This window comes from Helianthus annuus, chromosome 6, assembly GCF_002127325.2.
Source record: "Helianthus annuus cultivar XRQ/B chromosome 6, HanXRQr2.0-SUNRISE, whole genome shotgun sequence".
Taxonomy (NCBI): domain Eukaryota; kingdom Viridiplantae; phylum Streptophyta; class Magnoliopsida; order Asterales; family Asteraceae; genus Helianthus; species Helianthus annuus.
In genome coordinates this window covers 46,735,748-46,807,836 of record NC_035438.2, presented here as the reverse complement: position 1 = coordinate 46,807,836, position 72,089 = coordinate 46,735,748, and the positions used below count along the sequence as shown (strand labels likewise).

General features: G+C 40.9%; 1 protein-coding gene and 1 non-coding gene across 2 annotated transcripts; one reads left to right on the top strand and one right to left on the bottom strand.

Moving 5' to 3' along the window:
- The first annotated feature begins 23,167 nt into the window (after positions 1 to 23,167).
- LOC118480041 lies at positions 23,168 to 23,274 on the top strand. Its single transcript, XR_004861681.1, has one exon. It is a non-coding gene; the product is annotated as a small nucleolar RNA R71 (small nucleolar RNA).
- A 23,778-nt stretch (positions 23,275 to 47,052) lies between these two features.
- Positions 47,053 to 51,674, bottom strand: LOC110865381 (retrovirus-related Pol polyprotein from transposon RE1). The gene has a single exon (XM_035974565.1). The coding sequence runs from the start codon at positions 51,264 to 51,266 to the stop codon at positions 47,244 to 47,246; it is 4,023 nt and encodes a 1,340-aa protein (XP_035830458.1). The 5' UTR covers positions 51,267 to 51,674; the 3' UTR covers positions 47,053 to 47,243.
- Positions 51,675 to 72,089: the final 20,415 nt, after the last annotated feature.

Sequence of the window (72,089 nt, the reverse complement as noted above, 5' to 3'; positions counted from 1 at the left end):
ACTCGATCACCTCGCTTCTCGCTTCTCGAATTAACAAACCACTAAAGGGTAAGTTAACAAACATCAGATTCAGTCGCTACCCACAACCCCCACACATAACCATGGGTGTAGTAAAGTAATGGGATTTGTCAGATCCTATGGTACCATAACCTAATACTGGTTGGCTTGATCAATGCTAATGAATGTCATTTGTTATGTAACTACAACCATCAAGTTTTGTTCACATTATTGAAATCGTTATTAGTTTAGTAAAAATCGTTTTATTCGTTTTTGAAATCATCGTTTAAACCTTGAAAACATTTCGTACATATGAATCACCCCAAAACATTTAAAAACAGTAAAATAGGGGAACTATGTACTCACATGGAGTGCAAAGTATCCTCAATCAATAGAACTTCAACAAACTCAAGCAAACCAGAGAAATCAAACAGCACCTAGTAATCGAATCACTAGTCAAACAATAGACGCCTAAATCGGAAGACCGGACGGAATGAGGACTTGCAAACCAAATGAGTGTTGGAACTCATGTGATATGGTTTAGCAAGGCCTATATTCTAAATCGGAACCTAACCTAAGTGCTTTCGACCCATTGTGACCCATTAAGGTAGCTCACGCTACTTTAACGCGTAGTGCGCGCAAAAGCGCATTTGAGACGTCTAACTAGTCCTTATGACAAGTATTATATGCCCATACATGTTTAATTATATTAAATAATTAGTTACGTGTAAAAAAATTAGGTTACATATGCTTAATTACCAATTATGTATGAAAAGGGTATTTTGGTAATTTACCAAAGGCACATAAACTACTTATCATGCGACTAATCAAACCTAAGTGACCATAAGGTATAACCTCGGAAGGTTATTCCCTATGCTTACTATGGTCACTAAACATGTTTGGTCGGATCCTAACGATCGACCAAACGGCTCGTGTTCGAAAGTCTAAGCGGGTGTTTATTCCGCTTGACTTACGACTCTACACAAGCACCAAACTAAAAAGTGACGATCTAAACATGCTAGAACATGTTTAGTTAAGTTAGAAAACAGGTTTTGATATCAAAACAACCAGTTTTGACATCCTAGAGTAGTTTGGTTACAAAATACGCGAGAAAACGCATTTTGGCCGAAACTACGACTCGTCACTGAGCCTAGATAACGTGGTAATCAGTAGGTATAGTCACTTAGGGACTATAACCATCGTGATTACGCTCACGTTATGAAGTTCAAACGAACTTCGCGTTGACCATAAACTGGTCAAAGCAGAAAGTCAAACGCAGTTTGACTTTAACGCTAAAACGAATGAAAAGAACGAAAGAACGCTTACAGAAGGTCCCCGCAAGATTTAATTCCGATTTTTCTCTCAGGTAGGAAGCATATACTTCCACTTAGAGAGCATAAATCAGATTTCAAATTGTGGGTTTTGAAGCGAAATGGATGGGGTATATATAGGATTTCTAGAACCGTTAAGATCGTTCCTCGAAAACTGAGCTTTGAGCTGGACCTTACATGTGTGCCCATGGTTTTCTAAAACCATGGGAGCCCCTAATGTGGACTATGTTCATTGAATACCAGCCCATGGTTTTGCAAAACCATGGGTGAAAACCATCAACACTTCAAAATGGACTAGGTTCCTTGAATCTGCCAGAAATTTCAAAAATGGTCCCTACACTTGTAAAACTAGATTTTTTGACACTTTTAAGCCCTGTTAACCCCATTTCAAGGATCTAAAATAAAGTTAAAGTATAGGGAACTTAAAATGTGCTCAAAAACATCTCGGATGTCGGTTCGTTTGGTCGTACGGTTGCGTTATTCGCTTAATTACGACGGAAGTCGTAACGAACGCAAAAACGATCCAAATTAAGCGACGAATGGAGTTTTATCATGCCAAACACTAAAATAAAATATTTTAATGCTTACATAAATTTTTGGATGTCCAGATATATACAGAACGTAAGTTATGCGCGAAAATGCAAACTTATGCGCTTCTTGACGCTTTTAGTCCCTGAATGAGCATAAAGTTTATTTTAGCATACCGAACCCCTCAAAGCCTATTTCTAAGCTATGTAAAGGTTATGTAGGGTATTTTTAACTTATGATCCAGTTCCGGAGTGTTCGTTACTATACAAATCGGTATAGTTTCGCAGTTTGACACAAATAGTCGCTGCGATCGAACAAAGTTGATTTCCACACACCAAACCATCCAAAACTTATTTCTAAGTTATGTGGAGGTTATTTAAGGTATGTTAAGCCTATTTCACTATTCCGGAGTATTTGTTGCATTAAACTGGTTATATTTACGCATTAGTGCGCGTATAACCTTCCAGAAAGCGATTTAGAGCTTGAAATTGGAATTGAATCGAATTGTAAAATCACCAACCACAAATACACAAAATAACACCAAAACACATATAATAATACCAAAGCACATTGTTTTATTAATAATCAACATTGTTTTACATCGTACATCGATTACAGAGCACACTTGTCATACTGCAGGTGCATTTGTGACCCCAAAAGGCATCACTAGAAACTCGTAGTGACCGTATCTTGTTCTGAAGGCAGTCTTTAGAACGTCTTCACTCCTAACCTTCAGTTGATAGTATCCCGACCTCAATTTGATCTTAGAAAAGTAACTAGCCCCTTGAAGTTGATCAAACAAGTCCTCGATCCTGGGCAATGGATAATGATTCTTGATCATTATCTTGTTCAACTCACGGTTGTCAATACACATTCTCATTGAACCGTCCTTTTTCTTGATGAATAAAATAGGAGCTCCGTAAGGTGAAGAACAGGGCTATATGAAGCCTTTCTCTAAAAGCTCATCAAGTTGGGTCTTTAATTCCTTCATCTTCATTGGTGTTAGCCAATACGGAGCCCTTGTCACAGGTGCAACTCCAGGTAAGATATCAATCCTAAACTCCACTTGTCTATCTGGAGGTAGACCGGGTAATTCGTCAGGGAAAACATCAGGATATTCGGAGATGACTGAGATGTCTTCAGTCTTGGGCTTCGGCTCATCTGTCGTCACCTGTGCCATGTAAATGATACATCCGCTTTTCAAGCACTTAGATGCCTTGAGTAGAGACATCTTCCCAGGCAGTCCATAGTGTAAATCTCCATGGATGGGGAGCATTTCACCATATGGGGTTTTAATTTTGATGAGTTTCTTATCATAGGCAATTCGGGCTTGGTTATGAGATAACCAATCCATGCCTAAGACTACATCGAACCCCGCCAAATTCATTGGCAAAAGAGATATAGGGATAGAATGATTCTTAATGGATATAAAACATCCATAAGAATAGAAGAAGCGGTTTCTAAGGTACCATTGGCTAGTTCTACCTCATATGCTATATCTAGAGTTCTTATAGGTAGGTCTAGTAGTTTACTAAACTTATGGTCTACAAAAAATTTATCTGCTCCAGAATCGAAAAGAACTCTAGAAAAGATATCATTGATGAGGAACGTACCCATTGTGAGATTTGTGTCATTAACTGCCTCCCTCGCAGTCAGCTGAAAGGTTTGGGCGTTTCCTTTCTTAGCCTTCGCGGGCTTTGTGGTACCTTCTTTGGCAGCTTTGTGGCAGTTAGTCTTAATGTGGCCCTTATCGCCACAACCATATCAGGCAACATTCTTTAAATCCTTACAATCCAAAGACCTATGCCCCGACTTCTTTCATATACTAAAGGGCTTCGCCTGCTAGTCTAAACGATTGTGTCCCCAATGCCGTTTGTTACGGGTCTTGCACACATGCCTATCATCAGACCATTGTTGGTTCATGTTGAACTTAAATTTCCTTTTCTTTGTCTTCTGGGAGTTATCATCCTCCCGTTTCCTTTTTCCGTCGGTCTCAGTCTTGACCGACTTCTACCTCACTACATCTAGAGTGAGGGAAACTGATAGGTCCACAGCAGACCTATAAGTGGCAGGCTTTGAAGCCTTCACCATACCTTTGATGTAACGCCTCACTTTTTGTAACTTTCCTTATTTAGCAAGTTTGTGTGTACTTTCCATTTAAGGAAACTTGTATTCTTTTGTAATCGTATTTCATTTCAAATGTTGTAATCCGAGACTTGAATCATAATGAAAGTTTGATCTTTTATATACTTGTGTTATTCACTATTCGCAAATACTTGTTAAACATTCGTGATACATACATAGTTGATACAATTTATATGCAAATTCATACTTATTATACATGCAAATTCCTTTATACATTCATTTATTTATGCACAACACTTATACATTATACGTTTAAAACACTTAAAACCGGCAAATCACGCAAAAATTGGATTTCGAGCATAAGGGCTTGGCCCCTCTCAAACGAGAGGACCACCCAGTTGTCCCAAAATGACCATTCGTCCCAAATTCCTACTCGTCCCAAACTGGTCCCTCGGCCTATAAATATCAGTTCATTTCCTTCATTTCAAACCTTCAACTCCCAAAATTCTCCCTCAAGTCTAACTTCGAGAAACTCGTCTCAGCTACTTCTAAGTGAGTTTATACTCACTAACATCTGAATTTCATCTACTTTCTTCCACTTTCCTCTGAGTGAGTTTATACTCGCGCGAGAGGGGACTCCCTATCGTCCAAAACTGATTGTTTCACTAAGTTCTGACGATTCTAAGTGTTGAATGATCATCCAGATCCCTTTTCAATATAGACAATTCTTGAATATTAGTGTGTGTTCTGTAGGAGCCTTGGCTTCCAATCTAGATCCACCACCTCACCTAAACTCGTGAAACGAACACCCAAACAATCTCTTAGACCTAGAACAAATGAACCCCGTCCAGCCTCTGACACTTAGTTACTTCTTTCCATGTCGTCTTGGCACACCTGGGTTGTCTTTGTTCGGTTGTTTGGTTAACTTTTACATTCTTGCTTTTCAATTCTGTGTTCATGACCAACCTATCAGTTAACTAAGTTAACGGATTTGTGCTTTGGTGAATAATAATGATGTTATACCTCCATGCATGACTTCTATGAATCTTATGAATATTATGGACTATTAATATACTAAGATTATTGCTAAATAACTTAACAAAAATCACGAACATAGCTGGTTAATAGTTAAAACGTTCAAGCGAGAATTGGTTCACCAAACAGTCCCTCTCACGCGAAAGGGTTGTCCCACTCGCGCAAAAGGCCCTGTCTTCCGAACTATCAATTCGTTCGAACAGTTCATATTTCAGTTTTTCCCGTTATTCTGTTTTTCCGCGTTCCTTGTCACTGATTCTGTCAGGCAAACTAGGACCCATAAAATCACACGAACTCAGTATAGGGACAAGTGTATGGACATAATATACTTTCTGTCTACTTCTACTTTCATATTATTCTAAGTACCTAAATTCTGTAACAATCCTCCAACTCCAACTCACGCCTTCGTTTGCCCTGTAGGGTAACATTGGTGTTCCTGTACTAAAACCACGATCCCTTTGCTCGCCAGGTATAATAACCTTGGCGTTCTTGTACTATCTCAACCAACATTACGCTCACGGAATTATTAAAGAAGATTTAGAAAAGCTGTAAGTATACTCGAACACCCTTTTTCCATTTTTACACTTTGGGTGCAACGTGTTTACTATTAAACCTACACAGTTACACTTAGACTTATTTCAAATGCACAAACAATCCAATACATGTATGCATACGTTATACTTGATTCGTTGATCTGGGTTTGTTTGTTTTGTGATAAACTTGTCATTAACTTCGTACGAGGCTACCCTTAACATGTATAGCGCTATAGGAGTAACGCACCGCCCGTGAATGTGAGGTCATGTTAAGTCTTTAAACTTTGCGTTAAGCTTTGGGTTGACTTGAATATTCACATGCCAGTTTAATGATAATCTTGATAACTTAGTTTGCCATCTGGATTTGTTAAAAATTTATAGTTATTCTATGTATCAAACTTGTATACTCACCAATACCTTTATATTGAACCATGTATTTTTAACATATTGTAGGATGATGATGATATTAAAATGCGCGTAGTGAAGAAGCTTTAGATACACACTTAGAAGTCTTTAGATTATGTTGTTGTATCAATTTTTGAACAATGTTGTATTTTGTTTATCGTCTCGTTGTTGTATTTGAAGCGATGTTGTTATTTGAATTTTCCATGTATTGTAATTTGACAAGTTGTTATGAAATGAAATCAGTTTACTTAATTGATTGACGCTTTTAGTGTTATGTTGCAGTGAGCAACCTCGTTTTCGTCTCACTCCGATGTTTCCGCCATCGGTTGGGTGTAACAGATTGGTATCAGTGCCATAACTATAGGGACTTAGGTAGAATTGCCATGTTCGACCTAGTCTAAAGTAGGTACCATACTTGACCATTCTTGCTTCATGTTTAATGTGTTAATCCTTCCTACTTGCTTCTTCTTATTTCTTTTGTCTTAGTACTAACAATATGTCTTTCCTAAGACATTTACACAATACACGTTTGAAGACTTGAAGACACTCGTATCATACAAACGAGACGACTTCACCAAAATAGGTGTGAAACCCATAATTTGAAGAACGGCTCTCAATCTGCTTATTCAATTTTTACACGAAATTACGCCATCAAGTTAGGAGTGAAATCCACATCTTGATAGTAAATTTCCAATTCAAACTCTAGTGGACCCTCGTCAAAGTGTCGGAATTAACTTTCTTGACCTGACGAGTACCAACCACACGTAGGGTACGAAATTGTCAAATTAGGGGTGGAACCCGCATCTTGTCGACTAGTTCCATTCCTCGATTTTCAATCCCGCAAATAGGGACATGTAGTAACTGGAAAGGTAAAATATCGTTAATCGCTTCTCGACGAGAGTACTTTACCTATAGGCGAAAGCATGTTTCCCTAATTTGAAAGGACTTTCGATTCACTTTGGAATAGTCGAAGTTTCTAAACCTGAAACACTCTGATATTTTATTAAGCCTCTCTTCTATGTTATCTCAATTTCTATGTGTTTTAATACTTGTTACCTCGTTCATTCCAAAACCAATGCATGATTCACACGTCTCTCGCAATCAAAAACATTGATAATTCTCGTGAACAAACTAAATTTATACTCTTTTACGCATTTATACATGTTTATACTTGTGAATACTTGTTAAATTAAAGCAAATTATGTGAATCATACGTGATACGTGATACCCAAATGCTCATACATGCAAAACATTATTTTGAATTATGATCAAGTCTCATCATTTCCTTCTCTTTCGATTCGCTAGATGTCTTCCCACAGTTTATCCAAGAAGTCCAAGAATTTACGATCTGGTTCAAAGAAGGGTTCCAACAACAAGGACATGATATCGAAGAAAGATCTTGTAGGGTTGATAACTGACCAGATGGAAACACCTAGACAACGTTCTTATTCAAGCAGTTCATGGTCTGCAGACCCCTCACCGTCACTGGCGAAGAAGTTGCAATAGCTTTGCTCCAATGGTTCGGGTCATTGAGCTAACTTTCCTACAAAGCGGTTGCCCTGACAACCTTCGAACCCTAAGCGCAACGGGTGTGTTCTGTTGGAGAGCCCTCGAGTGGTGGACATCCGAGCGAAACGCTTATGGGAATGAAGTCGCCCATGCCTTACCATGGGCTGACTTGAAGAAGTTAATGAAGGACTAGTTTTGTCCTCCCCATGAACTTCAAAAACTAGAGAAGGAATTCTGGAATTTGAAGCAAATAGGGAATGACAACATTGGTCTAACAGCACAATTCACACAGCTCAGCGCTCTATGTCCTGGCTAAGTCGACTCCGTTGACAACACTATTGCCAAATACATCCGATGCCTCCCACCTACCATCATGAACCTAGCCGAGTCTTCTTCCCCAAAAACCCTCGAAGACACATTCCGTTTGGCCGCCAAGTTCAACAACAATTGTGTCCTTGTTGATGCATATTTTGTCTATCGCCTTCGTTAATCCGAGTCGTAGTGAAAAGCCGGAAGGAATCAAGCGCATAATGTCTTATTTAGTTAGAAATGGCAAGGTGGCAAACTTGTAATTAATGATAACTATCATTAAAGTGCCTTGACCATATAAATAGGGAATTATGTCATGATTTTAGTAAAAGTTCTTGAAAAGAGTTTAGGAGAAGACTTGGAGGAGAAGACTTTCTAGAGAGAGAAAGTAGAGAGAGAAAGTAGTGTATTTGTGATTCTTGTACCGTACACGTCAATTCTATCAATAGAATCACGTTAGTAGTACGTTATCGTGTGTTCGGTCACGTTCGTTCACGGATTCCGCACGTGAAACGTACGATACACAATCGAACGGTCGAAAAACCGGTCCTACAAGTGGTATCAGAGCTAGGAGCTCGATTGCTTGATCAAACACATCGTATTCGTACCAGATTTGAGCCGATTCAGATCCGATTTCTCCTATTTCTTCATCTTCTACTTGTTTCTTACGTTTTTTTCTGAAAAACGTCAAATTGAACAGGTAAATACGGTCCAAATCGTCTGATTTTTGGATATGTTGTGCGTTTAGACCCGATCTACAATCCTACCAAATTTCAGCTCGAAACTCCAAGCCGTTTTGGAGAAATCTCGATTTTTCGGTCCGAATTCGCAGCTGTGGATCGCCTTTTTGAACATTTCAGGACCGCTTATTTGGTTTTCATCGTGGTTCGCTCATAATCAATGATCTTGAATCGCTCGAAATTTCATTAGGTGGATCGCTCGTAATGAAATGTGTTGAACCGCTTTTATGACACAAGGGTGAACCGCTCAAAAAAAACTATTCTGGATCGCTGATAAGAAACATGTATGAACCGCTTATTTGACGTTTCTGGAACCGCTCATTGTGTCATCTTAAGGTCCGCTCTTTTGTCATCTTCTCCATCGAAACAGTAAATTGCAGGCCTATTGAATTGAGGGTTGTCGGTTATCTCACATACACCACCGTTATCTCACATACACCATCCACTTATATACCCAATCAATACAATCTACTTAATACACCGCCCACTATCATTTATGTAGATTGTTGGATTCTGAAGCCCATGTGACCGCCCCACTACCTTATTAAGACCCAATTAGACTTCAAGCACCGCCCAACCCACATCACTAATTGATACAAAAGTCCAAGGCCCAATTATTGATTAGTGTAGTGGACTAGAGGTGCCGCCATTTGAAGGTAAACACGTGTCGGGTTTGTTTTTTGCGAAAAATGGCAATGGTGTTTGATGAACAGGAGAACTATTATTTCGAAAGATTTAATGATTGGCATCACGGATTTCTAGATGAGGGTTATAGAAAAGTGAGCAAAGATGGATGGGCAAAAAGGTTTAAATATTTTGTGTGTCTGAAAGACGAAACGTTGAATGATCTTAAAGACCGATATAGTGTTTTACTGAATTATTTGAAAGATCATGAGATATATCCGTCAAATGTTGAGAAATTGGAGAAATTTGCAGATGCATTACCGATTGAATGGGGTGAATGTTTGAAAAACTTAAGAGGGGACTCAAATTTTTCAAAACTACCTCTAAATCAATTCATCAGCAAACTTAAAGCTCATGAACTTGAAACCAGAAAGAAAAAGAAAGAAATGATCAAGGTTTTGGAGAATAATGTGCTAGATCTGGGTTTAGATGTGTTTGAGGAGATGATCAAAAGGATTGGTAAATGTATCAGGGCAAAACATGTGCTGAAATACGATTTCAAACGAGGTTGTTATATTGATAATAATGGAAATCCTCTTGATTTCGTTAAAATGTTCTGTGCAGGTACATTCATAGCAAAGGAAGAAGAAAGTCCAAAAGCTGAAGAATCGGTGAAGAATGAAACAGTGTGCTCTAGGTGTGATAGCTTCAAGACTGACTATGACAAACTATTGAAGAATGTGGAAAGTTTGACATCAGAAGTCAAGAAGCTGAAAGATGAAAAGCAAATTGATGAAAAACAGATTCTTATGGTTCAGGGTATTTGTGAGAAACTGAAAACAGAAAATGACAAACTGTTAAATGATTTTAACAGTTTAACTTTGAAAAATCAAGAATTTGAAGAGCAAATGAAAATTCTTGAAGATGGGAGAAATGTGTTTAGTAAAAACAACATTGAAAAACAGAAAATGATAAATTCCCATCTTCAGAAAATTATCGAACTTGAAAAAGAAGGTGAATGTGCTCAAATGAAAATCAAAAAGCTGGAAAAAGAACTTGAAAGTAAACAGAAATCATCAGAAGATGAAGATTTCTGGATCAAGTTGGAGAATAAGAATTTGAAAGCGAATGAATCAAAATTTCAAGAACAGATAAAAGTTCTGGAAGATAAAACATCTGTTCTTGAAAATTTGAAGATTGAGAATGAAAATTCCATCAAGTCTCATCTGGAGAGAATATCTCAGCTTGAGGAAGAAGCTAAGAATTCCAGGATCAAGATAGATGAACTTGAGAAGAAATTGATCAGTTTTGCGATGAAATCTGACAAGTTGAATATTCCTTGTCCAAAACCGATCAATTCAGTTCCAATAAGTGACGTTGTCACAAACTTTGACACTGTCAAAGTTGAAGATTGTGATGAGACACCTGATGATGAAAATGTTAAAAAAGAAAAACAAAAATTGTTTTTAAATTTGAAAGAAAAATTTCAGAAATCTGTTCTGCAATCAACTGAAAAAGGTGAATGCTCTATGCAAAAGTCTTTGAAGAAGAAAGCAGAACATAAACAAAAAGATAATAAAAGTTCATCGGGTCGATCATCAAATCAAAAACCACAAAAATTGAAAAATGAAAACTCAAAAAATGTTGGTAATAAGTGGTGCAGGTCAGACCACAGTGCTAAAGCGTCAAAACCAGCAAATTTGAGGAAGGAGTACCACCAGGCCAAACAATGTTACGACTTGAATGTTTGGTACAACGGTGGTAACTGGTATGATAACAGAATGTGCTACAGCTGCGGATATTAGGGGCATATTGCTGTTAACTGCCAATACTGGAGTTATGAGACCAGGAGGTGCTATAATTGCAATATCAAAGGTCACATTGCCAGAGATTGCCCAAGAAGATCGAATGACAGATTGAGGGCTAATTCTCAGAAAATGGCAAAGAAGATACCAGTCGTTGTCAAGCCCAAAGAATTGAAAGTTTCGGGCCCAAACGTCAGAGAACAGAAGGTCAAAGAACCTAAAGATCAAGAAACAAAAGTGAAGCTTTCTCAGGGGCAGAAAGATCGACTGAGGAAAAAGAGAAAGAAAGCGAGAGAATATCTCGAAAAGGTTTTGTCCTCGGGTTCACCCGACAGATCGAAGAAGAGTGCTGATGAATCAACTTCCTCAACTGCAAAGTCAAGCAAGTCGAATTCATCAGATGCAAATCTGAGGACAAAAGAGGAGAAAAAGAAGAAAGTGAAGTTTTCACTTCCTGGCGATGAATTTGTTTCTTCGAAAACAAAGGAGCCACATGTCGGCGATGAATCTGACTCATTAAAGTCAGACAAGCCACATTCAGGCAATGATTCTGGAATGGTAGAGCCAGAGGAGCCATGTGTTGAGGTAAAGGTCGAGAATTCTAGTTTAACAATAGATGAGAAAAACTTTCCATCATTGTTGAACAAGAATTCAAAATCACCCAAGGCTGGTCAGGCTTGGGTGAAACTTTTCAAATAGAAAAACCTGACTTGCCAGAGCTCCCAGGTTTGTAAGAGTGGAGCATGAATCGGCATCTTTTTAAATCTGTGTTTGAAGATTTTGCAGGAATTGCCGGAGATCCCAAGATGGTATCGTGGATCATGAATCGGCATCTTTCTTGAATTTTATTCGGTAACGTCAATCATGCAAACGGTAAAGAGGTTTGGTTGTGTTTGTGAATGTTTTACAAGTGGCACAGAGGATTCTGGACTGCATATGGTAAATCAAGGACATTAACTTGTACTTGGATTTTCCTACTTTTGTGTAGAAAACAAGATGATGAAGTAACCCCGTACCTAAACTGTTTGGTAAACAAACTAAGTTTTCCGGAAAAGCCATTTTGATTAAAACAAACTTAAGTGTTTTGAAATCACAATGGGAAAATAGTTTGTTGTGAGGGGGAGTTCTGATTGTTTATGCCAGGTGGATAGAGAATTGAAGTGATTCTCATCAAGTTGTCAAGTTTGTACAGTTTGTTTCAAATTTTCCCAGAAAATCAAAATTGAAACATATTTTGATTTTAGGGGGAGAAAAATTTTAAAAAAAATTAGAAAATTTGAAAATGTCAAAAACATTAAAAATTTAAAAATGAGTTTTGTTGTGAAAAAGAGGAAATGATTGTAAATCAGTGGACTATCACAGCATGCTAAAGAAATGTAATGTCAAATGTAATAAACGGTCTCACTGATGATGTGACGATAGGTTTTTGTACATTTAGTAGATTTATTCGGGATATAAACCTAAAATTTCAAACTTGTGAAATTCGTGGGGAACACTACTTGGATATATAGGTAACCCCTGAAATCTCGTTTGAAAGGTCTCGTATTCTGATATACTAGGTGTTTATACTCTATGATGTCTGGGGTATTATTCCGGGACTTCTGCTGAACGGTAGTTCTGACCTAGTCCTTGGCTAATACTTTCCACAAAATGCTTGAAATATAGCATAAAGCCCTCAGTTGATTAGACAATAAAATTGATAATCATCTGTTGTAGCTGAAAAGATCCTCTAAAGGGGACACACTGCTAAGTCGAAGCTGATATCTCTCTGCTGAACGGAAGTTCTGACCTGAGATCCCTCAGTTCTCGCATCTTTCCCCTAATTTATGTACAGACATCATTGTAGTGTTCATACCTGTAAGACTGAATATTGGGATTCTGGATACGGGAGTATATTCAAGAGGTGGGACACATGAATTGAACTAAGTTCATAAAATACCTAAATAGTATCCTGAATAGATTGAAAATTGTATGAAAATTTAAGAGGACAATTATATCGTCAATCTACGTGAATCGTTTAGAACTTAAAACGATTAAAAGCTTAACGGTGCTTGTGTTATGTCTTAAAAACTGATATGACCCTCTTGCACAAACTCACAAAAATATGTTTGTTTTGCATTTAAATTTCTGTCTTTGCATTTATGTTTCATATTTTCAAAAATCCAAAAAGATTTTCGACAACTGATGGTGAAGAGCTGATTTTCAAAATCTCAAAGGCTAAACTTGATGAACATACAGGTTGGTTAAGACATTTGAAATGTTTAAAATGATTCATTAATTTTTTTTTTAATTTGAATTAGAAATTGAAATGTTTCAAATTTGTGATTAGTGTTTAATTTGTAAAAATTCTCGAATGATTTGTTGATTCATTACGTTGAATCACAACTTTATTTGTTTGTGATAGAGTGTTTGAGATATATGCAGATGATGCAGATGATGAGCTGAACAGAGAGAAGTCAGGAGATAATTTCTATGGTGGTAACAAATCCCAGACAACTATCCTAGCAGGGTGATAGGGGAAGTCTGATGAAAGTTATAGCCAAAGAAAGAAAGATCCAGGCAGAATTTCTGAAGAAGACCAAGCTATATCCGAGAATGTTATGTTGAAGACTCTCACTGAAGATTCCGTCAACATTCAATCTGTTGATACGCAAAGCCAGGTGTCGATCCCAAAAGAACGGAAGCTTGACGAAAGGGGGAGCCTGAAGATTCTGAAGAAAGAGAGCAACGGAAGCTGAAGACAGATCCACCGGGATTCTGTTCAAGCAAGAGGAACTCAAGAGAGAGAGAGAAAGTCAAGTCGCTACGAGTTTCACTACGAGATTGACTACGACAATATCCAAGGGGGAGATTGTTGATGCATATTTTGTCTATCGCCTTCGTCAATCCGAGTCGTAGTGAAAAGCCGGAAGGAATCAAGCGCATAATGTCTTATTTAGTTAGAAATGGCAAGGTGGCAATCTTGTAATTAATGATAACTATCATTAAAGTGCCTTGACCATATAAATAGGGAATTATGTCATGATTTTAGTAAAAGTTCTTGAAAAGAGTTTAGGAGAAGACTTGGAGGAGAAGACTTTCTAGAGAGAGAAAGTAGTGTATTTGTGATTCTTGTATCGTACACGTCAATTCTATCAATAGAATCACGTTAGTAGTATGTTATCGTGTGTTCGGTCACGTTCGTTCACGGATTCCGCACGTGAAACGTACGATACGCAATCGAACGGTCGAAAAACCGGTCCTACAGTCCTTCATGGAACTTCTAACAAGGTTCCATCAAAGAGTGCTCACCAAGCTACTACTGATACCACCACCACTGAGTCACCCAAGCCATCGTCTTCCAAACCCAAAGGCAAGAAGTGGAAGGCTTTGAGCCAGAATTGTGCGGTCGTCACTCCGCAAAACCCTAAACCACTACAATCAGTCACTGCTACTCCCAACCCCACTCAACCCAAGTGTAACACTCGTTTCTACAATCACCCAACCAACGCACGATGCCGCTTGTGCACAAACTGCGATCGGTTTGGGCACTTTGCCACCCAATGTCATAAACCACCTGCCAATCAAAACCAAGTCATGGTAGACCAAAATCCTGCACCGAACCAAGACCAACCTCAGGCTGCTATTGTTCGAGCATGCTTCAAGTGTGGTGATCTTAATCATCTCGCTAATGTTTGCCCCCAACGCACCAACAACAACAGCAGCAGCCTCAGCAAGCTCGTTGCAGAGCATTCGTCATCACAGCTTCTTAAGCGCAGAACGCCAATGTCGTCATAAACGGTACGTTTCTCGTCAACAATGTCTATGCTTCGTGTTTATTTGATAAGGGCGCGGATAAAAGTTTTGTATCCGTGGAATTCAAACCTTTGCTTAAGTGTAGACATTCTGAGTTGCCTAAATCGTTCACTGTCGAAGTCGCTAATGGTAAATCTGTCACTGTCGATTCTGTTCTTTCTAAGTGTTCTTTGAATCTTAAGGACCATACATTTTCAATTGACCTCATACCTATGCAAATGGGTAGTTTCAATATCATAGAAGACATGGATTGGCTAAGGCGAGTTCGTGCTGCAGTTGTTTGTTCCGATAAGTTTATTCGCCTTCCTCTTCCCAATGGTGATTCTTTATACGTGTATGTAGAGAAACCTTCTAAGGGTCTCAAGCGTATGTCATGTACTCAAGCGAACAAATACTTGCGGAAGGGTTCTGTCGCCTTTCTCGCCCACGTTGTGGAAAAGAAGGATAAAGGCCCAAGCATAAATGATGTTCCCATCGTTTGTGACATCCCTGATGTTTTCCCTGACGATCTCCCTGGTCCTCCCCCTGCTCGTTCTATTGATTTTCGTATTGATTTAGTGCATGGCACTACGCCTGTCGCTAAGTCTCCTTATCATCTAGCACCCTCGGAAATGCAAGAGCAATCGAGCTAACTTTAAGAACTTCTTGATAAAGGCTTTATACACCCTAGTACTTTTCCTTGGGGCGCTCCTGTTCTGATCATCAAGAAGAAAGATGGATCTTTTGGGATGTGCATTGACTATCGTGAGCTTAACAAGCTTACAGTCAAAAACCGATATCCCCTTCCTCGCATCGACGATCTCTTTGAACAATTACAAGGGGCGACATGCTTTTCCAAGATTGATCTCCATTCTGGTTATCATCAACTTCGAGTCCTCGAAGAAGATATACCCAAAACTGCGTTTCGTACACGTTATGGTCATTATGAGTTCGTGGTTATGCCCTTTGGTTTGACCAACGCACCTGCGGTTTTCATGGACTTGATGAACCACGTGTGGAAGGCTTATCTAGACCGTTTTGTGATCGTCTTCATCGACGATATCCTCATCTATTCCAAGACTCAAGAAGAGCAAGAGTGACACTTGCGTCTTACCCTTCAGCTTTTGCGTGCTGAACGTCTTTACGCTAAATTTTCCAAGTGCGAATTTTGACTGAAAGAAGTTCAATTCCTTGGTCACACTGTCAACCAACTTGGTATTCACGTTGACCCTGCCAAGATTGAAGATGCGAAGAATTGAATTGCTCCTAAGTCTCCGTCTGAAATTCGTTCGGTTCTTGGTCTAGCTGGTTACTATCGTTGTTTCATTTCAAACTTCTCAAAAACCACTGTTCCTCTTACTTCCTTGACTAAAAAAGATAAACCTTTTCTTTGGGGTCCTGAGCAAGAGGAGTCTTTCCAAACACTCAAGGACATGCTTTGCAATGCTCCTATCCTTGCTCTTCCCGAAGGTAACGATGATTTCGTCATGTATTGCCATGCTTCAAACCTAGGCCTTGGTTGCGTTCTTATGCAACGGAACAAGGTCATCGCTTACGCTTCAAGACAACTCAAAATACATGCAAAAAACTACACTACACACGATCTTGTACTTGGTGCAGTTGTTTTTGCATTAAAGATATGACGACACTACCTTTATGGTACCAAGCGTGTGGTCTTAACCGACCAAAAGAGCCTTCAACACATCTTCAATCAAAAGGAACTGAACATGCATCAGCGTCGCTGGGTAGAGTTGTTAAACGACTACGACTGAGAAATTCGCTACCATCCAGGTAAAGCGAATGTCGTGGCCGACGCACTTAGTCGTAAAACTCATGTTAAGAGTGTTCGTTGCTCCCAACTCGTCGATGATCTTCAAAACCGCATTCGCAAAGCTCAATACTCATCTGTTAATGAGGGTGACCTCTATAACGAGATGCAATGTGGTGCAGAAGAAAGTCTTGTAACCAAATCCGATGGTATCTTATAATATCTCGATCGTGTTTGGGTTCTTACTCGTGATAACCTTAGAGAAATTCTGATGAAGGAGGCACACAAATCAAGGTATTCTATTCACCCTGGTACTGATAAGATGTAACACGATATGTGTACACCTTATTGGTGGCCTGGAATGAAGAAAGATATCGCCACTTTTGTTTCGAATTGTCTCACTTGTTCCAAGGTTAAAACTGAACATCAACGTCCCTCTGGCTTTCTCGAACAACCAGAAATTCCTGTCTGGAAATGGGATAGTATTGCGATGGACTTATTACTAAGCTTCCTCATACTTCCTTTGGTCATGACAGTATTTGGGTGATCATTGATCGACTGACCAAATTCGCTCACTTTCTCCCCATTCGTGAAGATTACAAATTCGAGAAATTGGCACGTATCTACACGGATGAAGTCATTTGTCATCATGGTATCCCCATTGACATCATTTCAGACCGTGATGGTCGTTTTACTTCTCGCATTTGGAAAACCTTTCAATCCGCTCTTGGTACTCACCTTAATCTTAGTACTGTTTTTCATCCTCAATCTGACAGTCATACTGAGCGTACTATCCAAACTCTAGAGGATATGCTTCGTTCTTGCGTAATCGATTTTGGTGGCAACTGGGATATACACTTGCCTTTGATTGAATTCTCGTACAATAACAGTTACCACGCGTGTATTCAAATGGAACCTTTCAAGGAATTGTATGGTCGTAGTCCCGAGCTTATACAAGAGACGACAGATAAGATTTTACACATTCGAGACAACCTGCTTAAAGCTAGAAGCCGACAAAAGAGTTACGCTGACAAGCGTCACAAACCTTTGTAATTCAACGTTGGTGACTTTGTACTTCTCAAGGTATCCCCTTGGAAGGGCATAGTTTGATTTGGTAAGAAAGGAAAACTCGCTACGTAGGTCCTTTCAAGATTCTCGAAATGATTGGCAAGGTAGCGTATCGACTGGACCTTCCTCAAGAGCTCAACAATGTTCATCCTACCTTTCACGTCTCCAATCTAAAGAAATTATGTCTAGCTGAAGAAGGACTTCAAGTTCCACTCGAAGATCTTCAAATCAATGAGACTCTTCACTTCATGGAGAAATCTGTTGAGATCATGGATCGAGGTGTCAAGCAAATGAGGCGCAATCGAATTCCTATTGTTAAGGTACGATGGGAAGGAAAGCGTGGCGCTGAGTTTATTTGGGAACTCGAAAGTGATATGAAGACTAAGTATCCGCATCTATTCATTGCATCTTCCAAAAAATTGGGACGAAATTTCCTAAAGGATGGGAGACTGTAACGCCTCACTTTTTGTCAATTTCCTTATTTAGCAAGTTTGTGTGTACTTTGATGTGCGTGAAGTGTGTTATATTTTTGATGAGTATTTAAGCCCCTTTTTACACTTTTAGCCAAGTTTTAAATTTATAAAACACGATATTTACTAACACTAAACACACATATGGGCAAGTGCACCCATCGTGGACGTAGTATAGTGTTGGTAAGATACCGAGGTCGTCCAAGGACACAAGAGCTTTTAATACCGGTTTATCCTCAACGTCTAATCAAATCAAAAAGTTAGAAAAATGTTTTAAACTAAGAAAAATAAAAACTAACTAAATGCTGAAAATAAAAATAAAATAAAAACAGATAGACAAGATGAATCACTTGGATCCGACACGTGTATTAGTATAACCTTTGATTATTTTCGCACTTTTGCACTTGTTTAAGAGATTATCTTAGTTATTGTAGTAGGCCCCTCTTTTGAAGGCGACGTTACCCTCAACCCAGTAGTTTGAGTCAGCAAGGATACAATCCTAAAGGGTCGGATTATTGAAAGATAATGAATTAAGTTATTAATGCAAATTGTGGTAGGCCCCGCTTTTGGCGGTGACGTTACCCTCGGCTAAGTAGTCTGAGTCAGCAGGGATACAGTCCTAAATAGCCGGGTTATAGTATTAATAGTAGTTAACTTATGAGGGGGTCAAAGATTTTGGATCCCCGCCATCCAATACCTATGGGCATTGAAGGAGATCCTACTAAATTTGACCCAGGTCCCAAGCAGGACCTCTAAACGCTGAACAAGGGTAAGACCCTTACCAAACCGTTCCCTTAACCCCCGACCAGGTAGCCAACATACCTCCATATAGACCGTGGAGATATGAATGGTGAAAATCTTTTATTTTATATAGACAGTAAAATAATGCCAAGACACCACGGACAAACGATAAGGAAAGATCACCTTCAACATAAGTAACTAGTTATTAAAGTCATTAATACAAAACCAAATAAAAAGTGCAAAAGATTAAAAATAAAAAGTATTATACTAAACACTTGTCTTCACCAAGTGATGTAAGAGACTTAGGCAAACATGGCCTTGATTGTCAAGAACACTTACGATCAATCTTGGATCCCGAGACGACTCACACACTCTATGATGGACAATGGATGATGGTGGTGGATGATGGTGTTATGGTGGTGGTGGGTGGTGGATGAGGTGTGAGAGAGGTGGTGTGCCAAGGGATGAGAGAGAATGAAGCCAAGCTCCTCTATTTATAGGCTGAACAGAAGGCTGGACACGGCCCCGTGTCCGCTGGACACGGCCCCGTGTCCGCTGGACACGGCCCCGTGTCCGCTGGACACGGCCCCGTGCCCGTCTGACATTCTCTCTCTTCATTAATTGTAATTGCGAATTACAATTAATGCGCCTGCTGTACTTTCACCATGCCCCCGTGCTCGCTGGACACGGCCCCGTGGTGGGCAATGGAAGCTTCTACTGGTTTGTCTTTTCTGCTGCTTCCTGGGCACGCCCCCGTGTTCGCTGGACACGGGGCGTGTTCAGACTCTGTTTCTTCTCCTTTGCCTTGGGAGGTGCCGTTGAGGGTCCGGGCAGTCTACTTTTGTTCCTTTTCTTGTATTTATGGTAGAATTAGTTGTCTTTTTGCTTCTTTTGTGATTTTGAGCTCATTTAATCCTGAAAATGCAAAAGGAAGACAAAAACACTATTTTTCCAACATTAGTACTCAAAAAGGGTTAGTTTTATGCCTTAATTGATGTGATTTATATGTTGCATTTTACACACATCAAATACCCCCACACTTGAACTTTTGCTTGTCCTCAAGCAAAACTCTTTAAATGTGGCTTACACTCCCAAATGGAATAGGTAGAAGAGAAGTTTTTTAGCTTGTCCTAGAGTGTCGGGAATCCAAGGTTTTTATAGGTTTTATTTTTATTTATTTACAATCCTATTCGTTATGATTTATTTTGAACTTTTCATAAGATAAATTACTTATTCGGGCATAGCATGCCTTATTAAAATTCCATTTATATACACGTTCACATACCTCACGGGAGATCACTCAACACTCGGCCGAAGGTGTATATTTTTAGTGAATCACTCGAGAGCGGCATGGAACTTACACCTTCCATAGGCTTGCCAAGCAATCAATCCTCCTCCTTTTTAACTTTTTACCTTTGTAAATATCAAGAGGACTTTTGGGGTTTAGGGTTAGGCTTGGGTTAAAGGTGGGTGGTTGGGTTAGTGGTTAGTAAAAAGGGCGAAAATCGTAAAAAGCGTCGGTTTTCGTAAAATATCTTATTTTTAGTGACTTTTTATTTTGAAGTATTTCTCCAAACAAGCTTTTTTTATAGCTTTTGTTTGTTTTTGACTTCATCATCATTTTTTTTTGATCGTCACATAAAAAGGTGAGTTTACGAAAAAGCGAGCTTGTTACTAAAATAAAGGGTGAAAAATAAAAAGGTTTTTGGTGGGTAAAAAGGGTTTTGGGGTAATGAAATGAAAGGTTTAGGCTCAAAGGGGCTATCTAGGGGGATTTTGGGTAGGTGATAAAAAAAATGAAAAATAATGGTTTTGAAAGAAAAATGGTTAGTCCTAATGCCTCCATCATTTACTTACTTGGGTTTAAGTTGGTAAGGACCGGGAATGTATCGTTGTGGCAAGTTCTAGATTTGTAAGAACCAAGCGGCTATTCACACAAGAAACGAAAAATGAGCATTTAGTCTAAATATGTATATTTTTATGCTCAATAAAGGCTCAAAACTCACTTTTGTGGGAATGGGTTTTTATGTGACCAAGTATATATAATCGAATTTTTAACTAAGCTTGTCATGCGGTTTCATAATTTTCTTGTGTTGGTTCTTTTTATCATGACGCTATTGGTTGTAAACTTGTAAAAATATAACCTTTTTAGAACTTGTTATTCCCAACTTAAACTAAGAGAAGTAAATAAAAAAAAATGAAAAAGTTTTTTTTTAAAAAAATTTGGGGTGTTTAGCGGTTCCAATAGAGTTTTGTGTAAGGCTTGTGTTTAGGATTTTGCAAAATTTCAAGCTTTTAGCATCCCCCCCACACTTAAATTACACATTGTCCTCAATGTGTCCAAAAATAAAGTTTTTGGTTGATTAGAATGTGTAAAAGTGGGTTTAAAAGCAAAGTTTTTTGTTACTGGCATCCTGGACACGGCCCCGTGTTGACCGGGCACAGCCCCGTGGTCAAGTGCCAGTAACAAAAATTAGAGAATTGAAACAGAAGCCTGGACACGGGGGCGTGTCCGCTGAACACGGCCCGTGTCCAGTTACCTGAACTGGGTGATTTTCTGCAGGGGCTCAGCACGGGGCCGTGTTGGTTGGGCACGGCCCGTGTTGAGCCTTCTGTGATGGAGATTTTTGTCGGGTTGCTCTGTTCTTCGTGCATGGTTCCATTTTTCTCGTTCCCTTTTTCATCCATTACCACCATGAGTGTGTTTTATTCTGCAAAAACTAAAAGATTAAACTAAACTAAGGATAGTTCCGCGGAATGCCTCCGTGGTGCGCCACGTTTATAAGGGTCCTTGGCTAGTCCCGAGTCGAGGTTATATATCTTCTGAGTGGGATGCCTGGCTTCCCATGTTACACCGTCGGAGAGCGGCATCCAGGCTCGAATCAATAACCTTCATGTAATTGACTGGGTCGTCGTCCTCTATTCTCTTCCCAACTCCGAACTTCACCTCATCATCCCCATACCTCAAAGTGAGTGTCCCGTCATTCATGTCTACCACTGCTTGTGCCGTGGCAAGGAAGGGTCTCCCTAGTATAAGGGGGACCTCGGTGTCTTCCTCCATATCGAGTATGACAAAGTCAACTGGATAAACGAATCTGCTTACCCTTACCAAGACATTCTCGATGACACCTTGTGGGAACTTGACGGATCGATCAGCGAGTTGTATGCTTATTTTTGTAGGGCTCGTGGTTCCCAAGCCAAGCCTTTTGAACATTGATGAGGGCATGAGGTTAATGCTAGCCCCTAGGTCGGCCAAGGCATTGCGAACGGGCGATTCCCCTATTGAGCATGGAATCGTGAAGCTTCCGGGATCGATTTTCTTTTGGGGTAGTTTATTGAGTACGAGGGCAGAGCATTCTTCGCCTAAATTAACTAATTGCAAATTTTCAATTTTCTTTTTATGTGTAAGGAAGTCCCTCATAAATTTAGATTATTTGGGCATTTGGGTTAGGACTTCGATAAAAGGAATATTGACATGCAATTGTTTTAACAGACTTTCGAATTTTGCGAATTGCTCATTGGTCTTTTGACGAATTAACCTACCGGGGTACGGAACTCGAGGAGCCTTGGTAGGCTCTGGTGATGGAGGAGAGTTCTTTTCCTGCAGAGGTGTTGGCATTGTTTCTTCCGCAGGTGGAGGTACTTCTGCAGGCCCTACGGTGCGGTTTCGTAGTGTGATGAGGTGAACTTGCGCCTTTGGGTTTGTTTCGGTATTGCTAGGTAATGCGCCTTGCGGTCTCTCGGAAAAATTTTGTGCTAGTTGATTTATTTGTTTTTCTATGTTTTGAATGCTAGCTTGTTGATTCCTAAAATTAGATTCTAATTGTAGAAATCTTTCCGAGTTTTTCTTATCAGTGTCAGAGACGAGGCGAGATATAGTATCTTCGAGCCTTTCTCGTCCACCTTGTTGTTGAGTGAAATTTTGTGACTCATTTCTTGATTGCTGAAAGTTTGTTCGTTGGGTTTGTTGGTTACTACTATTGCCGGGTTCCCTCCAACCAAGGTTTGGGTGGTTTCGCCATCCTTGGTTGTAAGTTCCCGTTGGAGGACCCGACGGCCTAGGTCTATTATCAATGTAGTTTACCATTTCTTGTTGATCGTCCGTTTCTTTCATGCAACTCCAATTTTCATGTGACCCACCACACCCTTCACAAGCCATAACCGAGACTGTTTTTGTCATTTCTAATTTTTTTAATTTTGAAGAAAGGGACTCGATTTGGGCTTGTAAAGAAGTGCTTTCGTCGACCTTATGGGCGCCCGGGGCGATAGACTTATTTCCCCGGGGGGTGTGCCATTGAAAATTGGTTTGAGCAATTTCCTCAATCTGATTATATATTTCATGTGGGCGTCGGTTACCTAAAAGTCCCCCGGAGCTAGAATCAAGTGTCTGCCTAGTGTGTGGCAACAATCCATTGTAGAAAGTGGACACTTGTTGCCATATTGCGAGGCCGTGATGGGGACACTTGCGTAATAGCTCCTTGAACCTTTCCCAAGTTTCATATAAGGATTCCCCGTCCTCTTGTGAGTATGTATTAATTTCAGCCATTAATTTAGCAGTTTTAGCAGGAGGAAAATACTTATATAGAAATTTTTGGGCTAGTTCATCCCAGGTGTTTACTGATCCAGCTGGGAGGGTGTTGAGCCAAGCTTTCGCTCGGTCTATTAGTGAGAATGGAAACATACGGAGGCGGATGGCGTCGTTTGATGCTCCATTGATCCGAAAGGTATCACATATTTCTAAGAAATTAGTTATATGTAGATGGGGATCCTCGTCCGCAAGCCCGTGGAAGGTTGCGGAGTTCTGGAGCATTTGTATCAAATGCGGTCGAAGTTCGAAGTTATTGGCTTCGACATTCGGAGCATTGATAGCGGCGCCTAGATTACCTACGGTGGGCCGTAGATAATCCATAAGGGTACGTTGGTCCGCCATTGGGGGTGGATCACCCGAAACCTTCTCTTGGTTTTTGGCTTTTAACCTTTTTCTGAGAAAGCGTTCGGGTTCTTCTAGCGGTTCCTTTATGTCTTTATTGGAACTGGAGCTCATACACTACGTGAGGATGGCGTCGGGTTCCAAGTCCTGCAATAAAAACAGAAAAGAATGTTGGTCAGAAGGTTCACCACGGCCCCGTGTTGAGCGAACACGGCCCCGTGGTCGGAATTGCAGTGGTTGTTTTCCAGATCCCAGTACTGGAAGTTGGACACGGCCCCGTGTTGCACCGACACGGCCCCGTGGTCAGCCTTCTGTAACTTGAAAAACAAAAACTGCCAGTAACGATGCTGAGCACGGCCCGTGTCCGACCAGGCACGGCCCCGTGCCGAGCTCTGCAGAAGCTAAAAATCTAAAAAAAATCCTAAAAAAATAAAAATATGATTAGGCCGTTGATTCCTAACTTTCTTAAAATCCTTGTGTCCCCGGCAGCGGCGCCAAAAACTTGATGTGCGTGAAGTGTGTTATATTTTTGATGAGTATTTAAGCCCCTTTTTACACTTTTAGCCAAATTTTAAATTTATAAAACACGATATTTACTAACACTAAACACACATATGGGCAAGTGCACCCATCGTGGACGTAGTATAGTGTTGGTAAGATACCGAGGTCGTCCAAGGACACAAGAGCTTTTAATACCGGTTTATCCTCAACGTCTAATCAAATCAAAAAGTTAGAAAAATGTTTTAAACTAAGAAAAATAAAAACTAACTAAATGCTGAAAATAAAAATAAAATAAAAACAGATAGACAAGATGAATCACTTGGATCCGACACGTGTATTAGTATAACCTTTGATTATTTTCGCATTTTTGCACTTGTTTAAGAGATTATCTTAGTTATTGTAGTAGGCCCCTCTTTTGAAGGCGACGTTACCCTCAACCCAGTAGTTTGAGTCAGCAAGGATACAATCCTAAAGGGTCGGATTATTGAAAGATAATGAATTAAGTTATTAATGCAAATTGTGGTAGGCCCCGCTTTTGGCGGTGACGTTACCCTCGGCTAAGTAGTCTGAGTCAGCAGGGATACAGTCCTAAATAGCCGGGTTATAGTATTAATAGTAGTTAACTTATGAGGGGGTCAAAGAGTTTGGATCCCCGCCATCCAATACCTATGGGCATTGAAGGAGATCCTACTAAATTTGACCCAGGTCCCAAGCAGGACCTCTAAACGCTGAACAAGGGCAAGACCATTACCAAACCGTTCCCTTAACCCCCGACCAGGTAGCCAACATACCTCCATATAGACCGTGGAGATATGAATGGTGAAAATCTTTTATTTTATATAGACAGTAAAATAATGCCAAGACACCACGGACAAACGATAAGGAAAGATCACCTTCAACATAAGTAACTAGTTATTAAAGTCATTAATACAAAACCAAATAAAAAGTGCAAAGGATTAAAAATAAAAAGTATTATACTAAACACTTGTCTTCACCAAGTGATGTAAGAGACTTAGGCAAACATGGCCTTGATTGTCAAGAACTCTTACGATCAATCTTGGATCCCGAGACGACTCACACACTCTACGATGGACAATGGATGATGGTGGTGGATGATGGTGTTATGGTGGTGGTGGGTGGTGGATGAGGTGTGAGAGAGGTGGTGTGCCAAGGGATGAGAGAGAATGAAGCCAAGCTCCTCTATTTATAGGCTGAACAGAAGGCTGGACACGGCCCCGTGTCCGCTGGACACGGCCCCGTGCCCGTCTGACATTCTCTCTCTTCATTAATTGTAATTGCGAATTACAATTAATGCGCCTGCTGTACTTTCACCACGCCCCCGTGCTCGCTGGACACGGCCCCGTGGTGGGCAATGGAAGCTTCTACTGGTTTGTCTTTTCTGCTGCTTCCTGGGCACGCCCCCGTGTTCGCTGGACACGGGGCGTGTTCAGACTCTGTTTCTTCTCCTTTGCCTTGGGAGGTGCCGTTGAGGGTCCGGGCAGTCTACTTTTGTTCCTTTTCTTGTATTTATGGTAGAATTAGTTGTCTTTTTGCTTCTTTTGTGATTTTGAGCTCATTTAATCCTGAAAATGCAAAAGGAAGACAAAAACACTATTTTTCCAACATTAGTACTCAAAAAGGGTTAGTTTTATGCCTTAATTGATGTGATTTATATGTTGCATTTTACACACATCAACTTTCCATTTAAGGAAACTTGTATTCTTTTATCGTATTTCATTCCAAAATTGTAATTTGAGACTAGAATCATCATGAAAGTTCGATCTTTTATATACTTGTGTTATTCACTATTTGCAAATACTTGTTAAACATTCGTGATACATACATACTTGATACAATTTATATGCAAATTCATACTTATTATACATGCAAAATTCATTTATACATTCATTTATTTATGCACAACACATATACATTGCATTTATACATTTAAAACGCTTAAAACCGACAAACCACGCAAAAATTGGATTTCGAGCATAAGGGCCTGGCCTCTCTCGCAAGAGAGGACCACCCAGTCGTCCTAAATTGCCCATTCGTCCCAAATTCCTACTCGTCCCAAATTGGTCCCTCAGCCTATAAATATCAGTTCATTTCCTTCATTTCAAACCTTCAACTCCTAAAATTCTCTCTCAAGTCTAAGTTCGAGCAACTTGTATCAGCTACTTCTAAGTGAGTTTATACTCACTACCATCTGAATTTCATCTACTTTCTTCCACTTTCTTCTGTTTTTTACAAACTTTCACAAAGATTCTTCACCATCTTTCACTTGATTTCTCAGATTCGCTTGGGCAATCTGATACACACTCTCAATCTGTTGAGGACCAAGCTGAGGGTGAAGATAATCTATCATAACTTTTTAAAACAATCTTTCTGACCTTAACTCAGCCGGATCTGAGGTTCTTTGAGCTCACCAGCTAGGGCATTAGTAATGGGTTCAAGTTAAAACTAATTCCAGCTGAGAAGGTAACCATTTCAACCAAAACAAAGCTGATTTTACCTAGAAACAGTCCCAATCGTCCGAGATGTAGGCCCAGTCGCCTGAGAGGATCACCCTCTCGCGCGAGAGGGGACTCCCTGTTGTCCAAAACTGACTGTTTCACTAAGTTCCGATGATTCTAAGCATTGAATGATCATCCAGATCCCTATTTTCAATATAGATGATTCTGGAATATCAGTGTGTGTTCCGTGGGAGCATTGGCTTCCAATCTAGATCCACCACCTCACCTAAACTCATGAAACGAACACCCAAACAATCTCCTAGACCTATAACAAATGAACCGCGTCTAACCTCCGACACTTAGTTAATTCTTTCCTTATCGTGTTTGCACACCTAGGTTGTCTTTGTTTGGTTGTTTGGTTAACTTTTACATTCTATCTTTTTAATTTTGTATTCATGACCAACCGGTTAGTTAACTAAGTTAACTGATTTATGCTTTGGTGAACAATAACGAGGTTATACCTCCATGCATGACTTCTATTAACCTTATGAATATTCTGGCCTATTAATATACTAATATTATAGCTAAATAACTTAACAGAATCATACATATAACTGGTTAATAGTTAAAATGTTCAAACGGGAATCGGTTCACCAAACAGTCCATCTCGCGCGAAAGAGTAGTCTCACTCGCGCGAAAGGCCCTGTCGTCCGAACTGTCAATTCGTCCGAACAATTCGTATTTCGGTTTTTCCCGTTATTCTGTTTTTCCGCGTTCCCTGTCACTAATTCGTCGAGTAAACTAGAACCTGTAAAATCACACGAACTCAGTATTGGGACAAGTGCACGGACAAAATATACTTTCTGTCTACTTATGCTTTCATATTATACTAAGTACTTAAATTCTGTATCATAATCCTCCAACTCCAACTCACGCCTTCGTTTGCCCTGTAGGGTAACCTTGGTGTTCTTGTACTAAAACCACGATCCATTTGCTCGCCGGGTGGAATAACCTTGGTGTTCCTGTACTACGTCAACCAATTCTACACTCGCGGAATTACTAAAGAAGATTTAGCAAAACCATGAGTATACTCGAACACCCTTTTTCCGTTTTTACACTTTGGGTGCAATATGTTTACTATTAAACCTACACAGTTACACTTAGACTTATTTCAATTGCATAAACAATCCAATACATGCATGCATACGTTATACTTGGTTCGTTGATATGGGGTTGTTTGTTTTGTGATAAATATGTCATTAACTTAGTACGAGCCTACCCTTAACATGTATAGCGTTATAGGAGTAACGCACCGCCCTTGAATATGAGGTCATGTTAAGTCTTTAAACTTTGCGTTGACTTGAATGTTCACATGCTAGTTTAATGATAATCTTGATAAGTTAGTTTGCCATGTGGATTTGTTAAAACTTTATACTTATGCTATGTATCAAACTTGTATACTCGCCAATACCTTTGTATTGAACCATGTATTTTTAACATATTTTTGGATGATGATGATATTGAAATACGCGTAACGAAGATGCTTTAGATACACACTTAGAAATCTTTAGATTATGTTGTTGGAGTCGGTCACATACTGGATAGTGAGTTGAAGTCGGTCACATATTTCTGACAATCTAAGTTCTTCATAGTGAGAGCCAAAAAATCTGACTCCACCTTTTCCACCTCATGTGGTGGACAATACGTTTCCTTTATAAGGTCCACAAACTTGGACCATTCTAGATTATACAGGGGTATCTTCTCTGTAGATTGTATCATGGCCTTCCACTGTGTCAGGGCATCGCCCTTGAACGATTGGGAGACGTATTTCACAACACCTTTATCAGCACAACCGCTGATATATACCACGGTCTCCATCTCGTCTAGCCACTTCATGGCATCTATATCCCCTTTCTCTCCGTTGAAATCACGAGGCTTACAAGACACAAAATACTTGTACGTGCACCCGTCCTTAGAAGAATATGACTTTTCCTTCAAATTCCGCTTTGGCTCACTCTTCGCACTTGAAGAATAGTGTGAGCTTTCGTTATGGGCAGATGAATGTAGAATAGAATGGGACTTGGAACAAGCAGAACTCGATTCCTTAAAGTTAGCTATGAAATTATTCTTAGCCTTGCCGACTTCTGCGGCTAACATAGCTTGGAGATTTGCTCCTTCGCCGCCGCGGGCATTATTTAAATCGTTATTATTCCTGCTGTTAGGTCGATCCGCATTTGGATTCACCATAAGTATAGGCTTGGTACTATAAACCAACATAAATGATTGCTCATTTGCAATATAATAATTAGTCATTGAATCTGATGACTTGAAAATTTTATCAGCCATGGTATTATTAAACCATATAGGCTATAAGGTTTGGATATATATATCCTTCACCTTTTGGACCAGTGTGCACTACGTCACAACTGCCAAAATTTATAATTTTTTTAACATTTCAATGAATTTTGAATAGAATAATCAGGTATAATTAGCCACGGTCTCATAGGACCATCAAGGGATATGAGGTTTGGACATAGTCCATCACCTATTGGACAGTGGATCACAAACTCAACTGTCATTGTCGTATTGACAAAATTTAAAATGAATAATAATGTATGTGAGCCGCGATCTTATTTAATCAAGTGGCTTTAAGGCTTGAACATAGTTCACCACCTTTGGACAGGGAGTCATATGACCACATCTGTCATTGTCTTAATTGACAATATAATATAGCCCGTAGGCAAATCAATTGAAATCACATAGGATGTTAGAATAGATATTCATCGCACTGATGATATTAGTCATGATCTCATTTGATCATATAGACTATGAGGCTTGGACATAGTCCACCACCTTGGACAGGGAACCATAAGGTCACAACTATCATTTGTCTTAACTGACAATAAAATATAGCCTGTAGGCAGGTCATCACTAAGGATGTTCGAAATGATCATCGCATTGGTGATATTAGCCATGATCTAATTTGATCATATAGGTTATAAGGTTTGGACGTAGTCCACCACCTAGATAGATAATGTGATTTCCTCAATATCACTTGCCAAGAATACTAACATTACTTGAATGTTAATACAAAATAAATGTCTTAATGGTTTGACAATAAATATATAAGTAGCCATGATCTCAATTGACCATAAAGGCTATGAGGCTTGAACATAGTTCACCACTTCTAGATAGAAGGGCTATTCATCCTTAACTATCGTTTATAATTGCCATTAAGAAGATCTTTTTGATATAGTGAGCAGATCGATAACATTTGAATTAAAATCAAGACGATCGCTTCGAAGAGGATGTAATCTCTACATATAATAGATAATTCCAAAAATTATCATTAAAAGATGAAATATTACAATACTTTTCCTTAGATAGGACTTTTTAAATAAAATAAAGTTAAACTACTTGTCTACGCAGGGACTAAAAGGAAATACATGTCCACGCTGGGACTTTTGGAATATATATTACAACAAACCAAAAGATATACTAATCTACTCATTTTTCTCCCCCTGACCAACTTGGAGAGTTTCTTGAAGAACTTGTTTGTCTTCGTCTCTGTCTTCTCAGCCTGACACAGAATTTGTTCCGCACTTTCTAAGGCCTGGTTAATGGCCTCTATTTGTGGCGGTGGTTATGGTGGTGGATGAGGCATATCAGGATACTGGTATCCATAATTTGGATATCCAAGCTGGGTAAGGAGGAGGAAAAGGAGATGAGTATAAAGCATTATGTACAACCGCCTGTAAATAGGGGTTATACGCTGGCGCCTGATAATCTATCGGTGTAGATGGGTTAAAAGGATTGTATCCGGTCGTATCTGGATACATAGGAATTGGGTTATCAAAACCCTATGGTGGTGGTTGAACAAAAGTTTGCGGTGTTTGGTCAACCCGTGGGACAACAATTGAGGGTCCACCCATTTGTTGGTCCTCGGGAATAAGAGGGTATGTTTGGGGCAATGGTGGAAGCGAGCCCGACCGTTGTCCCATACGCACAAACATGCATGATCCACGTCTCCTCTTTGGTGGTTCTGGTGGCGGCTGTGGTTGCTCCACAGGCTCCATTTGCACATCCTCTTGTGCAGGCGGTGTCGGAGGTTGATAGGGAGGAGTTTTAACAAATGTAAATTGATTGAAACATTGGCCCCATTCATTAGGACCTTGGTAGGGTGATCTTGCATAAGATGAAGAACCACTGGAAATCTCAATGGGGTGCATATGCAACCCCGATGGTGGCATCTCCGGATCTGAGTCTTCGCCTGGTTCATTTGGTTGGTCAAACTGGTTTTTGGTAGTTGTAGGGGTGTTGATATACTGGTTTTGGTCAAATGACCCATGAAATGAATGGGAGTGGGAGTGATGGGATTGGTGTGAATGATGTGATTGGTAAGAGTGATGCGAATTGTGTGAATGGTGGGATGGTGATGGATTACGGGAAAAAGAATGTCTCACAGATTGAGACGAGTAGGAATCATCTGTGTATTGTCGGTGATCCGAGCTATGCGATAGCGAGGGTGCATGTCCTGATGGACCTCCCCTCATTGGTCCCTTGCCCTTGCCTCTAAATCTTGGCGGCATGATCAAAATCCCGTCATAATAAAAAACTATATATATATATATATATATATATATATATATATATATATATATATGTAACCTAATAAGGATAAGAGTTAATCCTAGGTCGAAGCCTAGAGTCAGAAAGTCTATGGATTATGCTACTGTGATGTTTGAGATTAAACACAAAAGGCTAGTGTTTAATTCTCTCAAACGTTGGCTCTGATACCAACCTATCACACACCGATATTTACACATCGCCCGGTGGGCCCGGATGGGGTATACATGACGAGATTGATATCAAATACACAAATAGGACATCGGAAGTCTTGGATTTAATATATTATTACAAACATAATTGTCCGAGTGTTCAAATTAATTATACAGGCTGATTGTAATAAAAGATCCACAGGCGGATCGAAAATGTACAAAAATGAAATAACAGACTATTAGGCTTCTATGAAAGGAGATGCAAATTCCTCTTAAGCATTACCGGGCAGTTCTAGCGTATTTCGTAACCTTGCAACCTGTCACTTAGTCTTTTGAAGATACGTCAGCTTACAGTGGTAAATACAAATAACCGACACATTTTGAAAATATTTCAAAATTGTTTTAAATGCACAAAGGCACATGAACTTTTATAAATAACTTGGGACAATAATAAATATCTTGTATACAGTTTTACATGCTTGTCAATACATATGGGGCCCGGTATGGAAACCGATAAACATGATTAACCGACACGCCACTTTTAACCCACAAAGGGGTATCCCCAATATGGGGTAGAAAATTTTTTTTATAATAGCATTAGCATCTGTCGGGTGTATGCCTACACCTCGTGCTTAAGTTGTGGCCATTAGCAATTTAAATGAGCCGAGGATATCCAGGACACGGTCGTGTTAACTCCAAATGTTTAAGTTATCAGAGAAAACATATTAAAACGGGTTATGCGGATTTTCTAGTCACAATCCGACATGTGATCCCATACCCACCAAGCAGTAATAATTTACCGTATCCCAAGCCCGTATAGGGAAAGTAGGTTAAGAGTATTTACCTGGCTTAAACAAGTTTTACAAATGCAAGAATATAATAAGCACAACCGTTAACAATTAACTCAGCTTGCTGGAATGAATGGTATATTTAACCAATTAGAATGTTAACGCGTCCTATTCAAGTCATAGACTTAGACCGGTTAACCTAAAATTAATGAAAACAGTACGATACGCTTGACTAAACGATGACCGGATAGAATGTAGTTCAATCCCCACAACTACTAAGACTTGTATAATATGGGAAAACAATATACTTTCTGGAATTTGAAATGAAAATGATAAGAATTTACCCGTTTCGGTAAACTTACGTAAACTAGTGACATAAGCTTAACCGTACGCACATAGGCATTATCGGGTGACCGGATGAGTCATAAACAAGTTCCATATGCCAAAATATTTTATTTAAGTTGTAACATCAGTAGGTTATCAACTTATATAACCATTATGGCTTTAAAACCAAAATATGCATCATAAGGGCATTTTAGTCATCATGTGATATTTTAAGAACTTGCATAAAAACTTATGTTATGAACACGTTCATTCTATCAAAATACTTTAATCATGATATAATATCAGTAGGTTATAAATTTTGTATGATGATTATAGTTTAAAACCAAACTATGCACCATAAGGGCATTTTGGTCATATTATAACATAATTTATGAACTTGTATTAAAACTCATGTTATGAATAGGTTTGTTACACCAAAATATGTTAATTATAATAACATATCAGTAGCTTATTCATTTTACAATCATCTTTGATTGAAACCGAGTTTTACACAAAAAGGGCATTTTGGTCTTAAATAGGCATATTATAAGAACTTGTGTAAAAACTTAGAATCTGATTATGATCAAGTAGCATAACCACAGAGGGTTATTCTATACTATAATATGATCATAATTCAACTAATAATCAATAGCTAATGTTGCTAAATTGGGTCAGAATCGAAAGTCAAAGCAGAAGTCAGGCTGCTCGACTTTCGGTTGTGAACTGACATATAAATAGGAAATTACGGGCTGAACATGTTCATACATGTTCTAATATTATTTACCAACTGAGTTATAACATTTACATGTTCATTTTATAAAGTTTCCGAAAATCTGCCTTTTGACTTTTTATTTAACTAAATTTGACCCGTCATTAGACCAACTTAACATGATTTCTAGGAGGTGAAATTTTTTTGGGATTAACACCTACCTTATTATGATCACGTAGCCATGTTCGATTCGTACAATGGCTGGACCATAATGGTCTAAACCGAAAGTCAAACCAAAAGTCAATTTGCTTGACTTTCGTCTTAATAAAAGCCTATAAACTGAAAGAACAAGGATGGAGCACTTACAAGTGGTCCAAGAGTACGATTAGAACTCAGAGGGATGCTCCTATATGATCAGGAAGTTCCAGAGGAGAGTAGAGAAGTGTTTGAAAGAAATGAGCAAGGAAATGGGTTGAGTTAGTGTGCTATTTATAGTTGTGGAGGATGTTTAGGATCAATGTCTAGAACTGAAATTGGATCATTCCAAGTGTATATGGACGTGGCACAAGCTGCAAATGGATGGCAAATTAGCGAGACATGGAAGCTTCGCAGAATTCCTTGGCCTCCAAACAAAAACTACCACTGGCAGTCGCTTGCGGACCATATGGCCTAAGGGCTTACGGTCCGTAAGCTATATGGGCACACACAGATTTGAAACCCCTTACGGACTGTAAGCTATATAGCTTTGCGATCTGTCACACCCCCAAAATCCACCTGCGGAGTATCACCGCTTGGGAGCGTGACTGACCAGGACCAAGCCACCAATCATATTGAACATGTAAATAAGTAGTAATAAAGATTCCATCAATACGAAAGGTGATCATCAAAACCAATGTAGATAAGTGTAGCGGAAGCATTATTGAAAAAACCCAACATAAGTATTAATGTTTGAAACGTCATAAGTGTTTAATAAGTAATCACGATCCATTGCCCACAACGACCTGCTCCTCCTTGTGCAAGCTCCTAAAGTACCTAAGGTCCTGCAAGGCATGCAGCAGAGAGTCAACAACTAGTTGAGCGAGTTCACAGAAAGTAAGAGCGTAATAGTAAGTTCATGAGTATCAGGTGGCTCTACAGGGCCGATATAGGTCTCTATTGGTGGGGGCTTCCCATGTTATTAATCCACTAGACTATGCGTAACCATAAGTGTTCTTCACAACCGAGAACAGTGATACGTACAAGTTTACGTAGGATTTACGTAAGTATCCTTCACAACCGAGGATAGGGTACGTGGGGGTTTACATAGGTTTTACGTAAGTGCCTGACACAACCGAGGCAGTAGTGAGTATCCGTTCACGCAGGTTTTACGTGAGTATCCTTCACAACCGAGGATAGCGAGTAGCATAAGTATACGAAGGTTTTACGTAGGTATCCTGCACAACCGAGGACGATGGTATGGTAGTCTAGTAATGGTATCCGTATGAATCTATTCAACCTTATCCTTTCAATCCCATTCCCAACACCCCGGGAATCCCATGCCTTGGTAAGAGTGTGAACTCACCTTGGGTTGCTCGGCAGATACACACAAAAGGGTTTCTTGAACTAAAGGTGGTCAACCACGTCCTATCATGGTTATTATACAAGTCAGGTTCGTATATCGCACGTATGTTCTACACGTATTGTATCAAGTATGATCATGGCAAATCACATAACACACGTTAACACTTTAACAATAATAGTCAAGCACTCATCATATCTAACTTGTACGATCCGAAAGATATAGCCCAATAACAGTAGGCCCAACATGTTGTGCGTTCAGCACGGCCTTGTGAGATCCACAACATGTTGTGCGGCTCCGTTAGACACCCGCCCCAAAATAACAAGGAGCCCAAATAACATAACAATCAACAACACATTCTCGGCTAAATCCGATAACACATAAAAGCCTTGTGCGATCCGGCTTAGGCATGTACGATTTGAGTAGTCCAGCCCAACAAGAATACCCGGCCCAAACAACAAATGAGCAAAGCAATCTTGTGCGATCCAGTCCAAATTGTGCGATTGGAGGGCTTGTGTGATCCGATCAGCTTGTGCGGTTGGATCAGATCTGGAATGACCTGATCTTGTGCGATCAGCTGACTAGTGCGATTGGGCCTCTTGTGCGACAGGAGGTCTTGTGCGATCGATTCCATTATTCCGGATATCATGCTCATTTGGTTACAATTATCAATTACCCTCAACAGTTTCCAAGTTTATAGGAATCAATTAACACCAAATTAGTTTCACCACATCCTAATTCTCGATCGAACAAGCAAATTATCACTAATTTGTATGAACCCTAAATCATATCATAAACAATTATCCAACCATTCATATGAACATGTAGCCGAGAACATCAACTAATCCGATTTACTTAGCACATTAACCAGCTACGATCCGATTAACTCAACATACACATATGGCCGATTAACAAGAACACTATTAATTGGTATTAGCATCATATGATTAACAAAAATACTAACATTATCAAAAATCATGCAACCGAACGTGTAACCATACATCACTACTGAAATCATTATGTAGATCATGCAATCCATCATATTAACAATCATACGTTCAAGTAATACACTAACCGATTACGAGTAGAGAAGTGTGATCCGAACAAGAGGATGATCTTGTGCCGTCGGGTTTGAGCGAGAGAGGAAGAGAGGAAAGCTAGGGTTTGTGTGTGAGGATGATTTGCCAAAGTGTGTGAAAAATTACCAACACCCCTTGTGTTATTCGTGTAAAGTGGGTGGGCCGAACCCCTACATGGGCCGCCCTAATGGTTCGAGTGTAGGTAATGCGGCCCAAAAGGCCTTGTGCGGTCAAGTGGGTGTTGTGCGATCGATTTCATTAACATACATACACATTATATACACAACACACGTAGCACATAATAACATAGCATTCATTTAAATGAAGATATCACATAAGCACGTAACGTTACATAAAAGTACAGAGGTCGGTTTGGAAATACGAGTTGTCACATTATCCCCAACTAAAAAGAAATTTCGTCCCGAAATTTGGTACGCACTCACTGAGGAAGCTAGGTAGGTTGTATCGTTCACTGGTTTTCCTGGGGTGTCACATCCTCCCCCCGTTGATCTGGAATTTCGTCCCGAAATTCCGCAGTAGTAGCTTCAGCCTCAGTAGTGGTTGCATTGGTTCTGAATAACTGGGGGTACTTTTCTGTCATCCTGTCTTCGCGTTCCCAGGTGTACTTTGGGCCACGTCTGGAGTTCCAACGAACTCGGACAAGAGGGATTCTCTTGTTTTTGAGGACCTTCACATCCCGGTCCGTGATTTCAACTGGCTCCTCGACGAACTGCAACCGCTCGTCGATAGTGAGTTCCTTAAAGGGAATGATGAGGGTCTCATCTGACAGGCACTTCTTCAGATTCGACACGTGAAAGACATTGTGAACTGCACCGAGTTCAGCTGGTAGATTCAATCTGTAGGCTACCTTGCCTATTTTCTCAGTGATCTCGAACGGTCTGACATACCGCGGATTTAATTTGCCCCGTTTGCCAAAACGGACCACACCCTTCCAGGGTGAGACTTTAAGTAAAACCCGGTCCCCGACCTGAAATTCCAATGGCTTTCTACGCTTGTTCGCGTAGGCTTTCTGACGGTCGCGTGCTGCCGCCATGCGTTGTCGTATCTGTGCAATCTTTTCTGTGGCGTCCACTACAATCTCTGGACCCGTGATCTGACTATCCCCCACCTCTGCCCAACAGAGAGGTGACCGGCATTTACGTCCGTACAATGCCTCGAATGGAGCGGCTTGTATGCTGGTGTGATAACTGTTATTATATGAGAACTCCACCAAAGGGAGGTGCTTTTCCCAGCCGTTGCCGAAATCAATAACACATGCCCGAAGCATGTCTTCGAGAGTTTGGATCGTACGCTCAGACTGCCCATCCGTCTGAGGATGATATGCTGTGCTCATGTCTAACCGTGAGCCGAAAGATTTGTGCATCGCTTGCCATAGTTCTGACGTGAATCGTGCATCCCGATCCGAAATGATGGAAGTGGGCACTCCGTGCCTCGAAACAACTTCTTTAAGATAGACGTCTGCGAGAGTGGAGAACTTATCCATTTCCTTTATAGCCAGGAAGTGTGCAGACTTTGTGAGTCGATCCACGATCACCCATATGGTATCATTCCCACGCTGGGATCTAGGTAGGCCTGTAACGAAATCCATGGAAATTTCTTCCCATTTCCATTGCGGTATCGTAGGTTGCTGAAGTAGGCCCGCTGGTTTCTGGTATTCAACCTTGACTCTCGCACAGGTCAAGCACTTGCCAACGTAAGTAGCGATGTGAGCTTTCATACTAGGCCACCAATAAGTAGTCCTGATGTCGTGGTACATTTTATCCGACCCTGGATGTACCGAGTAGCGAGACTTGTGAGCTTCATCCATTACCAGCTCGCGTAGACCGCCATAAAGTGGGACCCAAATACGCCCCGTTACATAGTAGGCGCCGTCTGCCTTCTGTTCTAATCGTTGCCTTGAGCCGCGTAGGGCTTCAGCCCTGACGTTTTCTGGTTTCAATGCTTCTGCCTGAGCATCTCGTATCAGTGTAGGAAGGCTAGACTGAATCGTAAGCTGTAGCGCTCGCACGCGCCGTGGTAGAGTGTCTTTCCGACTGAGGGCATCAGCCACAATGTTGGCTTTGCCTGGATGGTACTTGATAGCGCATTCGTAATCGTTAAGTAATTCAACCCATCGTCGTTGACGCATGTTCAATTCCTTCTGTCTGAAGATATGCTCGAGACTCCTGTGATCGGTGTAAATTGTGCACTTGGTACCGTACAGGTAGTGTCGCCATATCTTGAGTGCAAAAACAATAGCTCCCAGCTCTAGATCGTGCGTCGTGTAATTTCGTTCGTGAATCTTAAGTTGGCGCGAGGCGTAAGCAATGACCTTGTCGCGCTGCATTAACACACATCCAAGACCCTGGATGGATGCATCACAGTAGACCACAAAGTCGTCCGTGCCCTCTGGCAATGAGAGGATGGGTGCACTGCAAAGTCTATCCTTTAAGTGCTGAAAAGCAGTCTCCTGGGGCTCTCCTCAGCGATATGTGACACCCTTCTGTGTCAGTAGTGTAAGCGGCTGAGCAATCTTTGAAAAGTCTTTAATAAACCGTCTGTAGTAACCCGCCAAACCCAAGAATTGGTGTATTTCTGTTGGCGTACGTGGTGCAGGCCAGTTTCTGATCGAGTCTACCTTGGATGGATCGACATGGATCCCATCCTTGTTCACTACGTGGCCTAAGAACTGGACTTCACGAAGCCAGAAGTCGCATTTCGAAAACTTAGCGTACAGCTGTTCCTTCCGTAGGAGTTCCAAAATAAGGCGTAGGTGCTGCTCGTGCTCCTCCTGACTCTTGGAGTAGATCAGGATGTCGTCGATGAAGACAATGACAAACTTGTCGAGATAGGGTTTGCACACCCTGTTCATAAGGTCCATAAATACGGCAGGTGCGTTCGTTAACCCGAACGGCATGACGAGAAACTCGTAGTGGCCATAACGAGTTCTGAATGCGGTTTTGGAGACGTCCTCATCCCGGACTCTCAGCTGATGATAACCAGACCTCAAGTCTATCTTGGAGTAGTAACACGACCCTTGCAACTGGTCGAATAAGTCGTCTATGCGTGGGAGAGGATAACGGTTCTTCACCGTCACCTTGTTGAGTTCACGGTAGTCTATGCACATTCTGAACGTACCGTCTTTCTTTCTCACGAACAACACTGGAGCTCCCCAAGGCGAAGAGCTTGGGCGAATGAAGCCCTTTTCCAAGAGCTCTTGTAGCTGCTTTGACAGTTCCTCCAATTCTGATGGAGCTAAACGATATGGTGCGCGAGCTATGGGTGCTGCTCCTGGAGCGAGCTCGATTTGAAATTCGACCTGACGATGAGGCGGTAAGCCAGGTAAGTCTTCAGGAAACACCTGAGGATAGTCGCGTACTACTGGAATATCCTCCAGTTTCTTTTCCTTCACTGATGCATCTGAAACGAGTGCCAAGATTGCGGTGTGACCCTTCCGCAGACACTTCTGAGCCTTCAAGAAAGAGATGATGCCGACCACTGCACCACTCTTGTCACCTTGAACTTCAAGAGGTTCTTGACCAGAACGGGGAATGCGAATAATCTTCTCACTGCATACGATTTCAGCCTGATGCTGGGATAACCAATCCATCCCTATGACGATGTCGAAACTTCCCAAGACTATGGGAATAAGGTCGATGGAGAAAACTTGACCGGCTAAGACGATACTACAACCCCTGACTATCTGCGTGGCTTCTAAACTCTTACCATTAGCTAGTTCTACGACGTGTTTGGTGTTTAGGGGTGTTGATGTACGTTTTAACAATTTACTGGCTTTCACAGAAATATAACTTGTATCCGCACCCGAATCAAATAAAACAGTAACATAAATATCGTCAAGGAGAAACTTACCCATGACCACATTGGGATCGTTCATTGCATCTCCTCGTCCTAACACGAAAGCTCGACCCCTTGCCTCGTTGCCATTGTTGTTGTTGTTTCCCCCGTTGTTGTTGTTGCCATTGCCCTGGTTATTGTTGTTATTGTTGTTCCTGTTTAGCTGAGGGCAGTGCCTTTTGAAGTGACCTTCTGCACCACAATGAAAACATCCTTTGTTGCCCTGCTGCTGATTCTGATGTGCTGGTGGCTGCTGCTGATTCTGATTCGCAGGCCAAGGGCTTCTACAATCCTTAGCCTCATGACCCATCTTGAGGCATCTTTGACAGCGACCCTTGTTACACTGGCCACCGTGGTGTCTGCCGCAGTTGTTGCACTTTGGGAGGTTCCCTCGATATCCGCCCTGCCTGTGGCTACCTGAAGAGTGCTGGCTGGGACTCTGATAACTGTCAGTCTTTCGTTGCTGGGCCTTAGACTGAACTGAAGCTGATCCCTTGCTGGAATCCCCATCCCATTTTCTCTTGCTGTCACTGGGAGTAGTAGGAGTAGCTGAAGTAGTAGCGGTAGCAGTAGCGCTGATACGTTTAGGCAGTTTGTTCTGATCCACTGCCTGGTCTGTGATGCGGTGAGCGAGGCGTTGAATACCCTGGATGATATCAAGATTAGCCGAAGTAACATGGCTCTGGATCTCTGGCGCCAACCCTTTGAGATACAACTCAATGCGCTTAACTGGAGGGTCCACCATAGTTGGACACAGCACGGCCAGTTCGTTTGACCTTTTGGTGTAAGCTTCAATTTCGGATCCAGTCATCTTCAGATGGTACAACTCATCTTCCAACTTGTGGATGTCTTCCCGAGTGCAGTACTCTCTCTTGATCAGTTCCTTGAAATCATTCCAGGGTGTGGCGTTAGCAGCTGCCAACCCTAAGATCTGAACTTTGGCGTTCCACCAAGTTAGTGCTATTCCTTCTAGCGTGCCAGTGGCGTATTTCACCCTGCGAGCCTCAGGGCATTCACACATCTCGAACACAGACTCGAGCTTTTCAAACCAGTGGAGGAGTCCAACCGCTCCTTCAGTGCCACTAAAGGTACTTGGACGACAGTCCATGAAGTTCTTGAAAGTGCAGACAGGTTGCTGTGCTGGTTGACCTATTGTGTACGAATAGGACAAAGTTTAATTACAAGGGCTAGTTTAGGAGTGTAGGATCTAAAGATCCTAGCGTGAGTTATGACTACAGGATATACTACCTGCTTGAGCAGCTGCAAGTGCCGCAGCAACTTGAGCTTGAACGAGAGCCTCTAGCTGGGCTTGAGTCATGTTAATTCGTCCAGACATGATCTTCATTGTAAAAGTAGCGTAAGTGAGAATGGTTCGCGAGTAGGGCGATGACAGAAAAGTGTAAGCACGTAAGTATCCTCATGTAATAGTATCATGTGTATCTAAGTGTAACGCGAGCAAAGTTCTATATAGTTCTATCATGCAGGTAATAAACATAAACCTTATTACCTAGGATGTCGAGTCTTGCACGTGGAGCGAAGCGTCGTTGTGGATCGTTGAGAGCACTGTTCTGTTTATAGTCTGGTTTTAATAAAAACGTTTTCCCATATTAAAACCTAGTTCTCTATAACCAATGGCTCTGATATAAATCTGTCACACCCCCAAAATCCACCTGCGGAGTATCACCGCTTGGGAGCGTGACTGACCAGGACCAAGCCACCAATCATATTGAACATGTAAATAAGTAGTAATAAAGATTCCATCAATACGAAAGGTGATCATCAAAACCAATGTAGATAAGTGTAGCGGAAGCATTATTGAAAAAACCCAACATAAGTATTAATGTTTGAAACGTCATAAGTGTTTAATAAGTAATCACGATCCATTGCCCACAACGACCTGCTCCTCCTTGTGCAAGCTCCTAAAGTACCTAAGGTCCTGCAAGGCATGCAGCAGAGAGTCAACAACTAGTTGAGCGAGTTCACAGAAAGTAAGAGCGTAATAGTAAGTTCATGAGTATCAGGTGGCTCTACAGGGCCGATATAGGTCTCTATTGGTGGGGGCTTCCCATGTTATTAATCCACTAGACTATGCGTAACCATAAGTGTTCTTCACAACCGAGAACAGTGATACGTACAAGTTTACGTAGGATTTACGTAAGTATCCTTCACAACCGAGGATAGGGTACGTGGGGGTTTACGTAGGTTTTACGTAAGTGCCTGACACAACCGAGGCAGTAGTGAGTATCCGTTCACGCAGGTTTTACGTGAGTATCCTTCACAACCGAGGATGGCGAGTAGCATAAGTATACGTAGGTATCCTGCACAACCGAGGACGATGGTATGGTAGTCTAGTAATGGTATCCGTATGAATCTATTCAACCTTATCCTTTCAATCCCATTCCCAACACCCCGGGAATCCCATGCCTTGGTAAGAGTGTGAACTCACCTTGGGTTGCTCGGCAGATACACACAAAAGGGTTTCTTGAACTAAAGGTGGTCAACCACGTCCTATCATGGTTATTATACAAGTCAGGTTCGTATATCGCACGTATGTTCTACACGTATTGTATCAAGTATGATCATGGCAAATCACATAACACACGTTAACACTTTAACAATAATAGTCAAGCACTCATCATGTCTAACTTGTACGATCCGAAAGATATAGCCCAATAACAGTCGGCCCAACATGTTGTGCGTTCAGCACGGCCTTGTGCGATCCACAACATGTTGTGCGGCTCCGTTAGACACCCGGCCCAAAATAACAAGGAGCCCAAATAACATAACAATCAACAACACATTCTCGGCTAAATCCGATAACACATAAAAGCCTTGTGCGATCCGGCTTAGGCTTGTACGATTTGAGTAGTCCAGCCCAACAAGAATACCCGGCCCAAACAACAAATGAGCAAAGAAATCTTGTGCGATCCAGTCCAAATTGTGCGATTGGAGGGCTTGTGTGATCCGATCAGCTTGTGCGGTTGGATCAGATCTGGAATGACCTGATCTTGTGCGATCGGCTGACTAGTGCGATTGGGCCTCTTGTGCGACAGGAGGTCTTGTGCGATCGATTCCATTATTCCGGATATCATGCTCATTTGGTTACAATTATCAATTACCCTCAACAGTTTCCAAGTTTATAGGAATCAATTAACACCAAATTAGTTTCACCACATCCTAATTCTCGATCGAACAAGCAAATTATCACTAATTTGTATGAACCCTAAATCATATCATAAACAATTATCCAACCATTCATATGAACATGTAGCCGAGAACATCAACTAATCCGATTTACTTAGCACATTAACCAGCTACGATCCGATTAACTCAACATACACATATGGCCGATTAACAAGAACACTATTAATTGGTATTAGCATCATATGATTAACAAAAATACTAACATTATCAAAAATTATGCAACCGAACGTGTAACCATACATCACTACTGAAATCATTATGTAGATCATGCAATCCATCATATTAACAATCATACGTTCAAGTAATACACTAACCGATTACGAGTAGAGATGTGTGATCCTAACAAGAGGATGATCTTGTGCCGTCGGGTTTGAGCGAGAGAGGAAGAGAGGAAAGCTAGGGTTTGTGTGTGAGGATGATTTGCCAAAGTGTGTGAAACATGACAAACATGCATTCATCGAGTCACGTATAACAAACAATAGCGGTTAGCGTATAAATAGTGTTTGCTTTGTGTGTCGATTGTGATTTAGAATAAGTAACGTATGTAACACCCAAAAGTGCGTAAAGCAATAAGGGATAGAGTATACTCACAGATTGTGTTTAACAAGTAAACACTCTCTTGGATTGAAGGGAGCGCTGAGAGAGATTAGCCTGAACAGTTAACGATAGCATAAACGATAAGCGGCGCGTAAAATGGTGTAAAGTACCAAGTGTCGGATGGCAATCCGATCGGATGGCCAGTCGATCGGATGTCAATCAGTTAGGATGGTCATCCGATCGGATGGCCATTCGATTGGATTGACATCTTGTTTGGTAAGGATGTGTTTGTGTATGATGGCTTTGAAGTTTTCGTTGTAGCATTTTGAAAACAGTGAAGTATCTCTACTCTTCAGGTCGATCGATCGAACGGCGGCTCGATCGGGTAACGATCCGATTGGTAGGACACTTAGTGAGAACAAGTTCACAGCAGGGTTGTCACTCGGTCGGATAGCAATCCGATCGGGTGGCAATCCGTTGGAACTGACTATACATTGAACATGTTGAAAATTGTTTAAGTATTGAAGTCCCAAACGTCACATGGTCGGATGGTCGTTCGATCGGATGGTAATCCGATCGGACGGCAATCCGTTCGACGTTCAGACCTTTGAAAAGTTGAAACAAGAGTTTAAGTGTGGAACCAAGTGTAAGCCGATCGGATGCCAATCCGATCGGACGGCAACCCGTCCCAACGGCCTGATCGTCTTTGATACTTGATTGTTTTGATAGTTTTGCAGTTTTGATCGAGACGGTGTGATAACACGCTAAACAACAGAACCTCGTCAAGACCCTAGTGACCCGATCGAACATGAATCACCCAGATCCGACCCGTTCACAGGTTCGTGACGGTTGTTCATGTTTAACCCGGAATCGGTTGTCTTTTTGGTAGAAACCAGATCTTGAACCCAAGACATCACTAAGAAGGAGTAGAAGATCAGAACCAGCTCCGATTCAATCAGTTTTGAGTGCATTGAGTGTAAAAGAGTTGAAAGAAAGTTAGAAAACCATCTTTCAATCCTTTTAACCATGGATCAATGCAGATCTATGCGAAATCGTTGCTTAATCTTGTGGAAATCCTTCAGATCTGAGTTGTTCTTGGTGGAATGAGGCCAATACTTGAAGTTCATAAGAACTCCATGATGACATCATCCTAGAACACCTCATATCCGTTGATTTCACGGTTAAAAGTTGAGATTCAAAAGAGAAAATGATGAAGGAGTGCGTGTAGATCATAGAAGTACAAGATTTAGGTTGGAAACTTATAAGAATCGCGAGAAATCGAGAGAAAGAAGGCTGAAGTGCGGCTGGGTCGAGTGGAGAGCTGTCACATCAAGTGATGTGACAAGTGAGGGTATTTATAGGTTGCCAAAAAGGGAAAGTTCACTAAGATCGGATGGGCCACCGATCGGATGGCAGCTCGATCGGGTGGCCACTCGATCCGGTGTCCGGCGTGTTGAGTTTTGTCGTTTCGATTTGCTTGTTGAGCGTTGCGATGCGTTTCGAGCGGGCGTTGCGATAGATTAATAATAAACACGCAAATACTATATCTAACATACAATCATCCTAAATAACCGGTGTTTAGCGTTTGCGATTCGATTGCGATTGCGTTTCGATTAATCATCACAATACATAAGGTAAATAAACATGCACAAGTAACACATGAAGAGCACACACATGTAAAACAATATCCAGAACGCATAATTCGGGTTGCGAATGCGACTGCGATGCGATAAGCGATAAAGCGATAAAACATGCGACAAACATCGATTAAATCTCGATTATTAACAAGTACTCCACATAATAAAACTAAAGCAAACAAAATAAAGATTCGATTACAAGTTAAGGAAGTCAAGACAGTAGTCGAGCAAGGAGTGATAGATCGCAATTAGCAATCTTTTCTTCCTTTGACTTCAATGTTGACTTTGACTTTCGAAACACGGGGTGTTACATTACAAATACATAATAAAACATAATTTAAACTAATTACAATGAGACCTTGGACTTGAGATGTGAGGGATTAACATCATCATTCTCCCCCTAATCACGAACACCAATCTTTGAGTTGTAGGTCTTAAACTACGAGCAATTTTCTCATAGTATTGAATTTGATCCTTGCATCCTTTGTTAGTATACAAAACATGCCATCCTCTTGAATCTCCCTAGTATCCATCGCTCCACCTGGGTCTTCTTATTGATTTTGCTTCACACGAATTGATGTTCAATTTTAACTTGCTTCTCACGAACTTTTACTACACTTGATTTGTATCACACAAACTTCTTAGTACGTAGTTTTCTCAACACAAACTGCACCTGGTCTTGATTAAATTTCCCACCATCATATCACATGACTTGAATCCATCTGGCATAGATTTTGTATTGTCTGAGTCACTCAGATTATTCTTATATTTGTATCACACAACAATTCTTTTTTCTAATCCAGTCACATGATTATTCATATTCTTCACACTTTGATCACATCACATGATTTAATTTTCTCTTCACGGGTTGTCTCACACAACATGCCAATTCTTCATCATTGATTGATTAATAAATTTCTTTGCTTTGACATGATCCACTTAGTGGTTTATTTGATTGCACCCCACTCTGGTTGTCTCCGCATCACATAGTTTCTTCATTTTGATCACGCGACCAATTTTCCTATTTCTAATTCTCTTCGATGTCTAGGCACATCAAAACTGTAGTTCGACTAAGAGTGATTCAACTTCCTTATGTTTCTTGGTTTGACATTCATAGGCATAGTGTCAGAGTTTCCCACATTTGTAGCAAGTGATTTTCGACTTATCTTTTCTATCTGGTGTTTCTTGCATGCTATATATCATCCCTTTGTGGTTTGTCGGTTTCTTCCGACTTTTAAGAGGTGTGTCCCATCTCTATGATGATAAGTGTTTCTACTCGGGCTCGTGGGGGTGGAATCTCCTTCGTCCATGATTTCCAAAACGTTGTCCACGGTTCATGTTATTGTCATGATGTATGTACAAGAGTTCTTATTAATTGTTCGCTGTGCCTATTTTTTTTCTCAAAGGTCTTCAATCTACCAGTAGCCTCATCAAGAGTCATTGTGTCTAGATTCTAGTATTTTTCTATGGACAAAAAATCTAAATCAATCTATCGGGCACGACGGGTAGATGTTTTGAGTTGGCTAATTAAGCGTTGTTCCAAATTCACTCGCCCTTGTAATAATACAATTTATCTTTACACTATAAGTGTCTATTGTGTCATCGTCCTTCATTTGAATTGGTCATGAGTGTTTGCAAACATGCCTTCTGCACCCGATCTACTTCAACATGCCTTGTTATTAGTGTGTTCCAAATCTCTCTTGTAGTCTTGCAATTTTCCACTTGCAAAACGACATCTTACAGTGATGCAATGGTTGCTTAATCCTTTTTTAACAATTGCTTACATTCCTTCTATGGGTTCTATCATCTCCTAGAGTCCATTTACTTCTAGTATGGTCTTGATACAGATAGCCCATGCCGTATAGTTTGTTGATTTCAGAATTTGACACCAGTAGCGAGTCAAAGATCCCACATCCTTGTGAATTACAATTTGTTGACTCGAATTGCCAAGTGTATTAGACATGATTTCAAACAACTCAAAGGTTTTGATTATTATTTCACACAGAAACTGAAGAGATACATAGGAATTTATAGAATTAGAAATTACACTAAAGACCCTTCAAAACTAGACTGATGTCACTTTAATTATTTATTTTGGTCTGATATTCCCCCGCAAGTTGAGGGCGGGGAACGACCTGCAACTTGGACCTAAGAAACGTGAAGCGCTATGAAGACAACGGTTTTGTAAACACATCAGCAATCTGGTCGTCTGTTTTAATGAACCTGACATACAACTTCCCTTTAGCAACTTGTTCTCGAACAAAATGAAAATCTACTTCAACATGTTTTGTACGGGCATGGAAGACTGGGTTAGCCGAGAGGTATGTAGCACCAAGATTATCACACCATAGTGTCGGTTTAGTTGATGTAACACCCAGTTCTTGAAGAAGAGATTTAAGCCAGATTATTTCAGCAACAACATCAGCAATGGCTTTATATTCAGATTCTGTGGAGGACCGAGAGACGGTCTTTTGTTTGCGAGCAGACCACGAAACTAGATTAGAGCCCAAGTATATTGCATATCCCCCCGTGGATCGGCGGTCCACCGGGCAACCAGCCCAATCAGAATCAGAGTAAGCTTGAACAAGGGAACTAGAACCATCATCCCAAAAAGAGTCAGAAAAGGCATGAAGATGCGAAGCAGATGAATGTCGAAAAAGAAGACCGAGGTGCAGAGTTCCTTTTAAGTACCGTAAAATACGTTTCACAGCAGACCAATGAGCTTCAGTTGGTGCATGCATAAATTGACAAACCTTGTTGACTGAGAAGGCAATGTCTGGGCGTGAAAGGGTAGCATACTGAAGGGCACCAACTATTTGACGATACCGTGTAGGGTCAGCAAAAAGTGGGCTATCATTCGGTAAGAGAACTGACTTCGTGTCCATTGGAGAGGCAACAGGTTTGCATTCAAAGAGACCAGCCCTATTAATAACATCGAGAAGGTACTTCCTTTGAGAAAGAATTAGACCAGAGTTCTGGTGGAGAAATTCGATGCCCAAGAAGTAATGTAAAGGACCAAGGTCTTTAACCTCCAACATGGAGCTTAGCTTCGCTATTACGGAATTGACCAACGGAGAATTATTACCGGTGATAATAATATCATCAACATACACCAAGATATAAACCATGCTACCCTTGTGATTATAGATGAAAAGGGACGGATCCGTTTTGGAGCCAAAGAAACCAAGTTGTTGCAAGGCTGTGGAAAGCTTGTTGAACCAGGCCCGTGGGGCCTGTTTCAAACCGTACAAGGACTTGTGCAAGCAACACACATGATGAGGTTTAGCGGGATCAACAAAACCAGGCGGCTGAGTCATGTAAACGGTTTCTTCAAGATCCCCGTGAAGAAAGGCATTTTGAGCATCCAACTGTTTTAACGGCCAAGAATTAGAAACTGCAAGAGAAAGCACCGTACGAATAGTGGCCGGTTTAACAACAGGGCTAAAAGTCTCATGATAATCCACCCCGGACTGCTGCCGAAAACCTTTTGCAACAAGTCTTGCCTTATAACGACTGATGTTGCCATTCTGGTCAGTTTTTAACCTGTACACCCATTTGCAATCAACAACATTAGTATTAGGAACACGAGGAACTAAGGACCAGGTTCCATTCTTGTCTAAGGCCTCTAATTCTTCGGCCATGGCACGACGCCACTCCAGGAAATTGTTGTCGACGGTAAAGGATGTGGGTTCAGTTGGGATAGAGTTAGTGGAAGCAGTATAGGCCGAAGGATCAAAACGTTTAGTTTGTTTTGGGTTTTGTCGCAGGTGAGAAGGACGAGTTCTAGGTGGCGGAGGTGGTGGAGGTTGAGGAACAGTCTCAGGTTGGTGTTGAGTGTTGGCAGGTGGCTGAGTGGGTGGTGGGCTTGGTGGGTGTGGTGTTTCAGATGGTGTAGAGAAGTCAGGTATTGGGTCAGGGAATATAGAAGTGTAAGGAGATGAGGGTGGGGAAGTAGGTTGAGTAGGTAAGGGTTGATTGTAGGGAAAAATATGTTCATTAAAGCGAACGTGTCGAACAATGTACACACGTTCGGTTTGAGGGTCAAAACAGCGATATCCATGGTGAACAGGACTATATCCAAGAAAGACACACGGGACAGACCGAAAATCAACTTTATGACGGTTGTAGGGACGAAGATAAGGAAAACATTGACAGCCAAAGACACGAAGGAATGTGTAATCTGGTTTACGGTTGAAAAGAATTTGAAAAGGAGATTTTTCATGAGTGACTCGAGAAGGAAGACGGTTTATGAGGTAGACCGCTGTTTCAAAGGCAAAAAACCAAAAGCGTTGAGGTAAATGAGCTTGAGCAAGAAAAGCAAGCCCAGTTTCCACAACATGGCGGTGACGTCGTTCAACAGTCCCGTTTTGTTCACTCGTGTGAGGACACGACCTACGATGAATAATACCAAGAGATGTAAAAAACGAAGTCAAGTTGCGAAACTCGCCCCCCCAATCAGATTGGACGTTTTTGAGCTTGGTGTTGAATTGGCGTTCCACCATACGCACAAAGTTGGTAAATTGAGTATAAACATCTGATTTTTGAGACAGTGGAAAAAACCACATATAACGAGAATAGTGATCAACACACAACAAGTAATAACGATAACCATCAATAGACAATGAGGGAGAAGGTCCCCAAACATCACAATAAACTAAATCCAAAACTTTATTACTACGAAAGGTTGATTCTTGCAAATGAAGTTTAGATGACTTGCCCATTTGACAAGAAGTACACAACGATGATGACAATTTATTTGAAACAGGTAAAGAACACGAAGAAATAACAGAATTAAAGACTCGACTGTGAGGATGATCTAATCGTTGATGCCATATTGTGGAGGAAGCTTTGGTGGTCGTGAAAGCAACTTTTGGAAGCAACTGAAGCCGAGGAAGACGGATGGAATAGAGACCCTGTTCACTTGGACCCCTGAGGAGGGTAGCTTGTGTAAACTCGTCCTTCACAACAAAAAAGGAAGAGTGAAATTCAAAGAAGACATTATTGTCACAACAAAATTTTTGTACAGAAAGTAGGTTCTTTTTAAGTTGGGGTACATGAAGAATGTCTGAAAGGTTAAAAGTTTTATTTGTGGAAGAAAATTGTTTAGAGCCAATATGAAGAATAGGAAGTGGGTTACCGTCACCAACATGGAGAGAGTCAGTACCATAGTAAGCCTCGGAATTGTCAAGGCTGGACAAGTCTGGAGTGCCATGATGATTAGCGCCTGTGTCAGGATTCCAAGTGGAGTATGAGCCAACATCAGAAGCAGCGTAGTTGGCTTGTGCACGACCATTAGAGGACTGATTTGGACATTGAGACGGAATGTGTCCGATTCCACACCGATTGCAGTGACCATAAACCATGTTCTGGGTGGAAGCCCAAGAAAATTGTCTTGTTCCTTGTTGTTCTCGGCCACGGTTGGAGCGGGTGTTGCCGCGATAGTTGCCACGGTTTCCTCGATTATTGCGGTTGTTATTGTTGGAACGAGGAGAAAGGTATGCTTGCGGTTGTGAAACAGAAGCAGTGGCAGCCTGTTGAGTCGGGGCTGCAGGATGAAGCTGATAACCAATCTGGGCAGCCATGAGTTGAAGGGTTTTAAGTTGTTGCTGAATGGATTCAAGACCAGCGGGAGGGGTGACAGGTGCGGTGGCAGCCGCAGCAAGGAGCTGTGATGAGAGGTTGGCTGTAACCGAGACGGTATTGAGTCTATTCAACATATAATCGTGGTCACTAAGAAGGCCATGTAACTCATTGAAAGCAACCGGAGGGGAGCGAGCAAGGAGGTTACTCTTGAGACCGTTATACTCTTCACGTAGACCAGCTATGGTGAGCATTACCAGATCTTTATCCTTCATGGGTTCGCCAATATTGGCGAGAGCAGTTGCGTATTCCTGAGCACGACTTAAGTAATCAATTGGTTTTTCATCGCCTTTCATGGCGATTTTAAGGAGTTGGGTTTTTAAAGTAAATTCATGAGAAGATGTTGAAGGAGCATAAGCACGCTCTAAGGCGAGCCAAATGTCACGGGAGGTTGTACCTTGAACATGTTGGAAGGAGGCTTCAGAAACAGTAGAGACAAGGATCATTCGAACATGAGCATCATTAGCAATCCACCCTCGATAACTAGGATTATCAGTGGTGGGGATTTTCAGTCGTAACTTTTTCTTGTGGACACGGAATTGTACCATCAATATAGCCGAACAAATTGTTGGCGATGAGGAAAGGTTCGATCATAGCTTTCCAATAACCATAATTTTTAGGGTTCAAAGTGAAAGCAAATTTGTGAGAGTTGTGAGCCGTTTTTTCTTGGGTGGTGAAAGGAATGATAGCAGCCATCAGAAGATTTTAGATTGGAGCCGGAAGTTATCGTCGGCTGGGGATAGGTTTGCCGGAAATTGACGTCGGCAGGGAGGCTGGTGGTGGGACTCTTGAAATTCTGAGTAAAAAAAGAAGGCTCTGGATACCAAAACAACTCAAAGGTTTTGATTATTATGTCACACAGAAACTGAAGAGATACATAGGAATTTATAGAATTAGAAATTACACTAAAGACCCTTCAAAACTAGACTGATGTCACTTTAATTATTTATTTTGGTCTGATAATTTCTGATTGTATGAATTTCACTTTGAAAAATTGTATTTATACAACCCCGTATGATTCTTGTTTCTAAACTATATTACCAATACATATACAAAATTTAGATTTTAAAAGGAATAGACAAAACTGATTATTTTGTTCTTGATTTGTCTTGTTAAAATCTAGATATCTTGAACTCTATTAACACCCTTTGGTCCTCAACTTGATATGTGAACACCATCCTATCAGATACACCACCAAATTTAATTCTGATCTTCGTAGTACTCCAAACAAAACCTAAGAACCCCTGATTTCGTTCTTTCTCCCTAGTTCATGACTCCCACAAACCAAAACCTTATGGCAAGCAAACTACGAATAAACGATCAAGCTTTGTAGTTGAACCCCTAATTGTGATTTTGTGTCTCCTGTGATTCCTTTGTGACTTTGAATTCTATACCCGTGAATCAATATCAAGAGCCTGATGCTCTGATACTATTGTTGGCCCACATTCACAAATTGATATTGAAAAAAACAATAATAGAATTCACTTTAATTCAACAGATAACTTGTGTGTATTGCAACTTGAAAACCTAAACCATATTTATACATGACGGAACTGACATGTTGAAAAGTCACGTCCCTTCCCTTGGCGTTGCTTTGATCATCGGATCTCCTTTGGCGTTGCTTATGATCGAAGACATACACAACACGTGTATATGTAGGTTACCAAGTTCTAACTTAAGTTATCTAACCCATAGACTTTACATAGGTTACAAATACATAACAAAACATAATTTAGACTATTTACAATAGGACCCTTTGAGATGTGAGGGATTAACATCATCAATTGTTACTCAAAGATTATGAAAACATTCAACCTTTCTTCAGAAGTAACACACATAGTATTAGTTGCATATATGATTTACATGTTTTGTTTAGGACTAGTTAGAGCTAGAGAATAGTTCAGGAAGCTGTCTCAGCTTCCATACTTATCACTAAAGCCTTTTCCACTTCCTTCTTTTAAAAATCTAGTCACTATAGCTCGAGCACTAGCATCCCAATTTCTTGCCATATCTTCAAGAGAATGTATTCCAGTAATTCCGCAAAGCAAAACCTTGAACTTAGTCAGCATTTCATCATACAACGTCCCCCATGGTTCAATGCTGCCAGAAGATATTAGATAGAATATATTAATTAGTAAGGTTATCTTTATGATTTAGTTAGGTTGTATTCTTATATATAGTTGATTAATAGTACATAATACATTAGAAGGTTTTTATTGTTTTATTTAATGTTTTATTGTCACTTACTTCAATGCATCATGGCTCCATTTAATGATTTTTGGTGCGGATGCTGGATAATTAACCGGAACAAGAAGTAGTATGACAAACTCCGGCATCTGTATAAAGAAACAAAGACCAATTTTTAGTAAAGAAGCCAGATGTATACATTAAATGCAGATCAAAATGTATGCTTTCTTTTTATTCTCCTTTTCTTGTCCGGTTTACAAATGGTGCAAGTGATATCAACCAGGTCTCTCGAGCAAGTGTCGAAATATCAAACAAACAAGATTATGTGCAATTAACCACTTAAAAGAAAACTTTCCATAACAATTTCAAAATGCCTTTTTATCAAATTCCATAAATTGCTCCGGATCTGTGAATTTGAGCTTTGAAAACCGCATCTCGAAATAGATTTCAGGTGCTGCTAAAGTTTACCTTTTCAGATGAAGCACCTTTGTGTGGGCTGAGTAGGGAACAAACACTCCTGAACAAGCACTTCACTATGGTCCCTTCATGAGCTCCAAGAATGTTAATATCATCTTCAGAACAGTCCATCTCAATAGAGGTCTCAAGTAGCTTGCTGTTAATCTTTTTAATCTCCTCCAATATTGCAGGATTCCTCTATAAGAATCACATAGATTGCAAGGAGATTAAAACAACAAACATGAAGAGAATCGACCACTAAGAAGACACCAAGTATAAAAACATGATATGAATCTCCATGAAAAAACTTGCAACTTATTTGTGCAATAAATTTACCTGGATTTTTTTCCTCTTGTTCGCTGACGTTTCTGTTGAACATATGTCCCATTTTTGAGAAACAAACTGTTCACTATACAATGATGGGACACTTAACTCGCGTTTCCTTTTTTGTAGTGGCTCAGGATCATATTCTAACATAACATTGGTTTCATCTTGTATATGTGTACTAACTAGATTTGGAGGTACACAATGTGGTATGATACTGGTCACCTTTTCAATTGAGTTAATGTCAGTTAAAGAAGAAATCAATTCGTCTGATGATATTCGTTTTACCTGAAATAGCATAACAACTTAGCAATCAGCACCAAGAATATAATCATTTAAGGACATAGCTTAAAAGGTTTTCTCAAATTATATTTCAGAAACAAGTGTACCATTTCGGTCAAATGAAAAGCCGGATCTTTTGAGGTTTCTGGTTCTTGTGAAGGTGGATCCATGGGTGTTTTAGATGGAGCGGATGAATCAGTAGAAAGTAAAAATGGAGATCGAGTTGTTGAGTGTGGGGACAACACACCATTGACACCAAATTTTAAAGTTGAAGTTGTTGTATGCTGAGGAATTGGGTTTACAGTAGATGGAAGAGAGCACTGAGTCCATGGGACCTGGTTCACTAATCCTGAACACAAAGGAGACATCCCATGGCGAATTTTTGATCCGGTAAACTCATTTTTTTTGTGCATTGGTGCTTTCATTTTTCCAAACTTGAAATTCTGATTCGCCACAGGTGAGATACCATGTCAGGGTGTGTGTGTTGTACAGAGAAATAGACAAAACAGAATTGGAATGATATTATGAATATCTTCTTATTACCCGGCAAAGATTGCCGGCAATGTGTATTTATACATCAGACTTAAAACGGTTATGTGAAGGTTTGGTTTTTTGGCGGGAATAACCGTCAAGTGAAACATTTTCAACCAACCGACACAACCGTTCATCTATATCGTTTCATACATACATAATAATAACTTTAACTATCCTAATTACACTTAATACATAATAAAATAACTAAATTAAGTTTAATATTCCAACACACTCCCCTAAACTTAATTCAGTTTTAGAGAGTGCTTGAGAACACTTTTGTTGGCCTCATCCATAGTTCGTTCTTCATGTACAGGGCCTTCATCCACAGATTGTTTTTCATGTACAGGGCCTTCATCCATAGTTTGCATCTTCTTCTTCTTTCTCTTTCTCCTAACTCCTCTACTCTTATTAATCCGGTGACAACATTCATTCCATATATCTGCCCATAATCCATGTTCTGTGCCGGTGACGTCGTACTCTGCCCTCGTTCGCTGAATTCCGGTTGCCTTGTCATGTTCTTTTAATTTGCAGAAGGCAATTAAGTGTCCCATATCATGACAATAGTAACATCGCTTCTTCGTAAGATCCTTCCTTCGTCGTTCGTTCCTCTTTATCATCCGTCTCTTCCCGGGAACGTGTAATTCTGCGATTTCCAACCATTCCGGTTCTCGTTCCTTTTCTCTGTTCTTATGAACATTAAACATCTCCTGTTGTTTCATACCTTCGTTACCGTGATCTTCCCGTCTTTCTTCCGTATCTAGTTCCAGTAACTCGATTTCGATTTCTAATTTCATTAGGATATTTCGCTTCATTCTTGCGAACATTCGTGATCGCGAAATCGTGCGATCGGGATTGGATTCTTGTCCGTCTCCATATCCCCTGTTTTTGTTCTTCATCCGGATGTGCCCGGAATCATATACCATCGATCGATCTTCATCGATTTCCCACCGTGGCTCTGATACCACTATGTTGGACATCCGGACAGCGGAAGTCGTCATCATCATATCCGAAACATCATCATCTATGTTAGCGGAAGCCGTTATCGTCATCGTTGTCATATTCCTGTTTGTGTGTGTGTTGTACAGAGAAATAGACAAAACAGAATTGGAATGATATTATGAATATCTTCTTGTTACCCGGCAAAGATTGCCGGCAATGTGTATTTATACATCAGACTTAAAACGGTTATGTGAAGGTTTGGTTTTTTGGCGGGAATAACCGTCAAGTGAAACATTTTCAACCAACCGACACAACCGTTCATCTATATCGTTTCATACATACATAATAATAACTTTAACTATCCTAATTACACTTAATACATAATAAAATAACTAAATTAAGTTTAATATTCCAACATATTTGTTGCCTGCAAAGGATAATTACACCTTAATAAAAGAAGGAATTATGTGTTGATAAATGGTATGGAATATGGTATGATTGAGTTGGACCCGAATGCGCAACACCCTGACATGGTAGTGCATTTTCAGTAGTTCGTTGTGGTATCTCGCCTTCAATAGTCTAATCTGTAAACATTAAATAACTTTGAATCAGCAACAGATTGTTAAAACCATAAATGTGATGAAGATGCATCAAATGAACAAATAAAACAATCATGAGCAAAAAGCAGGAAATCTGGATAAATACCTGTCTTAAGATGCATTCATGATATGCACTGGTTGAAAGAAATTGGCTAGGGGTGGCAAACCCCACCGGATCTGCGAGTTGAGATCAAAAGGAAAATACTAATCACTAACATAGTGAGGATTAATTAAAATCACAAGATTATAACAGGACACAAACCAGACCAAATTCAGTTATGACTCATAAACAGATCTGATCGGTTCCAACTTGGAGTGGGAACCAAACACAAACTTGGAGTTTTCCAATTCTAAAACCATAAATGATGTGATTTCAAGTTTGGTTTGAAAAAGTTGTTATTAACCATTACAGAATTAACCAAACCAAGAACCGGTTCATTTTAAGTAAATCTAGGATTGCAAACCGAAATGAATACAGCTGGCTCTGGTTTAATATTGTCCGAGTTTGGTTTTACAGTTTTGTAGTGTATGTGCTCGAAAAAAACTCTCTGGATTGGGCCTAAAATGCTCTGAACCAACATTTTGAATAAAACCAATCCAAATAACATGCACTAATAAATAGTCTTTACTGTATTGGGCCGGCCAACAGGTCTTGACAGGACCCGGATCGCTTTTTATTTTGATATAAATTTAATAAATAATAGAAATCACTAGCAATAACATCATTCTTTTTAAAAAAATACCCCAAGCCTATTTTAAGAACAGTAAACTAAAAGCTACCCACAAATTGCACAATATATGTCCTTTTGAGGGACAAGGCTGATAATGAGTAGCTAAAGTTTAGGGCCATATGTTCTAGTTAGAGTATGCAATCAATGTTTTATTATAAAAAATTAGGGTTCTTTCCTAAAAATAGGAGATCAAGCCTATCTCGAATTTGGCTATTTGTAATTGTTCTTTCAATAATCAAAGCTTTCAATATTCAGTTCTTATCAATTGGTTCCATTGTCGGTAAACAATTTCACATATCTGATCTTTTTTTCTGAAATCGGGATTCAATTTTATATTTACAATCAATTTCTGAAAATCAGGAAACCCATTCAATCGCCATCTCAAATTTTATCAATTTAATTTTGCAAATTCGTGATTTCTCAAATCTGCTTGGCTTGGATGGATCCCGACTCGAGTCCATAGTGTCGCAATTAAAGGATGATGTTGCAACAATCAAGATGGCTTGGATGGATGACAAGGAAGAGTCTCTTTCGAGTGAGACGGTCTCAAACTCATAGAGGTTACCGAGGAAACGGTTGACCAGGTCCAACAGTGAACCCTAGAACCCGTGACTAACTAGGAGGAGATGGCCGAAATTTGTTTATAACACGTGATCCATGAAGAGGTAGAAAATCAGACCTGTCCCGAAGATGTACAAAACGAGAATCACGGGGATGAATTGACTTCAATTAGTCTATAAGCCATCGCAAATGATATGTATCTAGCCAATTGGCTCAATTGGATAATTCGAGTGATACAGTGAGTATCGACTAATGGGTAATTCGGGCTAGTATGTATTTGAGCAGACCTGGGAACCCATTAAATTATTGGCGAGAATGTCTTTTGGGGGGAATAGTTTGCAGGTCTAGTGGATCCATTGCAAGGCCATCATCAAAGGTACCCGCCACACCTATGTTTTAGCTCAAAGTTGGGAAAGCTGCAACGACATTCTGTTTTAGCTCATATATGGGTCCATGAAGCAGGCCAGCCTACAATTAAATGGCTAATTGCTTGGCATGCCAATTCTTTTCTTTCCGACTTTGGACTAGCTGCTTTTTCGGGTGGGTAGCATTGATACGATCCCAGAGTTGAGTCAAAGCAGTTATCAAAAAAGAGGTGGCGGTAGTGGGTTAATGAGTAGCTAAAGTTTAGGGCCAATTATAATCTCTATTAATGCTTATATGTATCTGTTGATACATGTTTGTGGACGCGACTCGACGTGACGTGATTCGGATTAACCACGACTTTCCTCCGTCGTGTACAAGATCAACTATGATGGACCAAGATGCTTAAAAGGACTTTAACTAGTCCTTGGGCTGAATCAAGACAAGAAACAAGACCTTGGGCTTAACACAATCGCAGAAACAAGACATGGGCTAAGCAGTTTGACGAAAGAGAATTGGGCCCAAGCCCATAATTGGCGAAACGCAAGGAAGTCGGCGAAACACACATGTTTCGTCGACTTGATTCAATTTCGTCGACCAAGTTCCATTTGTTTCACCGATGTTAGTCTGTTTCGCCGTGTCTTATCCGTTTCGTAGTGTCTGTTGCTATATATAGTCTGTAGTTAGACTGAAAATGGCAGACACATAGAGAGAGAGCAAAAACACGCACACACGAGAGTTTGAGAGAGTTTGCAAAATACATTTGTAAACATTGCTTTGTAACTGACCCTTACATACGTATTAATACAGAGGTGTTAATCGGTGAATATTGTGTGTCGTGTATTTGCGTGTTCTATCTCGGTTTGCTATCTCGGTTGGATTCCGCACAACCGGGGTGGTTTGTATACAAGGATTAGGCGACTAGATCCTCCTAGCCGGACCTACAAGTGGTATCAGAGCCTTGGCTCTTCTCCTTGTTAAAACCGAGGTGTTCTTGGTTGTTTTTCGAGTTTATAAAGTTTATATTTTTCTGAAAAACATCTTAAAATCGGGTTTAATCTTGTTGTTTTGCTTTGTGTTTTGCTAAAAACCTTGTTAAATTTATGTTTATGTGTTAAATATTGGTTTTTATTAAACATTATCAAGCAAAACCGCGTTTCGGAAGTGTGTCGGGTCACCGGAAAACTCATAGTTTCACCGGAAAATTCATAGTGTTCTTGCCACCTTCAAAGTGTTCTTCATAGTTTCACACTTTTTGATCCTTGAAGATTAGATGTGAAAGTGTTTGTGTCTTGAAAATTGCAAAAGGAATATAATTATTCACACTTTACCGGTTGGTATGTTGGGTATGGGAATGTGTTGAAAAGGGTTGTGTCCTGTGTCAGAACAGATAAGGTCCAGCCGAAAGCAGTTACCAACTTTTCACCAACTCACTGACTTTGCTTTTCGACGAAACATATTTTGGCGAAACAAATTCCCTTTCGTCAACTATACTGTCGACGAAACAAACTTTAGTTTCGTCAACATCTTGGGCCTTTAATTTATTTTTGTCACTTTTTGGGCTTGTATTGAGCTTGGGCCCGTTTCGTCGAAGTGAAGCCCAAAAGATAAGGATTTGTTTCGTCGATTCAATCAAGACATCAATTCACTAAATGGGCTTATCGTGTTAGTCTGTTTCATCAAAGATAAAAGGGCCCAAATAACAATTAAAGCTTTTGTTTCGTCAAGCCCAAAACAAATAATTTAAAGCTTTTGTTTCGTCAAGCCCAGTTTAACATTCTATTTCGTCGACTTTGGTAATTTCTGTTTCGCCGATAAACGATCATTGGGCCAATTTCGTCAATATTAAGCCCAAAATCTGTTTCGTAAAAATAACGTCTAAGTCTGTTTCGTGGAATTTTGGTTTCGTCGAAACACTTGGAATTTTTAAACAGAAGGTTTACCAAAGGGATTTAACTGTTTGATTTGAGTGTGATTTTCAGGTATTCGGTTTTCCATATCAAACATGAATCCAAGTTGGTGGGGAACTCCGTCTCCGGATGAGGGAAAGTACAGGAATACAAGTTTATCTCCTTCATGGGCCGAATCTCCCGTATCCACTTCTTCGCAAGCAAATGCTATAACAACCGGTCAATGGGCTTTTGTATCAAATCAGACGCCTAGTATTCAAAGCATCTTATTGAGCGAGAGCGAAACTGGAAGTTTGAATCGGCCTCCAAAGTTGATGCACTTAAATGAATATCCGGGATGGGTTGATAGGTTCTACACATATGTGCTTGGGCAAAATACAGATGGCTACGTTTCACCACAGATTTTGATCAAACGATAGAGGTTGCCGCTTCATCTGCTGCTACGTTTGCCGATCTTCCAGAAGATCAGAAAAAGACGTATGATCTGGAAAAGAAAGCATACGCCATTCTTACTCAGGCGTTAAGCAAAGATATTTACCATCAGTTTGTCAGTTTCAAGACAACGAAGAAATTATGGGATGCGTTGAAGACCAGAGGGGTAGGAAATGAAGCAACACGTCAATTGCGTCATGATCTTTCTCAAGAAAGAATTCGATGGCTTCACGTGTATGGATAAGGAATCGTTGAGAGACATGACAAGTCGGTTCTATCACTTGCTTACAGAGTTGGGTAATTTTGGGGTTGTGACAACTCCAGTGGAGGTAGTGAAGAAGTTTGCTGATGCGTTGCCACCCCAGTGGAATAGTTTCTTGGAGATTCTGAAATACAACGGGTTTTGGCTTAAACAAACATCAACGACTTCGTGCAGCTTTTGGAGAACAAGGATCAGGAGGAAACTCTGAAGGCAAAGAAGGTTCTAGTTCCACAGAATCCAGAGATGTATTATTGAACCTCAAGCACCTCTTCTGGAAAACCAGTCTCACATGCTCCTCTTCAAACGGCATTTGTCACGAGCACAGACTTATATGGCAATCCGATACAGGTTCCTGTCAAGCCAGCTCCGACAACAGACTTGTATGGAAATCCTCTACAGCCAGTTCCTCAACAGCAAGCCTATCGGTCATCTACTGTAGCAACTGATCTGTATGGAAATCCACTTCCTGCTCAACAACAAGCGTGTTATGGAAGCACGTCATCTGCTGGTCAGCAATCTAAGCCAAATACAGTACGGCTCGACACATCAAGCTTTTCGAAGGTCAGTGTGGAAGTAGCAAAGGAACATATGGAGCTACTAAACACTCTGGTGAGAGCGTACTGTGGGTTAGTGGAAGGTCAGATTGGCAACATTAATCTGACACAAGAAGACTATCAGCATATTGACAAGGAAGAGATGGATTTAATGGACATCAAGTGGGCCTTTGCAAGTGTTGTGAGGAGGGCAAAGGATTTCATGGAAAGAACTGCCAGACCCAGCTTGGAAAGCAAGAAAGGCACCAAGTATGGGTTCGACAAGCAAGCTGTAAAGTGCTTCAATTGTGGTGAACGGGGTCACTTTAAAAGGGAATGTACAAGGCCAACACAGCATGGGAACCAGAATCCTTTCAGAAACCAAGGCAACCAGCAAAATCAAAACAGGAACAATGAGCGTACGTTGATACCTGTCAACAACCAAAGTCAGGCGGGACCATCAAATGCCAACCAGGCACTTGTGGTTCAAGTAGATGAAGGTTGTGATTGGTCAATCCAGTTGAGTAGTGATGCTCCGGATGGAACAGCCTGTTTTGCTGAAGTTGTGAAGGCTTTAAATCACGCCAGTGGTGGAGAATCTTCCGCCAATGGTGGTGAATCTTCTGAGGATGAAGACTCTTCTAGTTATAGTAGAAGTTCATATGAAGAATCCTCGAGTTCAGGTGATGATCATGTGGGTGAGACATCAAGTGTGTCAGTTGATGCAGATATTGATGAGCTTTTGGAAGAAGCTGCAGCAGGCACTAATAGGAGATCTATTTTAGTGGATCAATCTGCTTATTCTTCGTCTTCTCTCCATTCAGCCTTTATGGCTAATGTCGACAGTTCATCAAGTTAGGTATGTGTCGATGAACCCACTGCTGTTATTTGTGATAATTGTGATAGATTGCATGTTAAATGTGCTGATTTAGAGGCAAACATGTCTGAGTTGCAAGGCAAACATGATGCTTTACAAGCTAGTTTGTTTGACTTGCAAGACAAACATGTTTCATTGAATGCCAAGTGGTGTGAGTTGCAAAGCAAACACGAGGCTTTGCAAGAGAAATATGATGTGATGTTTATCCACAACCAGAAGTTGACCGTGGATTTTTCAAAGTGCACTGAAGCCAACATGTTTTATGAAAACCATGAAAAGGAGTTTAAATCGGTAATTGAGATATTAAAGAAAGATAAAACCGAATTAGCTAAAATGGTTTCTAGAAAACAAACTGACATTAATTTCTATATAACTCGCCTTGAGATAATGCAAAAAGAGATGGCTTGTGTGAAAACGGAAAGTAAGGCGATCCAGCTCAAGCTAGACAGTTATTTGAGCTCTAGCTATGTGTTGGATCACATCATTGACGTTCAGAAAGAGAAACGGGATGTCACATGCATAGGTTACAAGAAACGTCCACCACCAGTGAGACACAATTATGATGCCATGCCTGACGAGGAAGATAGAACCTACTTTGAGCCATCTGTTCCTCTAGATGTTAAGGAATTTGCAACAGGACTTGGATACAGGAAAGAAGTATCATCATATTCAGATGTATTAGCAGATACATGCGTGTCTTCTGCTGAACCGAATCAGGATCCTCCAGTTATTATTGAGGATGCTCATTCTTCTGATGATGAATCCGATGATACTAACGCAGCAAAGTCTGATGCGGAAATCAAAGAAGAGGACATACCTCTTGAGAATCATATTCTATGTGATCCTCCTGCAAAACCCGCTAAGACTATTGCAATCGAGTCCTCGTCTGCAAACGAGTCAGAGAGTGTGAATTTGCTGTACACTCTTGTTGGTGATGATAAAATTTATTCAAACAAAGATTTTCCTATTAAGAATGTTAATCAATCTTTAATCAGTAAAGTCTTTGAAAATTCGACAAGTAAGTTTTTGGGAAAGACAGGATCACATGTTACAGTAACACAGTGTCCTCCTATTCCAAAGGCCGAAGTTCGAAAACAATATGGCAATCAGAAATTACCAACAGAGAAAAAGCAGCCAAATCGTACCAAACCAAAAGGAAAATCACGACTCAGGGTCAGAAGAAACAGATCCAAAAGAAGAACAAGCAGGTGGACTTTGTGAAATCAAAAGGAACGGACAAAATCGAAACATTTGAAAACAAATCTAACTTAGATTTTGTTAAACAAGCAAAAGTGTTAAAAAGAACTGAATCAAACAGTTCAAAACCTAGTACCTCGGGATCACATAGTTCATCATCGACAAGACGGTCACATGATACTTTGGGGTTTGTTGAACGAAGATCATGTTTTGAAGGTGGTACAATTGGACATGTAATTCGAAATTGTCCATATCTTCATAAACAAAAAGGCAAAGTTGATGATCCCCGTGAACAAATTGACCGAAAACGATCTGTCTCTATAAAACAAGATCCCCATCTTGTAAAAGAAAGGGAAAAGAAACAGAAACGCCAACAGGTCAAGAAAATTGAAAAGGCGATTAAGACCGATGTGGTTAACAAAACATCTGTGTCTGTCAAACCAGACAATTCAAAAACTTCAGACAACCATGAAGTTCAATTTATAAAGAATAACATTGGTACAACAAAACAGACCTGGAAACCAAAAACGATTATTGAATCAGGGGGATCATCACAATTTACGAATCATCAAAGAATAGAAGTTATTGTTGTTGATGAAAATGGAAGACCCAAGACCACAATGGCTTGGGTCCCCATCTCCAACTAATCATGTGAGTTCATGTGCAGGGTGTTCCAGGAGGAACTATCAGTAGTCATTGGATTGTTGATAGTGGGGCATCCAGGCACATGACAGGCGACATGAAGCTTTTCTACGACGTCAAATCTATTAGAGGAGGTTATGTTGCTTTTGCTGGAGATAAGGGCGGATATATTACGGGTGAAGGAATGATATCCAACGGGATTGTCAGCTTTGATAAAATCAACTTTGTGCAACAACTTGATCACAATCTTCTCAGCGTTTCTCAAATCTGTGATAAGCAGTTCTCAGTACATTTTGATGCAAATGGATGTTATGTACTGAAACCCGGCTTTAAAATTCCAAAAGAATGGATTCTCTTATCTGCTCCAAGGATAAATGATTTGTATGTCCTTGATATGAGTCAAGCTATCACTACGTCTGCACAAGCAACATGTTTCGTTTCTAAAGCCACGGAAAAAGACTCAATCTCTTGGCACAGATGAATAGGTCACATTCACTTACGCAAAATGAATCATTTGGTGTCAAATGAATTGGTGAATGGTGTTCCTCTTAAAAACTTCCATCTTCAAGACGTCTGTGTTTCGTGCCAGAAATGAAAACAAACGAAGAAGCGACATCCTACGAAGAAAATCAACACGGTGGCCGTTCCGCTCGAACGTTTGCACATGGATTTGTTCGGTCCTGTCAAGCACAAAAGCATCCGGAATGATCAATATTGCCTCATGATAACTGATGATTATTCAAGATTTTCTTGGGTGGCGTTCATGGCACACAAGAGTGAAACCTTTGGTATTATCAAAAACTTAATCATTCAGATTGAGAATTTGTATAAGTTGAAGGTTAGGCGGATACGTAGCGACAATGGTACTGAATTTAAAAATCATGCCATGGCGGAGTTTTGCACTTCAAAAGGCATTCTTCATGAATTTAGTGCAGCTTATACTCCTCAACAGAATGGCATCGCTGAACGTAAGAACCGCACATTGATCGAGACTGCTAGGACTATGTTGGTAGAGTCGCAGTTGCCCATTCCATTCTGGAGTGAAGCTGTGGCCTCTGCATGTTACACGTTGAACCGAGTCCTTACAGTCAAAAGGCACAACAAGACCTGCTTTGAGCTTCTTCACAAACGGAAACCAGATTTGTCGTATCTTGAACCGTTTGGAGCTCCATGCACAATTATCGATCCTAATGGAAAGTTTGGGGCAAAAGCAATTGAGGGATACTTTCTTGGGTATGCCACCCCGAACTTAAGAGTCTAGAATTTAGAGACTAAAAGGGTCAAGGAATGGTCTGAGGTCAGAGTACAAAGGAACACCTTGCCAGTCAAATGTCCTGGTCAGCCTTGGATGTTTGAGTACGATGACTTTTTCAATTCGATCAATGTTGAAGCCGTTGAAGAAAATGCTGCGGCAAGGATGTTTTTCGAGAGTGACAATGCAACAGTTTCACCGGTGGTTCGTCTAATTCTTTTCAATCAAGAACCATCTTCAGTGAACAATAATGCTCTCGACAATGAGGATTTTCATGATGCTACCGAATTGAACGAATCTTCAGAGGATGATGAATTTCTAGATGCAGATCAAGAAGTTCCAACAACAGCAGTTCATGGTACTTCAGAGGGTACTCCTCCAGTGGATGCCCCTAGAACAGCTGAAGCTACTGCATCATCCTCTTCGTCAATTCCGGGCATTGATTTAGTTGTTGATCTCAATCTCAACAACCTGGGTACAAATATTCTAGTTCGAGATAATCCTGAAACAAGGATTCATAATACCCATCCTCAACAAAACATCATCGGAAATGTGCAAAGTGGCATTCAAACAAGGAACATGTTGCGGAACAACAACAATGCAGGCCTGTATGCAGCTATTCGAGAATCTGGTCAACAAAACGATTGGTCTTTCGTGTGTTATGTCTCACAGGAAGAGCCAAGAACTTGGAAAGAAGCTATGAAAGATAACTCTTGGGTTGAAGCAATGCAGGAAGAACTGCAACAATTCCAGAAGCTTGGTGTCTGGAAACTCGTAGAGAAACCTGCTGGTTACAAGAAGATTGGTACCCGTTGGGTGTTCAAATGCAAAAAGGATGACCGTGGAGTAGTTATCCGAAACAAAGCAAGATTAGTCGTTCAAGGTTTTCGTCAGATTGAAGGGATCGACTACAACGAAGTCTATGCACCTATTGCACGTCTGGAAGCAATTCGGATCTTTCTGGCTTATGCCTCATTCAAAGGATTCAAGGTTTACCAGATGGACGTCAAAAGTGCATTCTTACATGGTGTGGTTGAAGAAGAGGTGTACGTCGAACAACCTCCAGGTTTTGAAGATCCTATCCATCCCGATCGGGTTTGGTTGCTCAACAAAGCTCTCTATGGTCTACATCAAGCACCACGAGCTTGGTACGCAACCTTATCTAATTATCTGCTGGAGAATGGACTTCGCAGAGGTCTTATCGACTGTACTCTTTTCATCAAAGAACAAGATGGAGATCTTCTTCTGGTACAAGTATACGTTGATGATATTATTTTTGGTTCTACTAATGATGTTTTGTGTAGGAATTTCGAGCGCATTATGCAGGATAAATTCGAGATGAGTGCTATGGGGGAAATGACTTTCTTCTTGGGCCTACAAGTGCAACAAACCGAGTCTGGGATATTCATCCATCAGACTAAATATGTTGGTGACATCTTGAGCCGGTTCCAGATGTCTGATGCAACGCCCATCGGTACCCCATTGCCGCAAAATCAAGAAATTACTCCAGACTTGAAGGGTGAAGCTGTTAGCCCCTCACACTACCGCGCGATGATCGAATCTCTTATGTACCTCACAGCATCAAGACCAGATATAATGTACCCAACTTGCCTGCTTGCCAGATATCAAGTCAACCCGAAGGCCTCACATCTTGCAGCTGTAAAAAGGATCTTTCGTTATTTGAAGGGTTACCCTGACACCGGTCTATGGTACCCTAGGGATAATAACTTTGACTTGATCGCTTTCAGTGATTCTGATTTTGGTGGATGCAAAATCGACGGCAAATCCACAACGGCTGGATGCCAGTTTTTGGGAAATCGCCTAGTCACATGGCAGTGCAAGAAGCAGACTTGTGTCGCTACTTCAACATGCGAAGCTGAATACATTGCTGCCTCAAGTTGTTGCTCCCAAGTCCTGTGGATCCAACAACAATTGCGCGACTACGGTTTTGAATTCCTAACTACTCCTATTTACGTTGATAATTCTGCTGCATTATAGATCACTAGAAATCCTGTGCAGCATTCAAAGACCAAACACATCGAATGTGACAACTCGAAATCTAGAACCTTTCGTTGTAACTTGCTTGTACGTTATGTGACTAGTTAAAATGATAACGTGAACCTTTTTATGTGATAAGTGCTTTGTTATGTGTGCATTTGTATATATATGTGTACGTGTTTTATGTGAACCGAGAACCCAACCCGAGAACAAAGAACCCGACTCGAGACCATGAGGTCTCGAGTGGACTTGGGCCGAGAACCTAGTGGCCGGTTGGGCCTTTGGGCCGTGAACCCCCACTCGAAACCCACTAAGGGTGCACACTTGGAACTTGACTATATATACACCACCTTAGTTAGTTTTTACCATTTGTTGAACATTAGAACACACACACACCCTCCTACTTCTCTCTCTAAACCTAAGAACACAAACACTTCATCATTCTTGGATCTTTGGACTTGGATCGGCTCACACACACACACCCGGTTGGAAGCTTTACACACACCCTCGAAACCCATTAACCGGTTAGTGTTTTTAAAGATTATGGTTGAATGCTTAGTGTTAGTATGTTCATGTTATGTTTGTATGATGAGATTATGTGATAATATGGTAGTTAACTTAGTTATGCATGATGTTTTGAAAAGAAATCGGTTCATGAATGTTCTTGTTATGTGTGGAACTATGCATAAATGCTTAATGTAAAAATGGGTTCATTGTATGTTAAAAGGTGAATGATGATATTGGTTGCACTTGGATTTGGATCCGAAAAGTTGGGTGTTTATACTAAACAAATCGGCTAATGAACATGTTTGTCATATAGGATGCATGATAGTAAATTGTATTTTGATTGTTGTTCATAGTGTTGGTTGAATAAGTGATTAATATGTTATGAACTTGATGAACACATGTTTGAATATGTGAAGAACACTTTGAATGATAGTTGAAGATTGAAAACCCTTGTGATTTTGATCCATCTTTGACCAATAACCTGATTAGGAAAACTGTTAGTGGAATGCTATTGGTTATTTCCGGATTTGGGCCTGATTATATTGTACCACTAATCTGACTACATCTGCATCAACACGTGAACTTGAAAACGACTGCTACCGACTCGCAATCACGCAGTTGCGACTCGCAACCACAGCGTGATGACTCGAGACCACGCGGTTGCGACTCGCAACCATAGCAGGACAAGCCGAAACCACAGGTTACGAGTCCCGTTGCGACTCGAGACCTTAGCATGATGAACCGAGACTACGGTTGCGACACCGGTTGCGACTCGCAACCATCCATGATCAACACACAGCATGACTCGAGACCATGCTTGCGAGTCCGGTTGCGACTCGAGACCACACTTTGGGCCTTAGTTAGTGGGCCGGACTTATGAACTTCTGTGCTACTGTTGATGAGTTATTTGGGCCTGTTATCACGAGCCCAACTGTTTGGACTTTGAACATGTGATTAACTGTTACCTATGAACTGCTACTGATTAAACGTGTCTGCCATACGTGTTGAACATTTGTGCACTACTTGGTTCGAATCTGATTATACGTGATAACCGTGATAGGACGTTATTGACTACTTGCGACTTGATTGACTTTCTGTGATTAACTGCCGAGCAAACCGAGGTGAGTTCACACCCTCTACAAAGCATGGGATTCCCTGGGTTGGGAACTGGGTTAAGGAACGTGGGTTCCTCGTCCTCCTTGGGCAGGACGTCAGTGGTTCAGGAATGTGATTCCTCGTCCGGATGGACGGATAAACGTACTAGACTAAAACTCTATCACGAAGTCCCTCCTTTTTGTATCGACTAATCGCCGGGCCAATGGCGAGCGGGTCATTAGTTAGATAGCGCTATTTAGGTCTGACAAGCCTCACACCGTGCCGCAGAGGACGGGCGTGAACTAATGGATCTGGGGCACGTCAATGATGATAGACATTGATGTTTTCAGGGCACATAAACATGACTACAGTCAGCAATCGATACGGTAACGAGTCTAGTATACACATGGGGTAGCCCCCACGGCTGGAGAGCCAGATGATGTACATGGGGTAGCCCCCACGGCCGAAATGCCTGATAACTACATGGGGTAGCCCCCACGGCCGGAGTGCCGGAGTAACTGGGAACGAACTGGTCACGTTTTTAAAACTATGGGGTAACCCCCACGGCAGGATGCCAGATAAAGTAAACTGTTTTCGAAACAACTAAAACGAACGCCCACCCGTGAACTCACTCAACTAGTTGTTGACTCGTTACTACATGCTTTGCAGGACCATAGGTACTCAGTGGGAGCTTGCATGGAGGAGGATCGTTGTGGGACAGGGATTGCTACAAGACTATGTTAAACTTGAAACTTTTGGAACTTATGTTACAACTTTAAACTTATGCTTCCGCTTACAACTTAAACTTATTTGTTTTGGAACACCAATCGTATTGGTTAAACTTTTATAATTACTTATATGCTTGTTCAGTATGATTGGTGGCTGGATCCTGGTCAGTCACGCCTCCAAGCGGTAGTACTCCGCAGGTGGGATTTTGGGGGTGTGACAGATTGGTATCAGAGCCATTGGTTATAGTGAACTTGGTTTTAATAAAGGAGAAACGTTTTTGTTAAAACCAGACTATAACCGGTTTAGTGCTCAACGGTCCACAACGACACTTCGCTCCTCATGCAAGGCTCGACGTTCTAGGTAATATAATGTATGTATATGGCCTACTTGTTAGTTGCGTAGTACATTGCTCATGGTATGCTTGACTAGTATAACTACTGTTGTTTGAACACATGCGTACTTACTCTGTCCTACTATCGTGCTTTCGCGAACCTCTCTCACACGTATTGCTTTTATTATGAAGAACCATGTCTGGACGCGTTAACATGACACAAGCCCAGTTGACGGCTTTGATCAACGAGCGAGTTGCCGCAGCGCTCGCAGCTGCACACGCAGGAGGTATATCCTGCAGTCCGAAATTGTTCTAGGATCATTTGGATCCTACTCTCGTGAACCAACCTTTGTGTTAAACTCTGTCTTTTCTTTCACCTACCTTAGGTCAGTATGCTCAGGCACCGGTGTGCACTTTTAAGACCTTTATGGACTGTCGACCCACTACTTTTAGCGGAACTGAGGGAGCAGTAGGTCTCCTACACTGGTTTGAGAAACTGGAGTCTGTGTTCGAAATGTGTGAATGCCCTGAAGCGCGCAGGGTGAAGTATGCTACTGGTACTCTCGAGGGTTTGGCTCTCACGTGGTGGAATGCTCAAGTGCAGATGTTAGGGTTGGTTGCTGCCAATGCCACCCCATGGGAAACTTTCAAGGAAATGATCAGGGAAGAATACTGCAGTCGTGACGACATTCACAAACTGGAAGATGAGTTCTACAATCTCAAGATGTCGGGGTCGGAGATTGAGGCATACACTAAGAGATCGCATGAGCTTGCCTTGTTGTGTCCTACTATGGTGGATCCTCCCTACAAGCGAATTGAACTCTATCTCAAGGGCTTGGTGCCAGAGATCCAAAGTCATGTGACCTCAGCGAACTTGACTACTATCCAGCAGGTTGTACAGTTGGCTCACCGTCTCACTGACCAAGCGGTGGAGCAGAACAAGTTACCGAAGCGCATAGGTGCTGCAACTACTTCTGGTGCTTCTAGTGGGGATAAACGGAAATGGGATGGAACTTCAAGCAGGGGTTCAACTTCGGTGCAAACTCAGTCTCAGCAGAGAAAGACGGACGATCACAAGAGCCCCAGTCAGCAATCGTCTGGTGGTCAAAGTCATGGTGGGTACAAAGGAAATCACCCCAAGTGCAATCGTTGTAGCCTACACCACAGTGGGCCATGCACCAGGGGCAACTGTCATCGATGCAACAAGCCTGGTCATGTTGCAAAAGATTGCAGGAGCGCATATCCCGTCAATCAGAATCGTCAGCAACCTCAGCAGAACCAGCGACAGCAGCAGGGTAACAACAAAGGGTGTTTTCAGTGTGGAGCTGAAGGTCATTTCAAGAAGGATTGTCCCCAACTGAACCAGAACAACAACAATAATCAGGGGAATGGTAACAATGGGAACAACAACAATGGTGCTAGGGGACGTGTGTTCGTGATTGGCCAAGGTGAAGCAAGGAATGATCCCAACGTGGTGACGGGTAAGTTCCTTCTCGACGACTTTTATGTTACAGTCTTATTTGATTCGGGTGCCGATACTAGTTATGTGTCACTAGAAGTTAGTAAGATGCTTAAGCGTATTCCTACACCCCTGAGCGACAAGCACACTGTAGAGCTAGCTAATGGTAAGAGTTTGGAAGCCTCTCACGTAGTCAAGGGTTGCCAGCTTATTCTCGCTAACCAGACTTTCTCTATCGATCTTATTCCTATTGTCTTGGGTAGTTTCGACGTTGTCATTGGGATGGATTGGTTATCCCAACACCGAGCAGAGATTCTTTGCAACGAGAAGATCGTTCGTATTCCTGGTTTAGGTAGTGAACCTCTCATGATTCGTGGCGACAAGAGAAGTGCTGTTGAGAACATCATCTCTCTTCTTAAGGCTCAGAAATGCTTACGAAAGGGCCACACTGCGATTTTGGCTCTAGTTACTGATACCACAGAGAAGGAGAAGAAGCTAGAGGATTTTCCGGTTGTACGCGACTATCCTGAGGTATTCCCTGAGGAATTACCTGGTCTTCCGCCCCATCGCCAAGTCGAGTTTCAGATTGACCTAGCTCCTGGAGCCGCGCCTGTAGCCCGTGCACCTTATCGTTTAGCGCCATCAGAGTTGGAAGAACTCTCCACGCAACTACAAGAACTCTTGGATAAGGGTTTCATTCGTCCTAGCTCATCGCCTTGGGGAGCTCCAGTGTTATTTGTGAAGAAGAAGGATGGTACCTTCAGAATGTGTATCGACTATCGCGAACTCAACAAAGTGACTGTGAAGAATCGTTATCCTCTACCGCGTATTGACGACTTGTTCGACCAGTTGCAGGGGTCGAGCTACTATTCAAAGATCGATCTGAGATCGGGATATCACCAGCTGAGAGTTCGGGAAGAGGATGTCTCTAAGACGGCCTTTAGGACTCGATATGGGCACTATGAGTTTCTGGTCATGCCGTTTGGGCTGACGAACGCACCGGCAGTTTTTATGGATTTGATGAATCGAGTGTGCAAACCGTATCTGGACAAGTTTGTTATAGTCTTCATCGACGACATCCTGATCTATTCTAAGAGCAAAGAAGAGCACGAACAACATCTACGACTTATTTTGGAACTCCTTCGGAAGGAACAGCTTTACGCAAAATTCT

Bases quoted from the DNA above. Each gene is read 5' to 3' on its own strand.
- LOC110865381 (XM_035974565.1), bottom strand. From the start codon at position 51,266: ATGGTACAATTCCGTGTCCACAAGAAAAAGTTACGACTGAAAATCCCC.